The sequence below is a fragment of the Juglans microcarpa x Juglans regia genome, chromosome 7S (genome assembly GCF_004785595.1).
Source record: "Juglans microcarpa x Juglans regia isolate MS1-56 chromosome 7S, Jm3101_v1.0, whole genome shotgun sequence".
NCBI lineage: Eukaryota > Viridiplantae > Streptophyta > Magnoliopsida > Fagales > Juglandaceae > Juglans > Juglans microcarpa x Juglans regia.
This window is the reverse complement of record NC_054607.1, coordinates 15,455,022-15,527,110: the sequence shown is the minus strand read 5'-3', so window position 1 is coordinate 15,527,110 and position 72,089 is coordinate 15,455,022. Positions and strand designations below refer to the sequence as shown.

The following is a 72,089-nucleotide window of genomic DNA, read 5'->3' as shown; positions in this document are numbered from 1 at the left end:
TACTAAAATTAAGGAAGTTAACTCAAGAGGGACTCTTGATGGATGGATGACTTTAGGATGGCTGAATTTGGTAAGTGGATGGTAGGGCTAGGGTCTTATGATGGGCGAGTTGGGTATGGTTGAATATGGTAAGTGGGCATTATGGAAGTTGGCAGGAAATATGGGATTGGCTAGGTCAATGGATATGAGGGATGAAGGCCAATTATGGGAATGTGAACTATTTATGGAAAGTAGGGCAACACTAGGGTTGGTTGAGTATGGTAAGTGGAGAATATGGCTAGGGTTTGATAGAGGTGATGGAGGCAATGTAATTTATGGAAAGTAGACTAGGGCAAAACAATGAAGTGGTCGACTATGCGGTATGGAATGGATCAAATAAGCAATGGAATGGATGAACACTAAGAACAAATGAAGAACACGATGAACAAGTGATAAATAATCAAGAACAAAGTGAACAAAAGATAACCAATTCAATTATGATTCACGAATTGCACATAGATGAAATAAACCTCTTAATTGATGAACTTGAAAATAACAAAGAGAACATCAACTTGGATTCACGAATTGCACCAAGTTGTAAGAACAAGATAGATTGAACCACACCTATTCACGAATTACAAGGTGTGATCCTCTCTTAAGGGATTCATGTATTGCACCCCAAAGAGCCCAAGTGCCTTAACACCGAATGGTGATCTCAAGAACAAAATAGTCTACCCACTAGGGAATTTGTCAAAAGATGTAAATGCAAAGACTAAAGGTCCTATTTATAAGGATTACAACTTGGAAACCCCCAACAGGTCCCTTGGAAAATAAATAAATAAATAATAAAAAATAACATAGTTGGCATGAGCCAAGTTGACCCATGGCATGCATGAGCCCATGGGTGGGCTAGGCTAGCCCATGGCATGGGTCATGGGCATGGCTAGCATGGTTGTTGGCATGTGGCTGACATGGCTAGTGGCTTGGCCATGGGCCACAACACATGGGTTCCTACCACCACTGCCCCACACGTTGCCGCAGCCACAAACAACACTGCTGAAAGCAGACAATGCCGGAGGACAAGCCTCCACAACCTGCCGCTACCCTACCACCTTATTGCCGCCGCGTTGCTGCCCTCTCAGTGAGTATCCCATGTGGTCTCTCTCACTCTCACTCTCATGGCTTACTCTCTTTCTCTCTCACTCATTCTCTCTCTTGTACTGCATCACTGCCCTGAGAAGCCCAGCACAATGCTGGCCAGTCATAACCACCGTGAACCTCAGCCAGCCACCACGACCACTCGTCGCAGCTGATCCTTCTCTCGGTGAGCATCGCACGATCCTCTTCTCCCATAAGCTAGGCTTCTCTTCTTTTATTTCTTTTATCTTCAACTTTTCCAAAATGTCCATGCCCATTATGTTGTTTTTCCAAAATGCCCATGCCCATTATGTTGTTTTCCCAAAATTGCCCATGCCTATTTAGGATTAATAGTTGAGAACAATTTAGTGTTTGAAAGATTTTAGCTTTAGAAAATATAGGATATTTTAGTACTTTAGATTTTAAATAAAATCACATGTTTAATTAGAAGTATATGCAAATTACTTGTTTATTTTTATAGGTGACCGATTACGCACCGAAAATAGTGGATTAGCACTACAAGGTAAGTAGCATGATCATACCCTTACACGTATGTAAGGTAAACGTCATGTCTTTTATAAAAATATTTTGCATGTATGCCCTTCATTGGAAGCCCCTTTTTACGTACCCTAGTCATGATATATTTTTTAAAATCCATGATTTTATGTGAAGATTTATGCATTAAATTCATGATTTTATGAAAGAAGTTATGAATTAAAAGATTTATGAAAGGTTATGATTTTATGTGAGAGTTATGCATAAAAATAATTTATAAAAAGCCATGCATTATTTTATGTGAAGATTTATGCATCAAAATATTTACGAAAAATCATGATTTCATGTGAGGAAATATATATCACGATATTTATGAAAGAATGCAATTTTATTTGAAATCTATGATATGATATGATAAGTATGTATGTGATTTCTTTTGAAATCCATGATATGATAAATATGTAAGTATGATTATGATGAAGTATGAATTATAAGATATTTCACGGCCTATGTTATGATATGAAAACGGTACCTATTTTTTGAGTATATTGCATTGACAGGTCGTGCATGCTGGTAGTGCACCCAGTATGTCTTCTTTATGTATGGATTCCACAACTCGCGGTCACAGGCAGAATCAAAATCTACTTAGATTCGCTAATCTTAACTCACGGGTGTCAACATTGGGTAATGACCTATGATAAGTGAAAGATAAGTTCATGTTCATGTTATTTATGTATGTATTTATGAGTATGTACATTTTTCAAGAAACCTTATGTTTAGTATGTTTATTGTATGATGTGTTACTTATTGAGTATTCGACTCATCTTTGCATATTTTTATGCCTTTAAGCCACCTCAAGTGATGACATTTATGAGGATGAGACTGCATGACAGAATTTGACCCCGAGAGGCGAGACAGAAACCTAGACAAATTATGCTATGATTAATTTTATGATTTAAGGTTTAAATAAATTATTTTGATAAGTACATTAGACTTCCGTATTTTTTTAAAATAAGTGATTCCGCAGACTCTATTTTGGATTTAAAGTATTTATTAAAGTTTGTTTTATTTATGGAAACTTTCTTATTTGGCACGTTGTTAAAAAGAAAAGTTTTTAAGTTCAAGTTTAGTTATAGCACACTGGCTCTCTGAAAATTCTAAAATGTCTTTTTGGGAAGTGGAGTGTTACAAAACTCTTTGTAAAAGTCCCAACTAGATGGTTCTTATTTATTTATTTATTAATTCTGGCTTATAAATTAAAGTTTTAGTCACAAAAAGATTCTATAAAAATAAATCTACAAAGTTATAAATTGATGTGTCTTGATGTAGTACGTTAAATTGGAAAACTACTTTTAATATAAAATAGATCTAATATATCACAATAAATCACTTGGATTTATAAATTTATTTTGTAGAATCTTTTTGTCTCTATACTTCTCAAAATAAAAACAAAACAAAAGGGGAAAGCGAGGTTTGTGGCGAGGATTACACTGTCATTGGCCAGCACGAAGTGGTATGCCGACTGCGACCCAATTGACTTTAGGAGCGGCATTTAGCATTCAGTTCCTGCCTGCCTGCCAACATAAGGAACTTCTAATAGTCTAGTCTTTAGTAGAACAAGAGCAAAGCTCCAAACAAACATAAACAGACGCAAAAACAAGACCAAAGACTACATTTCTGTCCTAAAACAATAATTACATTAGTAAGTTATGGTGGAAAACATATTCTAACACTACATGATTTGATTTATACAAAAATTTAATTATATTCTTTTGAAAAATGATATTTGAAAGAAATTACTTTTTTTTAATAATAATTCTCACTTTTTTCAAAAAGAATATGAGAGAGATGTATATTTTAAAATTGTATATAATATTACTTAAATTCTGTTGTATTTGAGTAACTTTCATATCAATTTGTAAGTGCAATAATTAATTTTAAACTATTTTTTTTAAAATTAAATTCTCTTAGAGATTGCTCAGCAACAATCTTGAAAATGAGAAAATAAATTTACAACTATAAATTATGTAACAGTCGCGTAATCGCTTTGAAAAAAATGAATAAAATATTAGATCCACATGAAAAAAATTAATTTTTAATAATAGACCTCACTATTTTTTAAATCGATTACACAGTATTTATATAATTGACGATTGTATATAAAATTACTCCTCAAAAATTAATAAACTATATTGTATTAATAAACTCCTTTTGAAGCTAAAACCGTCCCGTCCCATCTCATAAGTGACTTCTTTTTAAGTCCTCTTCTTATCTTGGTTTCAAACGCCCCATTCGGAATAGAAGTCACCGCAACAAAGCAGCGTTGTTGGAAAAATGGAGTCGATGTTTGTCATCATACGCCTGGCATTGTGCTTATTGGCACTTTTTCCTCTCTCCTCTGGCTCTGGAATCAACGTGTGGCCAAAACCAAGGACCTTCTCATGGCCCAACCCTCAGGCCACGCTGCTCTCACCTGCCTTCACTATTGCTGCTCCCAACCACACCTTCCTCTCCTCCGCCGTCGAACGCTACCTCCGCCTTGTCCACACCGAGCACCATTTTCCCCTTGTCAACCCCTCCGTCAACCTCACCCCCTCCAATCTTCCTCCTCTCCGCACCCTTTCCATCGTCGTCTCCGACCTCAAAGCCCCGCTCCAACATGGAGTGGATGAGTCCTACAGCCTCTCCATTCCCACTTCGGGGCCAGCTAAACTGACGGCGAATACCGCGTGGGGTGCCATGAGGGGCCTCGAGACGTTCTCGCAGCTCGTCTGGGGCTATCCCTCTGTGGTGGCGGTGGGCGTGTACGTTTGGGATGCTCCGCTCTTTGGGCACCGTGGAATTATGCTGGATACGTCTAGGAACTATTACCCAGTGAAGGATATATTGAGGACGATCGGGGCGATGAGTGCCAACAAGCTCAACGTGTTCCATTGGCACATCACGGATTCCCATTCGTTCCCGCTGGTGGTGCCGTCGGAACCTGATCTGGCGGCCAAGGGGTCTTATGGCCCTGATATGCAGTACTCCCCCAATGATATAAAGACGATTGTGCAGTTTGGTTTGGAGCACGGCGTTAGAGTTCTCCCGGAGATCGATTCCCCCGGTCAGTTTCCAATTCCCCTTGCTGTCATATTTATCATTTTCTCCTAATCTTTTTTTTCTTGCTCTCCTCCTCATTGCCCAATACATCCATTGCTGCCGTATATCAGAAGGAATTCTGTTAATTATACGGGCGAATAATAATCAGATAAGGATACTTTCTGTTGATGCATTTTTCCGACTGTAATTTAGCTCCGGCCATGTTGGAAAAATGCATCAACATGAAGTAAAATTAATCATCTTGTTTGGTTAAACTTAATCATCCATTTCAAGTAAAAAATTAATGTCTTGTTTGATTGTATAAAATATGCGACAATTTACTGTTTAAATGGACTGTGTCTCTCAGGGCGCTCCCAAACATGCCCGTCTAGAGTGGGAGATGAGAAGGGATTTGCTTGTCAGTGGGGGGCTTTTGGAAAGACACAAAAGACAGGCTTTTGGAACCCTTATCTCCCCCGTATTTACTTGTGTCTCTTCACCTCATGCCCATGATCTATTTGGTTGTAGAAATATGCAACGGGAATGTGCCTCTCAAAGCGCTCCCAAAAACACCAAACAGAGTCTAGAGAAAGAGATGTAAAGGGCTTGGCATATCTTGTCGGTGGAGTAAAATGCTTTTGGGAGTTCATTCCCTTTCCCGAATGGAAGGGGCTCATCATCGATCTCCCCCATTTTAAATTAAATTTTGTCCGATGGCCTCCGCTTGTAACATCTCTGACCTCATGCCCATTTCCTAGCTAATATAATAATAATACCCAAAGCTTCTTTGTGCCTATTGTAAATTGTATCTGTCCAGAGAAAGAAAATTGTATGCTGTCTGTAATCCTCGTGTGGTTCGATTGAACGCTTATATTTTTACTACGCAGGCCATACGGGATCGTGGGCGGAAGCTTACCCAGAGATTGTGGCATGTGCAAACATGTTCTGGTGGCCCGCAGGAAGCAAGTGGGATGACCGGCTTGCCTCTGAACCAGGAACTGGCCATTTGAATCCCTTGAACCCCAAGACGTACCAAGTCTTGAAAAACGTCATCCACGACGTGGCCGCGTTATTCCCAGAGCCATTCTTCCACGCCGGAGCGGATGAGATCGTTCCTGGTTGTTGGAAAGCCGATCCAGCCATCCATTCCTTCCTCTCAAATGGTGGAACTCTCAGTCAGCTCCTGGAGATCTTTGTCAACTCAACTCTCCCTTATATTCTATCCCTTAACCGAACTGTGGTCTATTGGGAGGATGTTCTGCTTGATGACAATGTCAAGGTCCCAACAACAGTTCTTCCAAAAGAGCATACAATTTTACAAACTTGGAATAATGGCACTAACAATACCAAGCGGATTGTTTCTTCTGGGTACAAAACCATTGTGTCCTCTTCAGACTTCTATTATCTGGATTGTGGGCATGGTGACTTTCTGGGGAATGACAGCCAATATGATCAACAAGGAGCCGGTGCTAATTCTAAAAATGGTGGCTCATGGTGTGGACCTTTCAAGACATGGCAGACCATATATAACTATGATATAACGTATGGATTGAGCAAGGAGGAGGCCAAACTTGTGTTAGGTGGGGAGGTGGCACTGTGGTCCGAGCAAGCAGATCGTACGGTTTTAGATGCCAGGATTTGGCCTAGATCTTCAGCAATGGCAGAGACACTCTGGTCTGGTAACCGGGATGAGATGGGTATGAAGAGGTATGCAGGGGCAACAGATAGGTTGAATGAGTGGAGGTATAGAATGGTGCAAAGAGGTGTCAAAGCTGAACCGCTTCAGCCACTTTGGTGCGTTAGGAACCCTGGAATGTGCAACACAGTTCAAGGCTTCTAGCTGGCTATTTCTTTCTTGTATGTTAAAAATGTCAACGACCTTACATCTATTTCTTGGTCAAGATAGATGAAAAAAAACCCAAATCTTGTAATCGATTTATTTCTTCAGTTTCTTCAATTTACAATGGACAACAAGCTCCAATTTGTGGCATTCAAAAGGTATAGCTATTATAATTGTATTGAGAATTACTGAGGGAATAATTTTGTAACGTTGCCCATAATATTTACTATGGAGATCATTTTGAATTTCTTGCTTCCTCTTTGAGGTTAAATTGATAATGAAGAGGATTTTTATCTTTCAAAAGCCTTATGGGTTGCTTTTGATTTTTAACTTTGATTTTGTTTATTTCTTCTATATTGGATGAAATTTTGATGGCAATAATTTGAAAAAAAAAATGTTCATTATCTTTTGAAATTATCATATTCTTTTGCAGTGTTGGTGGTGTTAATTGACAATGGGATAGATTGAGGTAAGGCTTTCAAGATTATCAACTTTGTTAGACACATAAGATTTCTTGCTTTTATTTTGTTTTCATTTTTCTTAAGGTCCATTGGCTGTGGCGAGGATTTCTTGCTGTGCAATATTATCACTATTATGCTGCTCTGATGTTTGAAAAGATTTCAAACGGTGTGGATAATGAATTCCTTTGCAAACAAAATTTCTAGTTCCCCTATTAGAATAGTTGGAATAACAAATTCTGTGCTCTTCAACAAATTTTTTTATTACTTATAGGAATCTACACCGTATATTGCTTTCTAGAAGTATTTTATTTTTTAGCTCTCTTGTAAACTTATATTTTGGTTTAAAGATTATCCATTACCGCCCTGTTGCCATCCTTATCACACCCATATATACACTTGCCTGATATTTTATTTTACTTTTCCTAATTCTATGATATCAAGTGTTTATCTTTCATATGAACTTTTGCATATACAGTGGAGTATATAGCTAGATTGTCTATTGAAAGACATTGAGTTCACATTTTGGCCTTGATCATAATAATTCTGTTGCTGTTTATGTCTGTAGGTCAGACTAAGCGATGGGGCTTCTCTTTATTCATTTTGTCGATCATTGAGGAATGGTTTTCCAGAAGAAGTCAGGTTTCCATTATTTAGGATGGGGGTTTCCCTTTCTATGCATTTTGAATTCTGCCATTTCTTCTGTGCTTTATTTTTTTTCTCTACATGACATATTTGCGACAAAGCTTCAGGGGATGTATTTCAATCAATATGGACCAACTCACTGTTATATTGCAGTGGAATATTACTCCATAATGGTATTTTTCATTGTCGGATATTTAACGTATATATGATGGTAGAGAAAAGTGGAAGTTTTGTGGAGTTTTGGAAAAGATGATGGCATGTGTGCATATAGGCTAGTTGAGTTGATTTTCAGGATAAGCGAATAATGATGATAGCATATTCGGAGGCATTGTATGCGATCTTCTCTATGCCTCTTTCATTCCTCTTCTTCATTTGGAGATCTACACTGTTCTTTTGACTTTGAACTGATCTTTTGTAGACTTCATTCTAAAGTTGGAAACATGCATATATTCCACTAGTGGTTATGAATTTTCTCTTTCCTCGAGAAGCTGTGCATTAAATCAAGTCGATAGCCTTCTTTCTTCTTTATTTTGTCTCCTAGTCCGAAAAAGATGAATATATGATATGTTTTCTGAGCAAGCTTCTGTTTGATCGCAAAACTTAGATTTTAACACAAATACATTTACATCATTTATTTTTTTAATTCAGATCTATCTTGGGTCTTATCTCCTGCTGAAGACACCATTATATTATTTTCCTAGTGCTTAAAGGCACACTCTTCATTGCTTTCCTTGTGTCTTTGTAGTGCCTTTTAACATGAATTTAACATGAACCAGATCACACCTATTGTCTGCTTAAAGGGTGTTTTTGTGATCCTCTGCTCAAATAGTTGACAAATTCAGCTTACCTAAGAAGGGTTGTCTGCCCTAGAACCTCAGCGTTTTGATCTCCCATGTTAGGCAATTGAATCCAAGACTTTTGCCTGAAAATCTTTCTTCCGCCCGCTAAAGTTCTCCATAACCCTAAACTGCTTCTATCTCTTCTTTGGCTATATCATGGACTTGTCTATTAAGAGTGCCCAATCTAGACTTGGCCAGCAAAACCCTACCTTGAACACTAGAGAAGTGGACGTTATTCAGATCTTTTCACTTTCTTTCCAAATTTTCAGCTAGGAGCAAAGCTGGAACATAGGAGATTGGATATCTTCCAACCAAACTAGAAAACAAGTGGTGATGAAAGTATGTGTCCATAAAAAGCCTAAAGGTGTTTGGTGAATTATCAGGCATGAAAAAGTGTTGATGTCATATTTTCTTTCACACAAATGGTCTTTATGTATTGCGTAACAAGTGATTTGGCCTGTCCAACTTCAACATCTACCTTTATATGGTGATCATCAACTTTATGATTGAAATTTATAGGACTACCAGTTCCTTTAGCTTGATTGCGAGCCAAAAACTTTGATGGATTCCCCTTCCTCTTCTATCCTTAGTACTAGACATGAACGCATTCAAGAATTATTCTTAGTATCATCACTTGTGCCCAAATAATCAGTGTTTGTGGGCCAGAATTTTACAAAAAGAAATCAATAGATAAGTAATCATTTTTTATTTTCCTGTACATCTATTAATGTGAGGTTTAATGCCAAACCTCACATTAATGTGTATTGCAAACCCTGATTCATATAAATTTTTGTTTTTTTGGTGGTTTTCCTTAATTTGATGACACAAAATGATGTAATTTATTTTTTGAACTGAGGACAGAGCAGTAAGTCAGCCCACTTTTCTGAGTTGTCACTGGCATTCTCAGACTGATAAACATAGATCTTTCATAACCATACTGTAATCGTGCACCATTTGAAACATGTAGCTGTCTCTATAAGGTACCATACATTAACATTTTAACTCTGCAGACCATATTCAGAACTTTGATGCTCTTCGATAGTAACACACACTTGCAATGTCACCACCATATGACCTTGGTTAGTCTTGAATTAAAAACCAATTGTAGGTGAAAGCATATAGTATCAAATATTTTATTATCATATGTTATGGATGATGCTTGGATATGATAAAGTTGTTACGCCATGGCATATTTAACAATTTCACAACATATTCACAAATATGTACAAAAAACATTCTTTTCTCTAATATGGACATGTTTCAAAATTGAGAACCTTCTGGGTGGTTTTTATGCTTTTAAGAGGCTTCAGAAATGAAGGGAGGCTTTTTTTTTTTCCCTCTCTCTTTCTCTCTCTCTCTCTCTCTCTCTCTCTCTCTCTCTAGTTTCTCAGTTGAAGGTTTTGATCTATTTACTCTTAACTCCTTTAGTCTAACTTGCTTGTTTCTGTTATCAGGACTAGAAATCTGTTGAGCATTTATTGCTGCAAAATCTTTTGAAAAGACATATCAAGCATCCTATAATGTTCAAGCGCTGGTAAGTTTATCTATTTCATATTTTGTGCCATTTCTGTCAATATCACATCTTCAAATAATATTCTTTTTAGCCAGCATGAGGCCTGGTTGAGTTCATTCAAAATCATGCCAAAGTGTTTTTATTGACTAGGCATCTAAAGCAGATGCCTAGGATAACAATGTCGAAGACCTTTACTTCTCTATATTTCTTCATAGGCATGTAATGCAGAATCATGTGATCTTCATATGGTTTTTATTGATGACAAGAAAACGAATGATAGGGTGTCAAGAGGTCTAATGTAGTGCGATTTTGAAAAGGATATCAATGATAAAGCTATAGTTAGTATGAAAAAACGTTGAGTTATCATGAGTGTTATCACGAGATTTATATCAAGGATCAAGTTTTAGTCCACATCTCTTGGCATTGTTTGCGGTTGAACTTAGTAAATCGATCAGGATGAGATCCTTTGATGAATTCTCTTGCAGATGATATCAAGTTTTGTTAAGGCTGAAAACCATGGCTTGAGTACCTCCAGTACGCACACAAGGAAAGAACAACCACAACTGCCCGCTGCTCACTGCTTTGCCCAGTACTCACCAGCTGGAAGAATATTCAAGAAGGAATATACATCCCCAACAGAATAATGACGTGGCAAAATCTCATTGTAACACTTGTTTTGAATTTGTCCTATAAATACCTGTACACTGCAGTGAAGAATGCAATGAAAAAGCAATGATGTTTTACACGGAAATACAAAGCTTTTCTCTCCTTGACATTTTATCTGTGTCACTAGAACTGTTTTCAATATGTTTGTTCATTAGACTAGCTGCAAGTTTGGAGGGATACTTTAGAAATGGAATATCCAGGTCATGCCAAAACTGAGTGCAATTTACATTGTATCAGTGGAAGTAGAAATGCAGGGATAGAAAAACTTGACAGTTAGAAGGTAACAAATAATGATTACTTTCGGTATGTTGGAGCAATAATTCATTGTAATGAGGAGACTGATGATCTGATTTATGAGTAATGGATCTGTGAACCCTGAACATCATCGATGGGTGCTTCAAGATCAATTAATTGTCTATGCCCTGAACACCACTCTCTCTGCTACGGTTCTTGCACAAGTTCTCCAGTGTCGCACCTCACATGATATATGGTCGGCTCTAGAAAACATCTATGCTGCCCAATCCTCTGCTCACATCCTTCAAACCCATTTTCAACTAGCTACATTGAAGAAGGGTTCGGAATCAATTACCAACTACTACCACAAAGCCCAATCTCTCTCGGCTTCTCACAGTGCTGCTGGAGAATCTTTGTCTCGAGCTCAGTTTATTGTTTACCTTCTAGCCGGATTGGGGACTGAATTTGAGTCTGTCATCTCCTCAATCACCACTTAGCCCGAGCCTCTCAATGCCCACCAAATTTTTGGCTACCTACTAAATCATGAAGCTAGATTAGTTCATCAGAATCAGTCACTATTTTCTCTTAGTCCTATTTCTGCAAATGCTACATATCAGTCCCATTTCATGGCCTCTAGTGCTCCTCAAAGGGGCAAAAACCCTTCGTTTCCTGGGGGAAGATGGGGCAGAGGCCATGGGCCTCCTTTGGCCCAGTCCACTTGATGGGCACCAACATGGACTTAATCTTAAAGATCATTTGCAAGTTCCAGATAGGCCAATTACAAGGTCAAGAGTCAAGAAGATCAATGAGGCAATGCAAGGATTGATGCAATCCACTTGGGACGAGTTTAACAAGAGCCCAACATTCAAGATGGGCTTGAAGGATGAAGATCCAGTTTTGATTCATTTGATAAGCTATGGAAGAGGGCAACAACATGACTTAAAGGCTTTGGGCACTTGAAGGCTTCCAAGTTATTTAATTCATTTAAAGGACTTATTTTATTAGTTTAGAATAATTGAGTTTATTATGGGTAGGACTTAAGGGGGGCCTATGCAAGGGCATGTTAGGAAAGTTATTATTTCATTGAACTAGGGTTTCTAGAGGTAACTGTAGCATTACTGTAGATGGGACACTGTAACCGCGTCACTATTCATCCAGGGGCATTTTGGGTGAAAAGGCTTTATTCTAGCTAGGGTTTTAATTAGGTTTAGGTTTAAATACTCTTTGTAGCCTCATTTGAAGAAATTTATGAAATTTAATAAATTTATTCATTGTGAGTTAGGTTTTACTCCTCTTGTTCTTGATAGAACTTTTGAACTTATCAAAGGTCACTACCTTTGTGGCGTTCCTCCTTTGTAATCTGGGTTCTTGAGATGAGTTCTTCAATGGGTCTGGATTTTAATATAATCTAGGTTCTTGAAACGAGTTCTCATCGGGTCTAGATTTTCCATCCATTAACTTGATTTTGACTTTTTTGGAGAGTTTTCAAATTGATTGTGGGTTCAAAGGATTTCATTCCTGCGGGTTCATATCACCACTCAACCAAGTCTCTTTCCTCGTCCTGATTCCACTAATGTGTCAAATTTGTCATAAGATGGGCCACACGGCTGTCACCTGTTACCACCATCTCAATCAGTCCTACCAAGCTTCCCACCTCCCTTTTTAACAGCCAATTTCACTTCTCTATCGTCCCCTAGATCCTCCTCAAATTATTGGTTTCCTGATATGGCTGCTACAAATCATTTCACATCAGATTTTGCAAATCTCAACTTGGATTCTATGCCTTATCAAGGCCCTGAGCAAGTTAGCATTGGAGATGGCACAACTCTACCTATACAAAACATTGGCTCTGCTCATTTCACCACTCCTTTCGGCAAATATCTTCTAAACCAACTTCTCCATGTTCCTTTAATTACAAAAAATTTGCTCTCTATTCTCCAATTTTGTGCTGATAATCCTGTATATGTTGAGTTTTATTCTTCTTATTTTCTTGTGAATGATTTACAAACCAAGGAGGTATTGCTTCAAGGACCTATTAAGAATGGGCTCTATGTCCTTCCCATGCCCACCACCACTCAATCCTCAGAACCAAGTCCTTGTGCTCTTCTTGGTGAATGTACTTCCACTCAACATTGGCATGCCCGTCTTGGTCATCCATCTTCCCGAACCATAGCTTTGACTCTTCGGCGTTTTCAACTTCCAGTAGAAAACAAGACAACTACATCTATCTGTCTAGCTTGTTCACAGGCTAAGGCTCATGCTTTACCTCATCTGTCATCTCCCTCTAGGTCTCATAAACCTTTTCAACTCCTTCTCTTAGACGTTTGGGGACCTGCACCTATGCTATCCTCAAACGGTTGTCGTTTTTACTTTTCTATTGTAGATGATTTTTCCAAATTTATTTGGTTATTTCCTCTTCAATCAAAGTCCAATGTTTCCACTATATTTGTTGCTTTCTTACGCTATGTTTCCAACACTTTTTCCACTAATGTCATTTCTGTACAATTTGATTGGGGTGGCGAATTTCATCCCCTTAATCGGATTCTTACCTCTAATGGCATTTCTCATCGTCTTGTGTGTCCTTACTCACATGCCCAAAATGACACTGTTAAAAGGCGTCATAGACATATAGTAGAAACTAGACTTTCATTACTTGCATATGCCTCGGTTCCACATAAATACTGGTATGAGGCTTTTCAGACATCTGTGTATGTAATAAACCGAATGCTCACATAAATCTTGGCGATAAGTCACCACTTGAAATTTTATTCAATAAAATTCCAGATTACAAATTTTTACATGTATTTGGTGTGGCTTGTTAACCCAATCTTTGACCCTTCAATCGTCACAAAATGGACTTCCGTTCACGACTCTGTGTCTTCATGGGCTATAGCTCGGATCATAAGGGCTATCGTTGTCTTCATTTGCCAACGGGCTGCACTTATATCTCCTGCGATGTTATCTTTAATGAAACACATTACCCCTCTCTCTCAAGCCCATTCAGACCCTTCTCTCATTTCTGGTCAATCCACTCCTAGCCCAAATACGTCTCAGTCAAACCCGGTCCAAATCTTCTCTTTAAATTTGACCGACCCCCTTCCCATGCAACCCACGTCCCATAACTAGTATGCACCGACCCCCTTCCCACGCCAGACCGAAACACTTCAAAACTTCCAGCCCATCCTTCTCACGCCACCAAGCCCAAATGCATCCCCACCCAACCTGGCCCAATACACACCTCAGCCAAATAACATTGAAACTGGAAACACAGCCGCCAGAATCATCTTCTTCCCAACCTTCAAACCCTAGCAGTCAATTGGCGCCTCCATCCATCCTTTCCTCTCCAACGCCTTCAACCTCTATCCCTCATCACCGCATGATCACTAGAGCCAAAACACAAACCATTTGCCCTCTCATCCGCACCGATGGTACAATACCATGGCCATCCAAACCGTCCCTCTCACTCACCTCATCTTCCATTATCATTCTGAAAGAATCTTCAAACTTCACTAAAGCATCTCGGTTTCCGGAGTGGAGAGCAGCAATGACTGACAAATTTGCTGCTCTTCTCCAAAACCGAACATGGCTGCACATATATTCTCCCCTCTCTTTTCTCTTTACCTTCTTTCTTCCCTCGAACCTCTCCTTGGAATCCAAGAGATGGCATAAAACAATATTCTTACAAGTCTGAGCTCTGTCTCTCTCTCTATATCTCTCCTCAAGCCTAAGTCATCTGAGCTCTTCCTTTCTCGCCCCTCAGACTTCAGTCACTCTCTCTCTCATCTCAAGCTCATCACAGACTATCTCCCCCTCAAGAGTTTGGTCTTCCATTTCTATAGCTATAATTCCAAAACTCACTTCCAAAAATCCAATATTAACCAATCCAGGAACTAACAACCTTTACTTTCTCAACAATTTACAGACATTTTCTAGAAAGAAATCCAAATCAAAACCAATATGGAGAAAATTCAAAGCTTGGAGCTCAACCAACGGTTCCAGAATGCCAAAGTGAAAATTTTCCTTTATAACACAAAGGGATTCCTAAATAACTAGAAATCTTAGTCTGATTTTGTTATGCATAAATTTATGTTTGAATGCTAAGAAAATGTATTTCTGTTTGGATGGTGAGAAAATGTGCGATCTATTTCTGTTTGACTGTTGAGAAATGTGGGATCTTGAGTTTGATTTTTGTTCTCTTATTTCCACCAGCCCTTAGATTTGATAACTGCCACTCTAATTTATCAAGTTTTAATCTACACCTATGTGAGAGAGAGATTGTGTTCTAGAGGGAGAGAAAGAGAGCGATGCAGGGTGGGGAGGAAGGGAGAGAAAGAGGGGGAAAGAGCTGTAAAAGTAAATGTTAACCTGTTTGCCAGTGTAAGTTGTATTTTGCTACAACTTTTACGTGGCAATTTGTGATTTGCTGGTGAAAAATGAGGAGAAACACCCGATCGGCCTGGAGGCTCTCTCTTATTTAAATGATTATTGATAAAAGTCATATCACCCAGAATAAATAATAACGACCATTTCCCCTTCTTTGATAGGTGTTATCTTTTGTAAACCATCGTGTATACTTAGACTATACCTATTCTTATTGATACAATCATTTAATTATCAATAAAAAATAAATAAATAATGACCATGAAAGTGTTTAAACATGTCTTGTTGGAGTCCTGTTGGTCCCTTAGAAATTCCCCTTTAAACTCACTAAGTAATCTAGATTCACACAATACTTCAGATTCGCTTGTTCAACATCGGGGCTGATACAAAATAGGTTGCCGATTATTTCAATCCCCATGAATAGTATTCAATCCCCGAAGTCTTCGCTGATGGTCTCCCCTATTGCTTCGCCTTTGGTTTCATCGATTGTTTCTATTCGGAAAGTATGGTCTAGTGCAGAAAATGACGGAGAGTTGAATCTTCTAACCTTGGAGTGGAGTTGGATCTTTTTTCTCCTTCCCGATCTCCTAATCATTTCGATGCAAACTATAGGTCCTGAACTTGTTCCTTTATGTGGAGACGTGGACTCCTATTTTGATACTTTGGTGGGGGATGATCAGTTGTACATGGAGGATGATCATAGGTGTTCAGACATGCAGTTGGTAACAAGGGACATGGAGGGTGTGGATTCAGATTTTAAAAAGGCGAGTGACGAACCTGTTCCTTTATGCACATTGTTTTCGGGAGTTGATATGGCTAGGAGTTCATCAAAATGGGTGCTTAAGAAAGTTAGAGAGATTCAGGATTGCTTGGGGATTTCTTGGATGGTTTCAAAGACCAATTTAGAGCCTTACTAATTGCCATTGAAGTGAGTCATTCTCCTTCTTCTAAGTAGCCTCGAAACGAGAACGAGAATTGACGAGACTTACTTGTACAATAAATTATGATGCTAAGGAGGGGAGGCACGTCGAGTGAGGATTAAGGGGATGTGGGATAGATTTCTCGTTTATTCTTCTTGGGAGGCCCATTTTTTAGAGTGTTGTTAGAAGAGATTGCCTCGAGTATGTTCATATCACTATTCCCTTAAGTTGGATTGTTGGGATATTCAAAGGGGTCATAGGCACTTCAAGTTTGAAAATATGTATTTAAAAGTTCATGCCTTTGTGGACATGGTGAGATAATGGTGGTCTTCTTGTTAGTTTATTGGCACTTCGAGTTTTATATTGGCAATCATGCTTAAAGATTTGAAGAATGATTTGAAGAAATAGAATGTGGAAGTTTTTGGAAATGCCGATTGTAAAAAAAACTCTCTTCAAGGAGTTGCAAACGTTGGAGGGTAGGGTAGAGATAGGGGCTTTGTCATAAGAGGAATTGAGGAGGAAAAGTTGTGGCTTCTAAACTTGAAAAGATGATTTTGATGGAGGAGATCTCATAGGCAAGAATCTCAGGCTCTTTGGTTGAAAGAATGAGATAGATATACAAAGTGTTTTCATCATGTGGCTAATTCTCATTGTAGGAACAATGCCATTGAAATGCTCCATTTTGATGGTTGTGTTCTCAATGACCATTATGAGATCAAGGACAATATTGTTCACTACTATGAGAGTCTCCTCACAAAGCAGTTTACATGGAGGCCAAAACTTGATAGCTTGGCTTTTAAGACAATTGATTTTTCGAGTGCTTGTTGGTTGGAAACACTGTATGAGGAGGATGAGGTGTATCATGTGGTAAGAGGTATGGCCCAAGATAACGAGGATGGTTCTTTCTCCATGGCATTCTTTCAAAGTGTTGGGACATCGTGAAGGAGGATATTATGAGTGCTTTTCATGAATTCTTTTCTTTCAGGAAGTCCAAGAAAAATCTCAATACAACATTCATTGCTCTTATTCCAAAGAGGGTGAAGGCTTTGAATGTGAAGGATTTTCGTCTCATTAGCCTTGTGACACAAGATTATATCTAAGGTTCTAGCCAATCATATGAGTGCGGTTATGGAGAAGATAATATTAAAGCCTCAAAATGCCTTCGTTGAGGGAAAACAAATTTCTAGTCACGCTGCTCATAGCAAATGAATGTTTGGAGAGTAGATTGAGAGCTTGAGTGCCAGACACTCTATGCAAGCTAGATTTGGAGAAGTCTTATGACCATGTGAATTAGGATTTTCTATTTTACTTGCTTGAGAGGTGTGGTTTTGGGGAGTGGTGACATATGTGGATAAAGCATTGTGTTACCATTATTTTGTTTTCTGTTTTCGTAAATGGTACTCCCGCTGGTTTCTTTAATAGCTTGCATGGTTCGATACAAGAGGATTGGCAAGTATTTTCAGTTGTAAGGTAGCCTCTTTGCCTATATATCTGGGTCTTCCTCTTGGAGCCATTTTCAAGGCTAAGAGACTACTATTTGGGATTAGGTGGTGGAGAAGATCTAGAAAAGGTTGGCGAGATGGTAAATGATATACTTGTCAAAAGGAGAAATAACAAAACACTAATCAAGAGCATACTTTCTAATCTTCTCGCATATATATTTTTTTAATCTTTGTTTACCAATCGAATTGAGAAAATTTTTCGAGCCCTTACCCATTTTGAGTTTTTTTTCTCTCTCTTCCCTCTCTTAGCTACTGCACCTTACTCTCCTCTACATCTTTATGATCGAAGTATACTTCCTTAAAGTTTTCTTCTTCCACATCCTCCATCTCTTGTAAGAGATAAACCCTCAGATTTTTACATATGTGATTAGCATTCCATTTCTCTTCGTAGTAATAACATAACTCTCTTTTCCTTTTTTCATCTATTTGTTTAGAGGAAACTCTGCTAGTTGGAGTAAAAGACTTCTGCCTTTTATTGTTGGATCCTTCTCCATTATTGATATGCTTATTCAAACTCGAACTATCCTTTACATGTGAGTTCCATCTTTCTCCCCCTTTTTTTACTAATTTCCTTGTATTAATTAGTACTATTCTTGAATTTTTGCCAAGCCAAATGCAACATTCAAGTTGATGGGATTGAGCATCTGTATAGGCTGGCAAATCTCATCATTTAAACGACTCAAAAAGCAATTAAGCTTATGGTGGTCAGAGAGCCCTCTCAGTCTGTTTGATAAGGCCTCGAATTGAGCCTTGTAACTAGCTATTGTTGAGATCTGCTTGTGGCGGGGAAGGGCTTCCATTGGGTCATCATTTCTAGTGGGGCCAAACCTCACTTGCAACGCTCTGCAGCACGTCTCCCAGCAAATTGTTAAGTATAAGAATATGATAACGAATAACCTTGTAATTCATGTATATGACCTCAACTATCAACATTTTTTGCCTTAAATATTATAGTCAACAAAGAACATAAATACTGTTTAGTTATAAGCACATGGCAATGATAATATTTTGTGTACAGTTACAAATTTAATACAAAATATTAATTTATCTGCTAATGATTTATATTCAAATAAGTTCAAGTAAAAAGCTCCATGTTTTCTACCCTTATTAAATATAAAAATGATAAATGTTAATGCATGTTTAGCTTTAGTATATTTTCGTGCAAAAATCATTTTTCAAATGCAATCCAAAAAAAAAATTCCATTTTAAATTGGTTGGAATCAAGTCAAATAAGTCTAAAACCGATTAGAATCGATCGATTAAAGATGTTCAGTAACCGATTAAAAAAACACACTCAAATCGATTCAGTTTTTGAGTAAATTCAAATTGAATCGTTTGAATTGAACTGTTTTTCGAAGCTTATATTTTACAATTAACCCTAACAAAAAAAATTAAATGGATAGAATAAGTCAATCCATGGCAATAGGAAAATTTCCTGTCTTCACGTTGTTGTCCTTTTACCTACGCTTGGAATTCTAGCGAGGTGGTAAAGTGAAAATCTGTGTAGATAGGTTTCAACTTCCTTGCGTTGAAAATTGAACCATCTAATCTTTTGCCCCTTTTATGCACAAAATCGAACGAACATAGAAAAAGTTAGGTTTCTTCCTATAAAGAGAAAATGCTTGGCCTATGCAAGAATCTTGCACAACTAATTCACGTTATTTTGTAACTTTCTTGTATAAAATTTCTGTGTAGACTTAAACAATATATTACCAAGATAATCTAGAGGAGGCACTGAAAAAGAAAATTTAAAAAATTTAAGGCAAATCATTTTTCTAACGCCACCTCTGTTTCACCTTCTATACAATCTGAAAACCCAATGTCCTAATCCCATGTATGGGTACCAATTCATGTTGTGTCAATTTATAAGTATTAAACTATGTAACTCAACCTGAACCCTAAACTGACCTGTTTAATTAATGGGTACTACAACACAACCCACTTAACTCATTTTGTAATTAATTTTTATTGAGTTAATCTGGACACGACCTATTTAAACCGTAAGCCCGCTTCAACCTATTTAATCCATTTCAAATATATGGATTGAGCCAATCTGTATATTTATTTTTTAACTCAATTAATATAATTTTATGTATAATACAAGAATAAATATATAAATAATTCAAAATTACAACTGAATTCAGGATAAAATATTTTATTAACAATATCCAAACCAATAATACATAAGAAAACTAATATTTTCATAAAATAAAATTACATATTAACAAAAAAAAATTAATACTTTCAGATATAACGTAGTCAAATACTAATATTAATATCATTTTTTTTTTTTTTTTTTTTTTTTTTTTTTTTTTAAAGAATAGGCATAGCCCAAGAACCAAAAAACCATATAAGACTAAACATCTATAAAATTTGAAAATAAAATTTATTTGTGTTATATGGGTTAATTGTAGGTTTTGTGAGTTGATTAACAATTGACCCATTTATTAATCATATCTTATTAGGTCAACTCGTTTTGACCCAAACCTATTTGTATCAAACTCAAACCCGTTTATTTCGTGTCATTGTCATGCCATATATTACGACCTCTAATCCCATCATACAAAATAAGCATCATTTTAAATTAAATAAACCCAGAGGCCACCAATACCATGGCTTAACATGCTTGCTAACCTTCTTGAGAAGCGTATCACTAGAAAAAATAAGTCCTCCCCCTCCCTCCAACCATCAGTCATAATACAGCTTGAGGGAGACAAAAGACTGGTTAAAATACCCACTCTGTATCCTAGACCGGAATCAATGTTAATTATAGCAAGCAAATACAGATCCAACTCTCAACATATCCATGCCAAGAAACTGTACAGCAGGCATTTCATTGCAAGCTACAGGGCCTTCCAGTTGCAGGTATAGGGACAGATTGGGGAAAGGAGTGGTGGACCCGCGCTGACCTTCGCATTTTGCTCTAAAAGCCGAACCGACGGCAAGAATATTTCCATCCTCGCTATGTCCCTATTTGTCTGAATATGAAAAGTGAAGGAAATTACTAGTTAAATGTAGGAGGTACATTATGGGAAAAAAGTAGCACTAAAAACATTCCAAACATCCTTAAAGGACATAGTAAGCTGTGCAAACATAAAACTTCGAAAAAGTTAAGGGATCATAGGTCAATGTTCATGTTAGTTTTTTATAAGTAACAAAAGGTCAATGGAAACATATATAGGTGGAAGTTAGTCTAAGGGACTTTTTTCATTCTTACATTCACTAGTCCAGTGAGTTGAGATAGGGCGCACTGGGAAGTAAGAGGGAATTATTTCAACAAATCCCACCCCCAACTAGGCTTGAAGGACTGACAAATTCTGATGTTGTGGCTTTGGAAAAGGCTCATCATTTTTTAGAAGTGGTATTGTAAATTCTTTTATTAATTTAATAATCTAACTTTTTTCAAGTTTTTGATGATATGCATTTGCAGAAGATGCAGATGCAGATTTTACTTGGTTCAACTTTTCATTGTGAAAACTGAAAGTAGATCGAACAAAGTGGAATTCCATTCTTCTTTGGCATCTTTGCAATTGGTTTTAGTAGTTACATCAAGCAAATGATAAGGAACTGTTGTGTAACGAGCCCCTTGTAATTTGACTGTTTCGAGGTAGTCAACCTCCAGGAACCAAGAACTAGAGAGAGAAAGGAGAGAAGAATTCAAGAAGAGAGAGAGAATTGGAGGGAAAATTGTAACTGATTTTTAGAGTTGGCCTCTGCCCAACTCGTGGTTTCCGTTTTATAGAATTGAATTAAAACGAACCATATTGTTTCTACAACAACATCCCTAACTTCCAACGACATTGTTTCACTAATCACTCACTTATTCAAATGACACCGTGTTCCTTACACACTTCCTGACTAATACAACAATGCAAAACGACTATGCATCACTAACATTTCAACTAACAAAACTAATGAATCTTCCTTCCCCTTCCATTTCTGTTTCTGCTTCCCACTGCTTCCAGCTTCTACTTGCTCGTGACATACCCCTCCCCTTCAGAATACCTTGTCCACAAGGTGAGGAAACTTCTCCCTCAACTGCCAATAAGATTCCTAGGTTGCATCTTCTGTTGAAGCCCCTTGCCACTTAACAAGAACCTCCACCACAGGTCTGTTGTCAGTTTTTCTAGTTCTTCGTTGTAAGATGAGCTCAGGTTCTGGTAGCAATTCTCCATGTATGTCAACTGGAGGTAGTGTAGAAAGAGGTGAAATGTGTTGACCCAATTTCTTCTTCAAACAGGAAACATGAAAAACTGGATGAATTGATGTATACTGAGGAAGATCTAGCTTGTAAGCAACTGTGCCAATATTTTGTGTCACCTGAAAAGGGCAAAAAAATCATTGGGGATAATTTGAAATTTTGCCTAACAGCCAAAGACTACTGTCTATAAGGCTGTAGTCTCAAATACACCCAATCCTCAACTGAAAATGCCCTTTCAATATGTCCTCTATCATACTGAGTCTTCATTCTATCTTGAGCTTCTTCCAAGTTCTGCTTGAGAATCAACAGAATTTGATCTCTGGACTTCAATAAGTCTTCCACTGCTTGGTTAGCTGTAATGCCTGGAATATAAAGGTGTAGTTTTGTAGGAGGCCTGCCATACATTGCCTCATAAGGGGTCAACTTAGTTGAAGCATGAAAAGTAGTATTATACCACCATTCAGCAAGAGTCAACCATTTAGCTCAAAGTTTTTAAAATCGTTTTGTACTAGTCAAAACGGTCGGTATTTGCCATGTCGGAATAGTAACCGGCACGAGAGAGGGTTACGTTTTGTACCGGGTCAAATTTCGACCGTACCAGATTGTTTCAGTCAATTTCTGCCGATATTTCATGTTTTGGCCAGTACGAAAATTTCGGATTCAGTGGTTCAATATATATGGCTGGAGGACAATTCTGTAATTAAAGTAAAAGAGTAGGGATTTTTTCTTAAAATCGCTGATAAGTTCAAATCGAAACCTCTCTCTGTGCAATCTGCAGTCCTCTCAACTGTCTCATCCCTCTAGCATACTGCAAGGCAAGGCGGGTACTTTTTAAAATCCTCTGGATTCTTTTTATATCTTTAGTTTTCTTTTTCTAATTCTAACGTAATAGCTAGGTAGTTAGCCTTGCTTTCTTCTTTTTCTGTTAAAGTACGAACTTTGACCGTTAGATTTGACTTTTATTGCCCCCAACAAATTCTAATTATTTTAGAATCACTTGATTATAAATTAAAATCAACGCCAATGCCCAAAAAGGATACGATCTTTCTTTAATTTTGAGTGAATTGAAAAGGAAAAAATAAAAGATAGCAATAATTAGTTAAGACAGAGGAGGCTGTTATTGTCACCTTCTTATAGACTCTGAGTTCATTGTATTGAGTAGTATTATTGAGTTTATGATTTATTTTGTTGTTATTTTATAATATAGTTTATATATAATTTATTTATATATAGATCATTCTGAAATGGTATACAAAACGGTATCAATACCAAAATATTTCGTTCCAGTACCTTGACCAAAATAGTATTCAAAACTTTGATTCAGCCCACTGCCTAGGCTTCTCACCAGAAAAAAATTCCAAAAAGTGCTCAACACACTTATTTACAGCTTCAGTCTACCCATCACTTTGAGGATGGTAAGCAGATGAGTAAGAAAGTGTGACTCCTTGCAATCTAAAGAGTTCCTTACAAAAGGAACTAGTAAAAGTGGCACCTCTATTAGACACTATGGTCTATGGCATGCCATGAAGTTTAAAGACATTGTCAAAGAACAATGAGGCTACCTTGACAGCTCTGAAAGGGTGTTTTAGAGGCATGAAATGAGAATACTTTGACAGTCTATCAACCACTGCCATAATGCATGAATACCAGAATTAGTTAACCCTTATATGAAATCCATAGACAAATCAGACCATATTTGTGAGGAACAGGTAGGGGTTGAAGGAGACCAGAAGGATGAACATTTTCTAATATTCCTCTGATAGGTATCACATTCTCGAATGTATTGCTTGCCTTAGAGAGATGGCAAAAGTGGAAGACAATCCACTTTGTAAGGACTTGAGCTGTTGTTGGGCCACATCATCAACCATGTAAGCTTGTTTAATTTCCTCCAACCAAGTTGGAGTAGGGAAAGAAATAACAGATATTGATCCAGGTTTATCAGAAAATTCAATCCTGGATAATGCATCAACAACTCTATTATCAACTCCCTTCTTAAACTCAATGGAAAACTCATAACCAAGCAACTTTGAGATCCATTTTTGTTGGGCATTGTTCCCACCTTCTATTCTAGAAGGTATTTTAAACTGTGGTGATCTGTTCTGACAACAAAAGCAGTTCCAAGCAAATAAGGGCGCCACTTTTTTACAGCCATAACCAAAGCCAATAACTCCTTTTCATATGTGGAAAGGAGTAAATTCTTCCCCTTTAAAGCCTGACTTAGAAAAGCTATAGGCTGTTGGTTTTGCATCAAAACTGCATCTACACCCACTCCACAAGCATCACACTCGATGATAAATTTATGTGAAAAGTCAGGTAAGGCAAGTACTGGACGACTAGTCACAGCCTTCTTCAACTGCTCAAATACTTTTGTTGCTTTTGCAAACCAATGAAAGGTTTCTTTCTTCAACAATAAAGTCAAAGGAGCTGCTACCTAACCATAACTCCTGATGAACTTCCTGTAGTAACCTGTTAATCCCAAAAAACCCTCAAGGACTTCACATTTTTGGGGATAGGCCAAGTTAACATAGCTGCTAACTTCTTTATCCTGACACCTTCCTTAGAAATCAAGTGGCCCAAATATTCAATTTCAATACAAGCAAAATGACATTGGGACTGTTTTGCAAACAATTGATTCTTCTCCAAAGTCTTCAACACAGTTGTTAAATGAGACAAATGAGACTGCCAATCCTTACTATACACCAAAATATCATCAAAGAAAACAATGAAAAAATGTCTCAAGAATGGTCTGAACACATCATTCATGAGTGACTGAAATGTGGAGGGAGCATCAGTGAGTTCAAATGGCATAACAAGGAACTCATAATGTCTCTCATGTGTTCTAAAAGCTGTTTTATGAACATCTACAGCTTTCATTCTAATTTGATGGTAGCTTGATTTGAGATCTAACTTGGAGAATACAGTAGAACCAAATAGCTCATCTAAAAGCTCATCCACGACTGGAATAGGTATTTATCTTTTATGGTGGCTTCATTCAGACCCTGTAGTCTATACACATTCTCCATGACCCATCTGACTTCCTAACCAACAAAACTGGAGATGAAAATGGGGACTAACTTGGTCTAATCACTCCAGACTTCAACAACTAAGCAACTATCATTTCAATTTCTATCTTTTGAAAGTATGGATACCTGTAAGGTCGAACACTGACTAGTATTGATTCTTCTTTAAGCACAATCTGATGATCTCTAGATCTCATTGGAGGCAGCCCTTTAGGTTCCTCAAAAACCTTGTTATACTTCTGTACAAGCTCAAAAACTTCCTCCCACACAGCAGGTTGAGGTAAATTTTTTTCAGAAGATATAATTGTAACCACACTCCTTTATTGCCCACTTTTGTAATAGCTGAAAGTTCTTTGTTATCCATCAGATTAGTGGCACACATAAGTCCTTGAAGACACATCTGCTTCCCTTCATAAGAAAAACTCATCTTCAATGATACAAAGTCCCAAAGCACAAGACCTAAGGAAAGCAGCCACTGAATGCCCAACACTACATCACATCCTCCCAATTCTAAGGCAAAGAAATTAATTGTAAACATAGTGCCTTGTATTGCAACCCCAACTCCTGAAGTTGTGCCTTTACTAGTCAACATATCACCATTGGCCTCCCTCACATGGATAGGTTTTTCTGTTATTGCAGACAAATTGCATTGAGATACAATTGCTGTGGATAAATTGTGGGTACTGCCTGTATCAATGAAAATTACAACTCTTCTCTTATTAATATGCCCCAATACTCTCATGGTCTTAGGATTAGGTGCACCAACAATGGCTTGTAATGAAATGGAGGCAATATCAGCATGCACATCCACCTCCTTAATAGTATCATCAAGCATAGCTTCACCATCCACTTCTTCATTTTCGAGGCTACTAAAAACCTCCATACCTTCCATTAAGTAAAGCCTTGGTTTGGCACATTTGTGGCCTGGTTGCTACTTATCATCACAAAAATAACAAAGGTCTTTCTTTCTTCTTTCTTGCATCTAAGCATCAAATTTTTTTTGATAAGTTTTGCTGTTGTAAGGATTTAGGTGTGCCCAAAATGGATCATATAGGACCATTTCTAGAACAGACCCTTCAACAGAACTCTAGTGTGAATCAATAAAACCACCTTTCCAGGATTTTTTTGTACTCCAGATATATTGCTCTTGAATTTTTGCTAAACCAAAAGCATCCTTCAGAGAAGGAGGATTCAACATCCTCACTGACAATCTAATTTCATCCAGCAAGCCACTTAAAAAATAACTTAATTTTTTTCTTTCTGACATACCTGCCTTAATCTTGTTAAAGCCTCCATTGGATCATCATAAGCAGATGATCCAAATTGAACTTGCACTGCTCTAGCAAACTCTTCCCAAGAATGAAAAGCTCCAGCATCACTTGCATCCTAAAACCAGATCAAAGACTCCTTGTCCATGTGAAAAGGCGCGAAGAAAATCCTCTAACCAGGATGAACTTGATGATAAAGAAAATATTGATTCGCTCTGTAAATCCATGCAGAGGGATTCTTGCCCCCGAACCTTGGAAAATCCAATTTAATGCCTTTATGAAAACCTCAATCACCAAACTCCCAATGCAGTACTTCAACCACAACTTCGTTAACATCACCATTAGGACACTCTTCCTGAAAGTTTCTAGGTAACTGAACATGGCCATCAGAACTACTAGTAGAGAGTCTTGAGATTTGCTGTAGTAATTCAGAAAATCATTTTTCCTGAGTCTCCCTATCATTCCTTGCTGCTTCTTGTTGCTGAATCAATATTGCAATCGTATCTTCAAGCCTTTTCTGCTGTCGTTCTTGTTGCAGTGCCACAAATGAATAACTGCATCGACCACTTAGGCATAGGATCGTATACCTTCTGCCATGGCACACTGACAACTGATACCAATTGTAATGAGCCCCTTGTAATCTCACTATTTCGAGGTAGTCAATGTCCAGAAACCAAGAACTAGAGAGAAGAATTCAAGAAGAGAAAGAGAGAGAATTGGAGGGAAAATTGTAACTGATTTCCAAAGTTGTCCTCTACCCAACTTGTGGTTTATAGAATTGAATTAAAACGCATCCTATTGTTTCTACAACAACTAAAATCCCTAACTTCCAATGACACTGTTTCACTAATTACTCACTTATTCAAACGACGCCGTGTTCCTTATACACTTCCTGACTAACACAACAATGCAAAACGACTACGTATCACTAACATTTCAACTAACAAATCTTCCTTCCCCTTCCATTTCTGTTTCTGCTTCCCACTGCTTCCAGCTTCTACATGTTCTCCATTCGTCTGGCTTGTTAACTATATATTAGTCAAGTAAAGTTCTTCTTGAGAGAAGAAAGAAATCCTATCTAGAGTGTTTGAATAATGAATTCGAATATGACCTGTTCTATTGGGACACAATTGGCTCTCTAGGCAATGTCAGTGATTTGCGCCTTCAAACCAAGTGTTGTTTGAAGAATGGTTGTGGAGTGAGGAAGGCTAGACCATAATGAGGTAAGGACATCCTTATGCACTGATGGGACTCCACCAGCCATAGGATGGCATCTCTGCATGGTGTATCCATCTGCCTTAGGTATGATGCTAGGTCTTGTGAATTCACAACTATAAACATAAGAGTTATGCTACACATAAGTCCCACACTCTGCATACCATTTAAAAAATATGTAATTTTACTCTTTTATCCTCATATTTCATATTTCATGAAGTATGAGGATAAAAGAATAAATTCACATATTTTTAAGTGGTGTGCATGAGTGTAAGACTTATGTATAGAATTTTTCTAAACATAAAACATAAATGGTGCCATCCTCGGAGTAAAATCCAGGTATATTAGATCTATAAGAGAGCTTAGTAACTTGGATTAGACATAGTTGACTAGATGTCTAAGAGAACTAGATCTATAATGTTGTACATTGTGGACGTAATGGAGGAGTGATGAGGTTTCTTCCTTTTCACAAAAGAAGCATGTCAAGTTTCATGCCTTCTTTCTCAGGAAGAGATTTTCCCCCCAGCTACAACATTCTAGTGATGATTCTTGGGAGCATCAGTTAAACAGGTTTACCATTTGCAAATCAAGGAGCATAAAGACTAACCAAATGGTGCCTACTCACTAAACTCGGCTTGTGCTCGATTCAATTAACCGTGAACATGAAATTATAATAGACTATTAAACGATACAACCTGTACAAAACTCAACTTCACTCGTAAGCTCGCTCCTATATCTTAGAATATGCACATATAAATTAATAAAAATATGTTATATAAATGTCGTTATTATATGTATATAGTCTATTAAGTAACAATATATATTAAGAATATATATATATATATATATTAATATATATGTGCTTTTGCATATATATATATATATAATCATAAGTACAAATTGTAATATTCTATTAGTACGATTTTGATATTTGACTAGAACCAAAAAAAAAATTGCAATTCTGATTCATCTAATTTATTATCTCATTTTTTTCCTTTATTATATATATATTTATTGAAAAATAAGAAAATAAAAAACTTAAAAAACTTCTCTAATCAAGTCAAGCTAAGCCCAAGCTGGATTTTCTAGAAATCGAGCCAAGCTTGAACAGTCTCAACTTGCCAAACTCGGCTCGAATACAGCCCTAGTACTAAGAGCCCTGTACTGTAATCTATAGGTTAGGGTACCTGCCCCCAACTATACCGATTCAACCTCACAAACCCTACCCCTCCCACCTTCCAGAGAAGCATAGATATTGGATTCTACATGGCTTACAAGGCCAACCATACTTTTTCCTCAATATAATACACATGTACCGCCACTTACGTGCAAATAAAAGTTGACTAACAATGGGATAATGGCAAGTCTATTGTTTACAATATTACCTCAACTGCAAAACATGCCCATATTTTGTCACTCCGAGCTTCCATCATCCCCTTCAAGATGGCCAAACCCAATCCTCTGATTATTTCAGCTATTTCTCAAAAGAAACCCCGTTCTTCAAGAAGCATCTGTAAGAATACAAAAGGAATAAAAAAAAAAAAAAAATTGATCAGTCCTTTAGAAATTAGACAAGTCTGAGGTTGGTAAAATGGTCAGTCACTACCTCCACAAGCATCTGACGAGGTTGATTCAGATCCTCAACTGTGATGGGACAGGCCATGGACTGTGAGCCAACCTCATATGCCCAGTCGTTCCTCCCTCAAAATTGTCTTTCAAAAGCAGTCCACCTTCGTTACTAACAATCTGTGCATTTCAGGCAAGGAAATTCCATCAGAAGACTCCCAATATATTTGTCTTTGTTTAGAGCATAGAATAGTGTAAAAAATTGATGGTGAGAGAGTAATTCCAGCTCTAAGATTCACAGTTTAAATTAGTTCATGTAAAGTTCTAAACAATATTCGTGGCATCATTATGCAGCACCAACAAAAAATTCACAACACTACTTGGGGGAAACTAAGCCCTGCTCCCCGTGCCATTGCACGTGACAAAATTTTGCCATGCAAATGAAGACCAGATTTTCCCACTAACACCACACACAGGCTTCACAAAAAGATAGACAAAGGGTAAAGAAAGTTGATACTGCCCAAACCTTGGAATCGCCTGTCTGTTTTAGTTTGTCTGCATGGTTTGTGACACTTTGCAAGAAAAGCATATGCTTGATGGTGCCCTCAAGCAGGGCATCTATGCTACACTGTAGACCACATTAAAAGAATAAAGAAAAGCATTATTAGTAAATCCAACACACAAACAAACACAAAATACTACTACTACTACTACTAACAACAACAACAACAAACAATAATCATTACTTTTGCACCATTTGGCACAATTTCCCGCAACGCTTTCACACGATCCTGGATGATTTGGCGATCCTTTGGCCTGGGCCTTGGATTCTCCCCAGGTTTAAGCCTTTTGCGGTTTAATTTATTGATTTCATCCGGCTTCTTAGAATATGCCGAAAACACACTACAATTGCGCTTCACATTATTACCCTGCTCAACCCATGAACTGTAAGTCCCATAAATGGGAGTCGTTCGAGAAAGGTTTCCAGCATCATCCTTGCTATAGACGGGTCTAAAAGAATTAGTTTCTATAGTCGTCATATTTCCTAGAGGCTTAGAAAGGTCAAATAACTTCCTTTGCACATGTTCAGGCATTCTAACCCCTCCATGGGTGGGAGAACTACAAGGAACAGAGAAGCTACTGATCTTGGTCAGTGCTGTCCTACAAGACACATTATCATCTAACCTCTGCTTGGAAGCAGAGTGAGCCCCAGAGACCACAGCATCAAGAAGGTGGTCACTTCCCATACCAGAGAAGATACCACTCTCCGATAATGCTTCAATTACCGAATAAAAATCTGCACTAACTTCCTGCATAGCCTTTAACAATGAAGATTCACCCATATTTTGTGAATTTGCATCTGACTCATTAGCAATGAAATTATTCTGGACGTCCTTAAGTAGTTTATTTTTAAATTCCACGCCCAAAATATCAAATAAGTCGTCCGCTGATGGAGGTTGGGCACATGCATATTCAAGTTTAACATTTGTACATGGGGTCTGATTTCCATTATCACAGTTCTGGTAACAAGCGAAAAGATCTGGGATATGCTCAATCAAAGACATATGATTGTCTGGATGGTTGTACGGGATCTCAACAGCTTGATACAAATCAGTATCTATCTTCAGTTCCCTTGGTGCCAACTCATTTTGATTATGCTTCACAACTGCTGAAATATGTCTTTGAATTTTTCCTGATATCATGTGACCAGTAGTTAATTGATCTGGCAGACCATATAAAGAAACCCCCCTCTGTTTTAGATGAGTCAGCTGCACCATCTATAATGGGAAGAGAACATGGATCTAAGTTTGGCCTTGAATGATTATTGACTTCACCATGTAACTTACTTTCTTCTGACAAACTAGTAACAGAACCTACACAGGGATCAAGGGTTAAACCTCCACTTGTTCCCAGTTGAGACATTTTTACGGTACTCAATGCACTTGAGTTCTTATTAAGGTGATCTTGAACATCAGAATGACAACTGATATGAGATCTTGAATTGTGAAAAAAAAACCAATAGTTCAGCCATGCATCAGGATTTGAGGGGATCACCTCAGCTCCAATGACTTCATTCTCTAGTTGGCTGTTGAAAGAGAAGTTTGGTTCCATCATGGGAGTAGCTTTTGTTTGGCAATGGTAATCACAAGACTTGGATAACATTCGGGTCTGGTTAGGATGTTGAGGTTTTTTATTTTGAATCTCTCTTATTAGAGAATGAGCCGATTGACCAACAAGCCTTGAAGCCTGAGATGAATTGCTTTGCTGGTTGCAGTTGTTAATCATCAAAGGCGAGGAATTTGTCAAAACATTACTTTCAGAAGGGTCCACAGATACAGGCACTCCAAAACTAACTGGAAGCCCAAGTTTCTCAGCAGATTCTTTCATTGTATAGTTGTCAGATAAAAGAGCACCAGGGGCAAACCCTAATTGCAGGATCGAACTTCTCACGTCATTCACAAATCCAATGTTCTCCAAGATCTGAAGTGTAACGCCTCAATGGAAGGCCCAAATCACATGGCCTATACTCCAAAAGGACTAGTCAATGATACAATTGGAGCTCCACTAGAACTTTATAAAGAGCAAGAACTTCTCCTTCCCAAGCAATGTGGGATCCCATACACCACCTACCCTTATCCATATCATATGGGGTATCACATGAAGCAACAAGTATAAACATCTTAATTTGGGAACTTGAAAGCAACTGACAGATACTTCAAAATAGAAGAATGCACTAGAAATTTCAAGATGGAAACATGAAATCAAGCACAGGTATTATATTAGTTGTCATTACAATTTTTTTTCATAATGGAAGAGTGTATTAATAACTGAAGAGGATGAAAAATTCACAAGTATACACCAGATCCACCTAACTAGCAAAGGGAAAAAGTGCTAAAATTCATGGAAAGTAGAAACAAAAAAATGCTACACCATTGTGGCCCAATATCCAAGTACAGAAGATTAAGAAAGGACTAGACCCAACACCCTTTTATGGCAATCTCTAAAATTACGGCCATTTTTTTCCCTCCAAACACATCACAACAAACAAGCTGGTGTCATCTTCCCCAACCTTCTCTATCCCAAATAGACAAAAAACCATGTTCCATAAAGCACTGGCAACCTCGCAATGCAAGAGAAGGAGATCTACTGATCGATTGCTACAATACCACACAACACCTATTGATTGCTACAATACCCCACTTCCTTGAGTTATCCAATGTAAGAATCCTCCGCAATCCATTGTCCACACCAAGAAATTCACTCGAGGGGAGCCTCGTTCCTCCGGATAAGCTTCCAAGAGAAAGGTCTTATCATCAGGACGTAGAACATTGTAGAAAGACTACACAGTGATTCAGCAAAAAAATCGGGGAAACAAAAAAAAAAAACGAAGACTTCAAGGTGTACACTCCTTTCTTAGATGGCCCCATACCTAACGTCGCTGTAGCTTACGACCCGACGCAAATACAACCAATCAAAAAATGACGTGAAGAGATCCACTTCCCAAGCCTCACTAGCAAAATTAGCACACCAATGGAGAGAATAATCTGCATCCTTAAATTGTGCAATTTGGAACCACTCCCAGAATGCGTCTTTTAATGGTTAATTATCACACCACACATCATGCCAAAAGCGGATTTGGACCCATCTCCAAGCACAAATCTAGTAAGACGAAAGAACTCCCAACCCTGTCTAATGTTCTTTCGATGCCCAACCCAATAGACTCATGTATTTCAAAAGAACACCAACTGCCACCCAAGCTACTATACTTTGTGTCCACAAGCACCCTCCATAAACTTTCTCCCTCGTAAGCTTATCGAGATAGCCAATTTCCCAAAAGAGCTTGGTTAAATAAAAAAAACTAAGTTTCTCACCCCAAACCCACCTTCTACGACTAGCAAACACACTGTTCTCCATTTCGCAAAAAGTTTCTGATGCTCTATCCCTGTGCCTCCCCGCAAAAAACATGCTGTAGCTTTTGAAGACGGTTTGCAAATGTAAAGATGATTTGTAACACATTAGGAATATGAAATTTCTCAAACTTGAAGAAATTTCACCTTTTTTCTATTAATGAATATATTGTGCAGGGGCTTTGCACCAGATACTGCTTGCAACAGCAACAATGTATAGCTGATGGCCGTTCTGTCAATGGACAGCTTTACTGTCCATATTTGTTTCCATACTTGTTTCCATATTTGTTTCCTTGATTTACTCTTCATAATTAGCATAATATTTAACAGATTGTATAGGGATAGAATCAGTATATACGTAGTTCTTTCCATGTATAGAATTCTTTGTACAGTTTATAAAATAAAGAGAAATCACAAGGCCACCATTTGGCTATTCACACAATAGTTTGACTTATCTTGACATGGTATCAGAGCTGTCTGCTAGTTTTCTTGTCTTCTTCAGTTTTTTTGAGACTTTCAGAAATTGCGTTTCGGGTCTAGTGATTTTGGCAATCTCTATTGTTGGGTGGCTGTCGACGCAGACTTCTCTCGATATTTCGAAACTTTCTATGGTTGGGTGACTGTCGGAGCATCCCTTTGGTGGTGTTTCTGGCGTCTATGTGCGTTCGTGGTTGTTGTTGCAACCTTTTGGTGGTGATACCCGCTTTCTGCGATTTACCTCTGGTTCCTTTAGTACCATCGCATCTAGCTTCTGGTGGGATTTCGGCTGTTCTGTTAGGGACCCCGGTCTTGTTCCTAACACTAAGGACCACAAACTTGCCTTGGTGAGGATAATGACCGAGTGACCTTGCCAACTTGCTTGGCTTTCCACAAAAGATTGATGTTTGGGTGATGGAATGATGAAGATGATGATGAACTTAGGTAGGCTAAGTGTTTAGGGAGGACAAATCAATGTGGGCCCAAGTTGACCCATGGCATGCATGTACCCATAGGTAGGCTAGGCTAGCCCATGGCATGGGCCATGGGCATGGCTGACATTGTTGGCAAGGTTGATGGCATGTGGCTGACATGGCCCAGGAATGGCCTGGGCGCTGACCTGGCTGGCATGGCTAGTGGCTTGGCCATGGGCCACAAAGCATGGGGTCCTACCATGTTCTTTATCGTTGTGGTTATCGAAGCAACTCTCTCGGGCTTTATTTGGTTTGTTTTTCTATTCTTGCAGCAGAACTGTGGTATGAGTGTTTTTTTCCTGTTTATGGATTTCTGTTTCTCGTGGGATTTTTGGCTTCGTCTGATTATTTTGTGGCTCTCGACTTCTTGGTTTAATCATGGTTCGTGACTTCAAAACCTCTCATTTTATTTTTGGTATGTTGATTTCCGTTGCTGTTTGTTTTGTGTTTTTTTTGGGATTCATTTAGTTGTGATGGACTCTACACCCGTGTGTCAAGTTTACGGGCACAAATTACTCTACTTGGGCATTTCAGTTTGACCTTTTCCTTAAAGGAAAAGATCTTTGGGGTCATATTGATGGCATGGATGTCGCCCAAACATCCAATCCTGACAAATCCAAGGATTTTGGGACTTCTCCTTCATGGGCTGTACTTGATGCTCGGATCATGTCCTGGCTTCTTGGTTCGGTGGAGCACATATTGTCACCAACTTGCGGGCTCATCGCTCTGCTCAATCCATGTGGAATTACTTGAAGAAGGGTTATCATCAAGCTAATGATGTTCGCCGCTTTCAGTTGGAACATGCGATTGCCATGTTTCAACATGGTAGTCTTTCAATCCAAGACTACTACTCGGCATTTTTTACTCTTTGGCATGAATATACTGATTTGGTTACAACAGATGTTCCTGTTGCCCTTTTTCGACTATTCAGAATTTTCACGAGACTAGCCGACATGATCAGTTTCTTATGAAACTACTCCTGGAATATGAATATGTTCGCTCCTCAGTACTGAAAGATCTCCTGTTCCCTCTCTTTATATTTGTTTTGGTGAGTTACTTTGTGAAGAACAACGTCTTAGTACTCAAGTTATTCTGGAGCAATCTCATGGTAGTTCAGGGACGCCAACTGTGGCTTATGCTGCCCAAGGATGAGGACCACCTATGAATTCTAAAAACTTGCAGTATTTTTGCTGCAAGGAATATGGACATATTACTAGCAATTGTTCTAAGAAATACTACTCTTGTTGCAAGAAGAAGGGCCACATTATCAAAGAATGTCGTATCCGCCCCTCATAATTGTTAGGCCCAAGCATTTCAGACTTCTATTATTGCCCCTCCAGCAGCAACTTCTACAGCACATGGCTCTTCTTCAGGTGCTTCCTCTGTTCCTACACCTCCTGCAACAAATTACTGCACACTATAAATGGTGCAACAAATGCTCATTTTGGCATTATCGGCAATGGGGTTCCAAGATAAAAATTCTACTAAACTTGGTATGTGGACTCGGGGGCCTTTAATCACATGACGAATAATCCCACTGCTCTGTGTCATGTTCGGCCCTATGTTGGTCACTCTGCCATTCAGACTACTAATGGCAATTCTCTGTCAATGACTGATGTCAGAGATGCCTCTTCTAAGTTCAATGATGTGTTACTTGCTCCTCAGCTTTCCACGATTTTATTTCTGTTGGTCAATTAGTTGATAACAATTGTACTGTTAATTTTTTGGTGATGGTTGTGTTGTGTGGGACCAGGTAAAGGGGAAGCCGATCGCGAAAGGACCTAAAGTGGGGCGCCTGTTTCCACTACTTTTGCCTGTTCTAGCACTTTCGCTAGTTTCTTCTATTCAGTCTTTTGCTTGTAATAATGTTCCCGATCTGAGTATGGTGTGGCATTGTCGTTTAGGCCATCCCAATACTGATATCTTATCTCATGTATTGCACTCTGGTTTTCTTGGTAATAAAGAACGTGCTTCTTTATTTCGAGTGTGATTCTTGCAAACTTAGTAAAAGCAAAACTCTTTCATTTCCTTTGCATGTTAGTAGAGCTTCTCACTGCTTTTATCTTATCCATAGTGATGTTTGGGGACCTTCCCAAGTTAGTTCACATGAAAAATTTAAATATTATGTGACTTTCATTGATGATCATAGCAAATTTACTTTGGTTTATTTTCTTTGCTCTAAATCTAGCGTTTTTCATACTTTCATTGAGTTTTTAGCATATGTTGACAATCAATTTTTCGCGAGTATTAAGACATTACGCACAGATTCTGGTGGTGAATATTTGTCTACTGAGTTTCAGGCATTCTTGGCTTCTAAAGGTATTATTCATCAACGTTCATGTCCTACTACTCCCCAACATAATGGAGTAGCCAAATGCAAAAATCGTCATCTTCTTGATGTGGTACGTACTCTCTTGTTAGAATCCTTTGTTCCATCCATGTTCTTCGTCCAGGCTCTGAAAGCCGCTACTCACTTGATTAATCATTTACCTTCCCAAGTCTTACACATGGAGTCTCCCTATTTCCGCTTGTTTGCTAAGCAACCTAGTTACGATAATCTCCATATATTTGGTTGTGTATGTTTTGTTCATTTACCTCCTCATGAGCGAGATAAATTATTTGCTCATTCTGTTAGATGTGCATTCTTGAGATATAATGTGTGTCAAAAGGGATTTATTTGCTATGATCGTACATTACATCGTACACGTATTTCTAGGAATGTTATTTTCTTTAAAAATCAACATTTCTTTTCTGTGTCCTCTATGCCCTCTTCTTCTATTGTGGTTCTCCCCTCCTTTAAACAGTAGTTCTCAGATCTTCATCAAGCCAATTCTCGCTTTAAACTAGGTATGGTGTATACTAGATGCTCCTGTCCACATTCTCTTACGGTGGCTCACCTGATGTCTGATCTGGTAATTCTATTTCAAACCTTACTGCTGCATTGTCCAATTTTGATATTATCACATGCTACTCACATGCTGTCAAGCATGACTGTTGGCGACAAGCTACGTAGGAAGAAATTGCCGCTCTAGAGGCCAATCACATTTGGGACTTGAGCCTTGTCTTTCCACTATAGTTCCCCTGGGTTGCAAATGGGTTTACTCAGTCAAGGTTCGCTCTGATGGAAGTTTGAATCGTTATAAAGCTCGGCTTGTTGCCTTTCAGAATAATCAGGAATATGGTGTCAATTATGAGGAGACATTTGCTCATGTGGCTAAGATGACCATTGTTCATACGATCATAGCTCTTGCTGCTTCCAATGATTGGCCACTACATCAGATTGATGTCAAGAATGTTTTTCTTAACGGGGATCTTAAAGAGTGTATTTATATGAAGCCACCACCGGGATTGTTTTCCTCTCCGACCTCAAATGTGTGTAAGCTTCATCGCTCTCTTTATGATCTCAAACAAGCTACGAGGGCCTGGTTTGATAAATTTTGAACCACTTTATTACAATTTTCCTTGAAGCAGAGCAAGTATGACACTTCATTTTTTCTTCGAAAATCAAACATGGGTATTGTTGTCCTTTTGGTTTATATTGATGATATTGTGATCATTGGTTCCAATTTTGCTTTACTTGTCCAACTCAAAACCCATATCTCAGAGTCCTTTCATATGAAAGATCTTGGGTCTCTCACGTGTTTTCTTGGTCTCGAGGTGCATCGTAGTCCCTCTGGTATTTCACTCAATCAACATAAGTATGCTAGTGATTTGGTGGCTATAGCTGGACTACAGGAGGCTACCTCTGTCGATACTCCCATAGAATTAAATGTCAAGCTTCGCAAAAAGGAGGGTGACTTACTTGCTAATCCCAATTTATATCGGAAGTTGGTGGGTAGCCTTATCTAGCTCACCATCACTAGATCGGATATTTCTTTGATTGTACAGTAAGTCAGCCAGATTCTTCAGACTCCTCGTCATCTTCATTTGGCTGTTGTCTGTAGGATCATAAGCTATGTTCAGGGCACTTCTGCCCGTGGCTTATTCTTTCCTGCAGGCAATTCTCCTCATCTTGCTGCTTATAACGATGCTAACTGGGCTGGTTGTGCTAATACACGTTGCTCCATCACTGGTTGGTGCATGTTCTTAGGTGATGTGTTGATCTCCTGGAAGAGTAAGAAGCAAGACAGAGTTTCTAAGTTATCTACAGAATCTGAGTACTGGGCAATATCTCTTGCTTGTTCTAAAATTATTTGGCTTTGAGGTTTGCTTGCCGAGTTAGACTTCTCTATGACTGATCCTACACCTTTACACGCCGATAATACAAGTGCTATTCAGATCACGACCAATCCTGTCTATCATGAGCGCACAAAGCATATTGAAGTCTACTGTCACTCTATCCGTGAAGTCTTTGAGGCTTATGTTATCACTCTTCCACACATTTCCACTAAACTACAAATTGTTGATATCTTCACCAAGGCTCTCACTCATCATCGACATTGCTTCCTAAGTAGCAAATTGATGCTTGTTGATTAACCCACATCAATTTGAGGGGGGCTGTCAATGGACAGCTCTGCTGTCCATATTAGTTTCCATATTTGTTTCCGTGATTTACTCCTTAGTATAATTAGAAAATTGTTATTACCTCTTTCAACTACAAAATGGAAATGCTTCACCAATAAGATTTATTTGATTGACCACAGGCCTAACTACATTTGACGTAGTAGAAGATGACTATTTTTCAATCAAAAAACATCTACAGCACTTCCCCAATAATTGGTTTTCTTTTAACCTATCAAAAAATAAATAAATTGCTTATGTTCAGAATGCCAGTTGAATTGACTAGCCAACCAAACCAACAGAATGCTCATTTGGGGACACCTTTGAACCCTCAATAGAAAAGCCAATTCTATGGCAGTATGGGAAATGAGAAATTCTATTTGTAATTGGCCAGGGGAACCACAGGGAAACCGCGTCCCTCATGGCCAAATAGAAACGATGATGTATCTTCTATTCTTCATCTTCCCCTTCTTCCCCTTTTTTCTCATTTCAGAATCACGGCTACCAACCTCATAGTTCTCACTTCTCCGTTTGGATAAACCCCAAAATCATTGAAAATTTTCACAAAGAACTGTGTGATTTTGACAAGAATATCATTACTTTACCACTGCCAACTGATCCATCAAAAGTAAACAACAAGCTTCTTCCAAAATTGCAGCTTTTCTCTTAGACCCAAACCAGATGTGATACTTATTCTAAAAGCGGAGGATAGGAGTTCTGAAATCTGACTTTCTTAATCGCAGACCCAACATTTCAGACCTATCCTCCGCTTTTATACGTTTATTTTCTACTCTTTTGTTGTAGTGCTTAACGGTTTTCGTTTCCATTTCTGGACTTTTCGAGCTCTGGTTCCTTACACTTTTTATTTTTTGGGATTCTTAAATTTCCTTTTCCATGCTTTTCGACCCCATATGGTAAGTTTAATGCTATCGGATCTATCTGGTGCCTTTCTCGTTTGTACAAACTGACTAGTTGCCAAGAAAACTCAAATAAAGAAAAAGTAATAATACTTGAGATTTCTCGTTCTGTTGCAATGAAGTTTGATAGTGGAACCATGCTTTTAATTAGTAAAGGTGTTTGTTAACTTCAGTGTGGAACAAAAATAATTTTGAGATTCGATTTCTGTTGTTTTCTTTCTTCCTTCTATTTCCTCCCTTTTTCTTGACAATCACTCGGGATAATATTAGATAGTTGGGAGTGATATTTTCTCTAAATAGTTGATTGCTACCATGACAACATCAGGAAAAATGAAGAAGCTAAGTTGGGAGTGAAGTATAAATCAAAGGGGATGAATATGAGTTGGAGTGTGAAGTATAAATCAAGTTTTATGGGCAACAATCTAAGTTTCTTCAAGATCAGACGCGATGCTTATTCTGAAAGTAGAGGATAGGAGTTCTGAAATCTGACCCAACATCACAGACCCAACATTTCATAATCATGACTTTCTTGTTCTAAAATCTGACTTTCTTAAAGCCACGTCAGCTGATTCCTCCACGGTTTCGCACACCGGTTGTCCCTAGCAGTGTTGCTCAAGGGTAGACTCAAAACATGTTACAGGCCAAGTGTATTCTGTCATCATAGTTCCTAAAAAGCAATATTTTTATATTTGAAATGTCAAGACAAGTTCATTGTGGTATTTTACAACATAGATGTAACCAAAGGGCTTACATGTGTCAAACTCAAATAATAAATAAATAGGAAAATACACAACTCCTCAAGTGGCAGTTTGAGGAGTTTGTGTACATTGCCTAAATAAATAAATAGGACGTACAGATAAAGAAGAACCAAGTTGAACAACACCATGCTGAAGAATGGGAATAACCACCAGTGTCTGCAACCAAATGCAAATACAGCAATGAAAACAGAAGACAAATACTATAAAGAGATGAACAGAATATAGATATAGGCGGTTATCAGACCTGCATCCCAGCTGAAAATTGGTGATTAACCTCGTTTAAAACCTAGAAGCACACATAAACTAAGAGTTACATTAAGTACAAACACTAAAACAAATACTTATAATCTCTTAGCCTTACAGAGAAAACTATACTCATGAGGATTTTCACCCACCAGACTCAAAATTTTGTTTTGGCGCACTAAATGGATCTGTCCATGCAAAGATACAGATAATAAACAAAATGTTCCACCACAACGGGCACTAGAATGAAAACTATTGACAGAATCAAATCCCATCAAATTAGCAATCTATTGATCTTCGGCAATTTGTTTTTAATTGTAATTATTTAGGAAATTTGTCATTCAAGTGTAATTATTTCCTTTTTAATAGTTACCATAGAAAGACTAGGACTGTATCTATATATTTTTAATGTCCTTACACTGTAATTTAGACATTGGAGAAATAAAGTGTTCAATTCTTAACATTGTATCAGAGCTTCAAAGCTTCGCCGCCCACTCCAGTGGCTCCCAACGACCACCGTTCAAATGATCGGAATGTGGCCGGAACGGCCATACGCGTGATAGGTGTTGGCGCCGCATCAGGTACGCTCCGGGTCGTGAACCCCGCACGAAGTCTCCTCCATCTCTTCTCGGCAAACCACCGCCGAATCCACTGCCCATGGCTCACCAGGTCTCTTCCTCCACCACGAGATCGCAGGTACCTGGTCTCATTGCCGATCTCTACCAAAAACTCTTGGATTTGCTCAACCCATCAAATCCTTCCGCAAATTTTGTGGGTAATGTTTCTTCCAATCTCTCTTCTCCTCAAGGCCGAACATGGATCATCGATAGTGGAGCTAGCCACCACATGTGCCATGATCGGACCCTTTTCTCTGCACTTTCATCTCCTCCCCATGCGCCGGACGTATGCTTACCCACGGGTCTTTTACTTTCCATTGAAGGGATCGGCACAATTCATTTGGCCGAATCCCTAACTTTATCTAATGTCTATTTTGTCCCTTCATTCCATTTTAATTTACTCTCTGTACCCCAACTCACCTCTAATAATACTTGTCTTGTCTTTTTTTCCTCTACTCAATGTTTTTTTCAGGACCCTCAGTTAACGAAGGTGATTGGAGTGGGTGAGCTTTGCAATGGACTTTACATGTAACGGCCTCAACCCGTCACAGCTCTTTCTACTCAGACTCTTGCTAATAAGATCCTATGGCACCAACACCTAGGTTCTCATTTACATCTTCCTAATTTTTTCAATAATAATGCTTGTATTATTTCTGATTGCGATATTTGTACTTGTTCGAAGCATACTCTACTTCCTTTTCCTTCAAATGCTAATAAAAGTACTTTTGCTTTCAATCGTATTTTTTGTGATATATGGGGCGGTTACCATACTTCTTCAATTTGTGGTGCACATTATTTTCTTATTATTGTTGATGATTTCTCTTGCTCCACTTGGATCTATCTCATGCGACATAAATCTGAAGCATATACTCATCTCATACATTTTTTTGCACTTATCCAGAATCAGTTCAACACCATGATTACAATTATAAGAACTGATAATGGACAAGAATTTCTTTCCCACAAATTTCAAAATTATCTTCATGACCACGGGATCATTCATGAACGTACCTGCATTGAGACTCCGCAACAAAATGGTGTTGCGGAGCGCAAACACCGGCACCTTTTGAATTTCGCTCGTAGTCTCCGATTTCAAGCACATTTACCATTAAAATTTTGGGTGAATGTGTTCTCACGGCCGCTTATCTTATTAACCGCACCCCGAGTCGTCTTCTTCAAAATAAATCTCCTTTTGAACTTCTCTTCAATATCCCACCAAATTACGCTCATTTATGTGTCTTTGGATGTCTTTGTTACGCTCAAACTCTTCATGTTTTCCGCGACAAATTCTCACCTCGTGCCTCAAAATGCGTCTTTCTTGAGTATCCTGGTCAACATAAAGCTTACAAACTTTACAACCTAGAAACCCAAGCTATTTTTTATTCTCGTGATGTTACTTTTCATGAACAAATATTCCCATTCCAAACTGCTTATTCTTCTTCAGATCCATCACTACCCATTATTCCTCTCCCCGTTCCTGAACCTATAACTTCTCCCTTCCCCTCCACTTCTATTCCCGACCCACCCCACCTTTACCATCTACACTCTCCATTCGTCCTAGACGCACCACCACTCGACCCACATATCTTCAAGATTACGTCTGCCCGACCATACATACGGAGTCCACTGCATCCTCATCAGCTGCATCAGCTTCAGGTATTGCTCATCCTTTATCTGCTTTCCTTTCCTATTCTCGCTTTTCTTCTTCTCATCTTACTTTTTTAACTGCTCTCACAACATCTGTTGATCCTTCCTGTTATCCCACTGCCATTCGCCATCCTCATTAGCATGAGGCCGTGAGTTCTGAGATCCGAGCCTTAGAGGATAATGCCACTTGGACTCTTGAGCCCTTTCCCCTGGTAAGAAACCCATTGGATGTAAATGGGTTTTCAAAACTAAACTCAAAGCTGATGGCTCTGTTGAGAGGTACAAAGCTCGATTAGTTGCTAAAGCTTACACCCAGATTGAAGGTCTTGACTACCATGAAACATTTGCTCCAGTTGCCAAAATGACCACTGTCCCCTACTTACTGGCAGTTGCTGCCATAAAAAATTGGGTCATTCAACAACTTGATGTCAACAATGCTTTTCTACATGGTGATCTTGATGAAGAGGTCTATATGACTCCACCACCTGGATATTGCCCTAAGGGGGAGACTCGTGTGTGTCGGCTCTAGAAATCTCTATACGGTCTCAAACAAGCCTCCCGCAATTGGTTTTTTAAACTAACCACTGTGCTTCTTAATGCAGGTTTTAATCAGTCTCAGGCAGACCACTCTTTATTCACTCTTATCTCTCACACCAGCATCACTATTGTCCTCGTTTATGTAGATGACATCCTAGTTTCTGGAAATGATATTTCTCAGATCGATGTTTTCAAGAGCATTCTCTCTACACACTTCAAAACAAAGGATCTCGGCTCCCTCAAATATTTCCTTGGTCTCGAAGTTGCTCGATCTCAGAAAGGCCTCTTCCTCAACCAACGTAAGTACACACTTGATATCCTGACTGATAGTGGTCAACTTGGTGCTCAGACCGCTCACTTTCCCATGGAACAAAATTTGAAGCTCACAGACCGTGATGGCTCTCTCCTCATCGACCCTGGTGCCTATCGACGACTGGTTGGACGTCTTATCTACCTGACTATAACACGTCCTGATTTTGTTTTTACAGTAAATATTCTCAGCCAGTTCATGCATGCTCCCCGTGATCCACACATGCAAGTTGCCATCTGCGTTCTTCGCTATCTCAAAGGCAGTCCAGGTCAAGGTATTTTTTTCTCATCATCTAGCACTTTGCATGTCACCACTTACACAGACTCCGATTGGGCCAGCAGTCCCACTACTCGAAGATCCACCATAGGATTTTTCATTCAGCTTGGCACGAGCCCTATTTCTTGGCGCACAAAAAAATAGACGACAGTGGCACATTCCTCCGCTGAAGCCGAATATCACGCCATGGCAGTTACCACTTGCGAGAACTCACCTGGCTGAAACAACTCCTCACAGATCTTGGCATCTCTCATTTTGAACCTATCAGTCTTTATTATGACAATCAATCTGCTCTACATATCGCTCACAACCCTGTTTTTTACGAGCGCACAAAACACATTGAAATTGATTGTCACCTTGTTCGTGATAAAATTTGGGTCGGTCTCCTTACAGCTGTTCACACCTCTTCTCATGAGCAAGTCGCTGACATCTTCACCAAAGCCTTGGGACAGGAACTTTTCCAACACTTTCTACCCAAGTTGGGCATTACAGATCTCCATGCACCAACTTGAGGTGGAGTATTGACAGAATCAAATCCTCAAATTAGCAATTTCTTGATCTTAGGCAATTTGTTTTTAATTGTAATTATTTAGGAAATTTGTCATTCAAGTGTAATTATTTCCTATTTAATAGTTACCATAGAAAGAGTAGGACTGTATCTATATATTTTAAATGTCCTTACACTGTAATTTAGACTTTGGAGAAATAAAGTGTTCAATTCTTAACATTGTATCAGAGCTTCAAAGCTTCGCCGCTCACTCAAGTGGCTCCCAACAACCACCATTCAAATGCTCAGAGTGTGGCTGAACAGCCATACGCGTGACAGGTGTTGGTGCCGCATCGGGTACGCTCCTGGTCGTGAACCCCGCACGAAGTCTCCTCCATCTCTTCTCGGCAAACCACCACCGAATCCGCTGCCCATGGCTCACCAGGTCTTCCTCCACCGCAAGCTCGCCGATACCTGGTCTCACTCCCGATCTCTACCCAAAACTCTTGGATTTGCTAAGCCCATCAAATCCTTCCGCAAATTTCGTGGGAAATGTTTCTTCCAATCTCTCTTCTCCTCAAGGCCGAACATGGATCATCGATAGTGGAGCTAGTCATCACATGTGCCATGATCGGACCCTTTTCTCTGCACTTTCATCTCCTCCCCATGTGCCGAACGTATGCTTACCCACGGGTCTTTTACCTCCCACTGAAGGGATCGGCACAATTCATTTGGCCGAATCCCTAACTTTATCTAATGTCTATTTTGTCCCTTCATTCCATTTTAATTTACTCTCTGTACCCCAACTCACCTCTAATAATACTTGTCTTGTCTTTTTTTCCTCTACTTAATGTTTTTTTTAGGACCCTCAGTCGACGAAGCTGATTGGAGTGGGTGAGCTTTGCAATGGACTTTACATGTATCAACCTCAACCCGTCACAACTCTTTCTACTCAGACTCTTGCTAATAAGATCCTATGGCACCAATGCCTAGGTCATCCTTCTCGTTTACATCTTCCCAATTCTTTCAATAATAATGCTTGTATTATTTCTGATTGCGATATTTGTGCTCGTTCGAAGCATACTCGACTTCCTTTTCCTTCAAATGCTAATAAAAGTACTTTTACTTTCAATCGTATTTTGGGTATGAGGTATTCTCATAATACATCACTACTATTCATTATTTTATTAATAGTTTTCACCTACCTTTCACTACTATTCAATATTCTATCATCATTTTTTCATTACTTTTACACTACTATTCACAGAATACCTGAGAATACCTCACTACCCAAATGCTACCTAACTCTTTCTTTCTCTTCTGTTTATTACCCCCAAAGTGATGGGTGGACTGACGCTATTAATAAATGCCTTGAGCATTCTTTGAGAAGCTTCATAGGAGATAAGCCAAGGTAGTGGTTCAAATAGTTGACATTGACTGAGTGGTAGTATATTCAGGACTCTACAAGGCTACTGAATTATATACCAAACTTGACATCTAATCAAGTAGGGGAGGAATTATTGATGACCGGGGATCAGATTTTGGCCACCTTAAAACATAATCTGCAAGCAGCTCAGGAGAGAAGGAGGTTTCAATCTGATAAGATGAGGACTAAGAGGGAATTTTCAGTTGGAGATTGGGTGTATCTTAGGCTTATAGACTCACAGACAACATTCATTGGTTGTTAGGTGTAAATTCAAGCGTTCTCTAAGGTTTTGTGGACCATTTCAGATCACACATAGGATTCAGATTGCTTAAAGACTTGATCTTCCTTAGCATGATTCACTTCATCCTGTATTTCATGTTTCTTACTTAGAAAAGAAAGTGGGCCAGCATGTTTCACCTTTCTCCACACTACCATCAGTTGATCTGCGTTGACACTAGAGCATTAATGTATTTTACAGCATAGGAGCAAGAACATTCACAATGGGAAGTTTTAGTGCGGTGGAAGGGAGCTGGAGTGGATGATGCCACTTGGAAATCCTATTGGCAACTTCGTGATAAATTTTCTCACCTTGTGGGCAAGGTGCTTTGAAGGGGAGGGGTAGGTAACGGGCTGAGATGGGAGCTAGAATGGATGTGAATGGCAGATGAGTGGAAAGCTAATGTGGAAAGGAATTGTAGAGGATGGCAGTTTAGTTAGTTGGGGATTTGATGATACGGTTTTCATTAAATAGTGTTGTCATTTTGTGTCGTTTTGCATGTAAGTCAGAGGTAATAAGTGGAACGGTGCTGCTTGATAGGAAATAAATACAGGATTGTAATTAGGAAGTGACGTTGTTTTTGGTGTGATGTGTTGAATTGTTGTAATTGTATACAGAACATTGTCGTTTTAATACACCTCGAGCTAGGAAGGAAGCCAACTCTAGAATTCATACAACTCAATTCCTTCTCTTCTTCTCTCTTTCTATATATATCTTGCTCTTCTTGGAAGGTGACTAACTTGAAACAGTCATTACCAAAAGGATCCATTACAAATAGTAGTGAAATAATTTGTGAGGGCTGCTAGAGCCACACAAGAATTCCACAAAGAATCCCATAAGTTGAGATGGCACAATGCCATGTCATCTAAGTTATTATTTTTTATTTTCATTTTTTCTATTTTTGTTTTTACCTCTGCATTCCACCCCGCCTCAACTCCCCCTCCCCCTCCCTGTCCCAACCCCTCAAACCCAAGCCCACCTAGCTTCACCGCTAGTTCCTGTCGACAGAGTCGACACCAATGTCGCTACCAACCCACTTTCGCAGTGCCTGTTATTTTATTGATACATACCTATTATTCTCCATCTCTTCGTTGCCTCTCTCTCTCTCTCTCTCTCTCTCTTGCTCCCCCAATTCCACCACTCCTAATTCTCAGACCCATCTGATATATTTGCCTCTGAGCTCATCACCAGGCCGTCCTAAAATGTTTGTCTTTTTCTTTCCCAGATTTTTATTTTTTGATTTGTTTTGTTTTTTATTAAAAAGAAAATAATTCTTGGAGGGTGGGTGAATTTGCTTTAGATCCCAAGATTTGTGGATTGCGAGAAATTTCTAACTTCAAACTAGCTTCGAGAATGGTGGCTCCACAATCAGTAATACCTTCGATATTATTGATTGGGGACCCATGAAAGGGAAAAAAAAAAAAAAAAAGACCGCTTGGCAAAACTTATTTAAATGTCTTCTAGCTTATTTGTCTTAGTTACCCACACTTTTCTGGATAACCAAATAGCGGATCAAAGAATCTAGAAAACATCAACCTTTAGACCTTTCTAAATTACTGAGAAATACAAATTAATATGGAACCTAGCAGCGGCGGTGGTGCGAGATGGTATAGCTTCGATGGGGTTGGGGGTTTGGGAATGCAGGGAGATGCGGGGGCACTCTGGGCTCTGTTGGGAGTAGAGGAGAGACGTGGGGCTGGGGGAGAAATTGAAAAAACAAATACGTGGCACTACCACGTCTGTTTGTGAAATCCTTTGTAGAATTTATTTGTGTCTTTAGTAATTTTCATAATTTGTAAATTGTAGTCAACTAGACTGAAAATATCTTAGAACAGTTTAGTTCCCAAACAGGACCTACTTAATTTTCAAAACTCAAGTGAGCAAAACTAAAATGAGCTCAACTAGCTAGCTAAGTTGACTTTGCCCACTGGCCAAAACAAGAACAAAAGAAAAAAGTGGAAAATCTCGAAGTTCTTATTTTTCTTCTCTCGTTTACTTACTTAGGATTTTGGCATCCGATCTTCCAGAACATAGCATAGGCCCACTGATCCAGACCACAGAGCATCTTGAGCGCCTCTTGGAGCAAGAACCCCATAGCTTCGGAGCTCGGAATCACATGGGTCAATAAGCTATTTGGATTGAACAATCACCCACACAGGCACGACATAGAGTTGAGAGCGATACAGAGAGACAGATAAGCATAGGTGGAAAAAGTCACCGCCGGTGGTGTAATATCCGAGTCCTACTACGTAAGTCCTTACGTCATTTTACTAATTCTTAAAGTTAAATATTTTATGATAAATATTTTTTATTACTTCCAATTATTTTATTTTAAAATGAGTATGTTTTATTTTAAAATATAATTTATTAAAATAAATCAAGAGTATTATTTTTAAGACTTTAAAATATTTCTCTTAAATCTTTTAATTTTATTTATTATGAAAATGGCCCAAACTCTTTTTGAACTCCCCACATTTGATCTCCACCATTCGTTCCCTTACTTATGAGACAAGTTTAATTTAAATTCATTGACTTTTCTTCCCCTCGAAACCAAAGCTTCCTCAAGAAGCCAAGTAAATCTCCTTTACCCGTAGCTTCCTCCATAAGCCAAGTGAATTCCTTTCCTTCTCCTACACGACAGCGTCCAAGGCAAGGCAAGTAATTTCCTCTCCTCATTTCCCTACACCGTCGGTTCTAAGGCACACAAAAGAGCAAAATTTCCTCAAGTCTCCTTCCTTCACATGAGAGACTCTCGGTTTCCTCTAGCCGTGCAATACCTCTCTTCTCTTCAAGCCGATCTCTTCCACTTCCCAAGCTTAGGATCCCCACCGAAATCTTCAAGGAAAATCGACCTTGTAAGTGAGTTTTATGGCTCTAATCTCTAGTTTGAAATCTTAGATTTATGGGTTTAGCCTAGGGTTTGTTTTTAAAAAAATTTCTATTGTATTCCAACCTTGGATCATTCGGATTCCCTTCCTGTAACACCCCGTTCCCGAAAAGACATTTTAGAATTTTCGAGGAGCCAGTGTGCTACTACTAAACTTGAACTTAAAACTTTTTTTCTTTTTAACAATGCACCAGATGCGAAAAATTTCCATAAAATAATAAACTTCAATAAATACTGAAAATCCAAAATAAGGTCTGCGGAAGCACTTATGAAAAATAAGGAAGTCTCATGTGCTTATCAAAATAATTTATTTGAAACTTAGAACCATAAAAATAATCATAACATAATCTGTCTAGGCCTCTGTCTCGCCTCCCTGGGTCAAGTTCTGTCCTGCAGTCTCGTCTTCATAAATGTCATCACCTGGGGTGGTTTAAAAACATAAAAACAAACTAAAATGAGTCGAATACTCAATAAGCAACACATCATACAGTAAACATAATAAACATAAGGTTTCTTAAAAAGCGTGCATATTCATAAATACATTCATAAATAACATGACATAAACATTAACTTATCTTTCACTTGTCATAGGCCGTTACCCACTGTTGACCCTTGTGAGTTAGGGTTAGCGAATCTAAATAGATTCCGATTCCGCCCGTGGCCGCGGGTTGTGGAATCCATACATAAGGAAGACAATACTGGGTGCACTACCAGCATGCACGACCTGGCAATGCAATATGCCCATAACATAGGTACCGTTTCATATCATAACATAGGCCGTTACATATTTTATCAAATCATACTTGCATACTTGACATTTCATAGATTTCAAAAGAAATCACATACATATCATATCATAGATTTCAAACGAAATCGCATTCTTTCTCAAATGTCATGATACATGTGTCATCGCATAAAATCATGATTTTTCATAAATATTTTACGAAATAACTCTCTCATAAAATCATGCATTTCCTAAATAATTTTATGAATAATCTTTCACATAAAAATCATGACTTCTTCATAATTTTATCATATTTTGGGTACGTAAAAAGGGGCTTCCAATAAAGGCATACATGCATAATATCTTTTATAAAAAGACAAACAGCTCACTGTACATACGCATAAGGATATGATCATGCTACTTACCTCATAGTGCTAATCCAATAATTTCCGGGCGCGACTGATTTCCTATAAGATAGACACGTAGCTTACGTAAATTTCTACTTAAAGACATACCTCTTAATTAAACTAGAAATTCCAACTTAATCTATATTTTTCATTAACTTTGGTCTTTCAAACTCTAAAATCACATTGACTCTATAATATTGACATCAATTCTGTATATCTAGAGTTTATATGTCCCACTTAAAATACAACTCTATCACCATGATACAAATCTAATTAACCTCAAGCCCAGCCCACAGCTTAGTCAAATCCAATTTAAAAAAATACAAGTCCATTTAAACATTATTATAATCTGAAATAGTTGCATATTCTAGCCCATAAAGATATTACCACATGAGCCCAAACAAAAGAATTATAAGCCCATCCCACCCTTATACGGGCCTAAGGCCCACGGCCCAACAGGAACTAAGGTTCTTTCTAGAACCCGAAATCTTGGCACATCCGAAAACAAGAAAAAAAACAACAGCGTTTGAGAGAGAGAGAGAGAGATGGGTCTGCGATGGAGGAGCTCACCGAGGGAGGAGCTGCACGGCACGGCGGCTGGAACCAAAGCGGCGCAACTGGGTTCCTTTGGGCTGGTTAGTGCGATGCCGAGAGAGAGGATGAGTGAGAGAGAACGGAGAGAGATTTTTCACACCACACAACGTGCATGGGGGCTTCGGGTGGTGGCGTTGGGCGTCACTGGGCAGTGGAGGCTAGACCTCCGGCGATATCTGTTGCTGCTGACGGTGGCGCCGCGACCCACCAGTGGCAGAACATGGCTCTCGGTTTGGGGAAGGATGCTCTGTTTCGATGGGCTAAAACAGAGGAGCTTCAGCTTCCGCTTTCCACGGAAGATGATGATGGTGGCTACTGAGTTTGGGCTGCTTTCGAGGGTGGAGAGGAAGAGCTATGGTTGCTGCGTGATTGTAGTTGTGCGGTGGTCTCGTGTTTGCTCTACGGTGAGTGTTGGTTGTGTTTGGAGGATGAACGCTAAGTGGTGAACCGGGGGGTCGCCGTGCTGCGGGACTGAACGTGGGGTTGGTTTCGGTTCTGAAAACCCTAGGATATATCAAAGGCAGTGTGTGTAAGGCTGTGTGTGAGTGTATAAATAAACACAGTGTCGTGCAAGCGGAGGAAACAGATGGAGCCGTGCATGCATTTTATTGATACGTGATTGAAGACTCACGGTGGAGGGCATTGCGGCTTGTATTCTTTGGTGAGTGAAACGTGTATATGTATATATGTTTGAGAACCTAAAGAAAACCCTAGATAAAAATAAAGGAAGAGACGTGCATGTGCATGTGCATGTGCATGTGGGTGGATTAGGTTTGGTGCGTGTTTCAAATTCAAAGAAGAAAAAATCCGGTAGAGAGGAGTTGTATTATGAAGAGAATTCATGGGTTTGAGGGAAAATAATAATAATAATGGAGATTTAACTCTAGGTTTATAAAAAAATCATCTGATAATTTGCTTTAACTCATAAAAAATTTTATCTGTAATTTTATTTCTAAATAAAAGATCGGGCCGTTACACTTCCTTTTCCTCGTCTACTGCGTATTTCCGTGGCTTGAAAGTGGACTAAACCAGGTAATAATCCTCCCGTGAAATTTTCTTGTGATTTGGGGGTTTTCAAATTTCTGTGTTAGCCGAGTAACTGTGATAGTTTCTAGACCAGTTTCTCGTTGCTTTCTTTAGTAGTTGTTCTAGAGGGGTGGTAACCGAAATTCCTGTTTTATGGGCAGATCGAGTGTTTTGAGATGGTTTTACCGCGTGTCTTTTATCATTGAGATGGCATATTTTCTGGTTTAAGTTTGTTAGTCACAAGTGATGACTATTTTTATCTATTGTGTATATGTGTACATGAAGAAACCATATGTGTGTGTGCCCTGTTTTGGAGTGTTCCAGCCGTGTGTTGCAAGGGAAATTTGTAATCCTTTTCTTGTGTTTTCTTGAGTTAAGCCATGTTTTTAACTATGCTTTTATGTGTTAAATTAATGAAGTTAGGGTTTATAAATTTAAACATACATTCCTCAAGTTTATGGCCTAAGCAAGCCACTAAGAATTTCTAGATTGAATTAGTAAGCTTACTTTAGGAATTTTTAATTTGTCAAGAGTTGTATCTTTTTATCTATGCCATGTTTTCAGAAAATATGAGGTTTTTCTTATATTTCCTACCACTCTTGTATTACTTAATTGTATGGTTGAGATTTGGCTAAGTGAGAGGTGTTTAAGACCATGAATATACTAGAACTTGCTAGCTGCCCATGCATTGCAAAATTCTGAAATATATTCTGTTTTGGGAGCCTAAGTCAGCCCATTCCATCTCTTGCTCAACTTCACCCTTTTTTTTAATCAATGATGAATTTTAGTATGGAAAGCCCTTGAAGAATAAGTGTAAAAAACCAACCCTCTTGTGGGCGTTGGCCTTTTATTAGATTTACTTCCATATGAGGTTACAAAGCTGTCAAAGTGTCCTTTGCTGACATTTTTAGATTTTGTAGCACTTCCTTGTTCCTTACCATGCTTAAATAAAATCCTACCATACTATACATTTTAACTTATGATTTCTACCTGCCCCTTGTATAGAAAATAGTAGCTTTTAAAGAGGGGCAGCAAGTGAGTTACGTATTTTCATGAGTTTCCTTAAATATTGAAATGAGGATATTAAGGTTGACTTAGTGCCATGTATGTAGCTAAGGGGTTAAGGAAAACGCTTTAAATCCAATGTGAAATTTAAGTGAGCGCATAAAAGTGTCGGATAGTAAGGCTTAATGTGAAATGAATTTTAATACGTTCATTTCATTTCATTGAATATGAGTTTATTTTCAAGATTCAAGGAACCTACTTTTAAAGCATCGAGGTAAGTAGCTATGACCATACTTCTTACACCAAGTTCTCTTTATGAAAGAATGTCTCTCTCTTTGATTGCAAATATTCTTATAAAGAAAAGAGTAAATGAATATAGTATGTACAAGCCCTTTCTTGATAGCCCCTGTTAAGCATCCTATCGATTATAATTGTGTATATGTGTATAAGGTAATGCATGCACGTAGGTTCTAAGTCATGAGGTTTCCATACATGCTCTCTCAATAAAGTTATTGATTATTCCTATATGTAGTATAGCATGAAAATGTATCTTTTTCATAAAAATGCATGTCCATCGAAGTAAGAAATATGATGAAAATGTTTTGATTGCAAATGAAAGGTAATTAATGTCTCATGCCTTATACTTCAAGTGATGCTTTAAACGAGTTTTAAAATGTCCCTATGAACTGATGCAATAAATGACGCGAAGGACCATTTTAAGATGTCCCTATGAACTAACGTTTTATGGATGCTATAAAAAAATGATGTTTAAGCTCATGCTTTAAAAATGATGTTTCTTCATGAATGCACTGTTAAATGAAAAGATGATGTTAAGTTCATGCTTTTAATTGACGTTTTCCATGAATGAATTGTAAATGTAATGGACTGAAAGGAGTGACATGAATGAATGAATGCTTAATGTATGAAAATACGTAACGACCATATAAATAAATGAAAAGGGTACCAAAGGAATGGGCAGATTGCAATGACGGGTAAGTAGTACTAATAGTGCACCCAGTGCTGCCCCTGACTGAAAAGGGATTCTCAACCTGTGGCTACGGGCGGAATCCAGGTCCAAAAGAAGACTGTTAATCCCAACACACGGGGCGTAATAGTGTGTACCGACCAAAGAAAGTGAAACGTAAAGTAAAGTTATTTCTAAGAAATGTTTATGCATGAAAGCAATTAAATGTTTATGCATGAAAGCAATGAAATGTTTATGCATGAAAGTATGGCTTATTCCTTAAACTGTGGTGGAAAGCATTGTCAAGAGTTAGCAAAAATGTTTGTGTATGCATATTTTCAAAAGAAAAGAATAGATGCCTAGTACAATCACTTCATGGTGTACTACTTACTGAGTATTCGACTCATTTTGTTTTAAATGTTTTAAACGTCCAGGTAATGACGAAAAGGCTGGGGAGCAAGGCATTACTGCAGAGGGAGAGGCAGACGATTAGGATCTTCCCTAACTAGAACACTTATGTTACAAAGGATGGGTTATGCTTATGTATAGACATTTTACATTGGGATGGACTCTGAGAGTCTCTTATGGATGAATGTTCGAATAGAATGTCCATCAAGTGTTCCCTTTATTAAACGAAAAATTTAGAGTACACGTGTCATGTCCATGCCGATCGCATGTTATTAGAAAAAAAAAAGAAAGAAAAGAAAATGAAAGGAAAGAAAAGGACAGGCATGTAAGTCGCGATCCCGCCCTTCATAGGGCGGGGTTGTGACAGGTGGAGACCAATTATTTGTTGGCGCCTTACGCCTAACTCCCGTAGTAAGATCCCCTCCCTGCTTGCTTCGTCTGAAAACCTCTACTCTTCTTCCTCTTCGGATCCAAGTTACCAAAGACCATTCTTCGGTACGCCATTCAGAGTCAGAAAGTTTTTGAGAGAAAGCGCGAGAGCTCTAGAGAGAGAGAGAGAGAGAGAGTGAGAGAGAGAGCTTCTACACTATGCCACAAGCTTCGAGCTTGCAGATGCCCATCATTTGTAGCATTTGAGCTTGAAATGAAGTAATTTTAAAAAAGAAAGAAAATAATCATAAGGTACAAATATATAAATGAAAACAGTGCACAGACGTGAGAGAGAGAGAGAGAGTTGGATATTTGAGTATGGCGGTCGGTGTCACAATTGATGGTAGAGGTGGGGAGGGTTGGTGAGGGTAACTTTTTAGGTTCAGGATGCAGTTGATTACTGCCCCTCTCTCTTTCTCTCTCTCAATCTTTATATTTTTGGCCTTAAATTATCGCATAATTTATTTTTTTGGACTTAAATTATCGCATAATTGAAAGTGTAAATTAAAATTTATAAATATAACTATAATTTAGTTTTTAAATTTGTTAGAGAATAGTGAGCCCCACATTGCTTAAGTAAGGCTGTGTTTGGATGTTAAGCTGAATTGAATTGAGTTGAGTTCTCTATGAATAATAGTGAGTTGAGATGGTTGAGTGAGTTTTGTGGGGCTCACTTAAGTTGAGTTTAGGTGTGTTTGGATGTTAAGATGGGTTTAGATATATTTATGTGAAGTTGTAAAATAATTGGGTCCCACCAAATAATACTGTTCACATGTCAGATATGTCTCCCATGCAGTCAACGATAAATGGAAAAATGCATAGTTGCATTTAGGGCTATGCAAAAAAGTACGTAACCCGGTCCGTCCATGAGACTCGATCTGACCCGATCCGAAAAAAGCCTTTTGAAATAGTTTGTGGGTCGAACCTGCTGAAACCGACTACACGTTTTCACAATTGATCTCAAACCCTAGCTGTCATCCCTCCCAATTTTTCTCTGTCGTCATAAACACTTGTAGTTGATTTAAAGCACAAGTTGGAGCATGTTATACAGATTGTTGATCCATTGTTCAACCACAAGGAAAATCCTCAGTTTTATGCTGATTTGGAAAAACAAAAAGAACAAAACAAAGCCTTTCACCACTGGAAAAAACCAAACCTTACAAACTATATGAATGAATGAACAATTAAATTGAAGAAGAAAAGCAGAGCTTGCTTGCATCAACTGTGAAGAGCTCGGTCCAAGCACAATCCAGGAATCCCCATAAAACCCATATCGGATGCTCTGCAAAAAATGTCCATTTCATCAAGGGTCCGATGAAAACCAACATGAAAGTGACGAACGCAGCACTTGAATGGAGAACCCAAATTGATATTAAGGGGCTCTTGTGGCCACCACTGTCATCGTCACCCACGAGTGCCACGGCTAGAGCCAGCAGGATCCACGCAGAAATTTCGTTGAACACAACTGCAGCCATGGCAAGCTCTCCCACTCTGTTATAGTTTCGTTTCGACTTCCTCTATTAGTTCTTCTCACTCTCGCTTTCTCTCTATGTTCGTGTCTCTATACCTCTTTCACTTAGTGGTTAAAACTAATCAATGCCCACATCAATATCGATCTCTTGAGAATAAAGGTGTTATTACTCATCAAACTCGGGTCAGGTCGGGTCATGCCGGCCTGTTTTGTCTTTGGCATCGATTTGGGTCGGGTCGATCCTAAACACTAATCGGATTAGTCGGGTTGCAGGCCTAGTTGCACTTGGGTTTTCCTTGCGCTATTCATGCAACCATAATGTAAAACCTCGCGCCAAGTGATCCTATTTTTATGGACTTCATTCTTGACAAGTGACAACCCAACAGGATTATCATTTCAATGCATTTTTTTTCTAATGCTGGCGCTATTCAGGTATAGTTGTTAGGGATGGGTTACATCGGTGTTACAGTTATTTTACTCAGCTCAGCTTAGTGCTTTTACCGATGAAATTCTCTTTTTGGATGTTAGAAGTGGTTCAATGTGAACCAAACTCAGCTCAGTTGAGTGCATCCCAACAACCAAACGAGGCCTAAGACTATTGTATTGTCTTGGCCTCCTATATGAAGGTTGGCCTAAGATTTGTCTGAACAAAAATTTGAAAATTCGATACCAAATCCAACTCCGCTCTGACTGTTATGCTGAAAATATTTTTAAGTATACAAAATCATACCAAGTAGTAAAGTGTTTTAAAGAAAACGGATGTCGAACCCACAGAGATTAATTTTGTTATTGAGTACTGAAATTTACTAAATTAATGACTATTTGGAAAATCAAAAAAATGGAAAGATTCTACTATCTAAATTAAAATGAATTAATTAACAAAAATAAATTTAAGAATAAAAGAGCATAAAATCTAAGATTGTAAATATAATAGGAATAGATCTAAAACGTTTGATTTCACCTAGAAAAATACACACAATATATTCTTCTTTGTTATAAAATTCCAATTACCTCAAGTTGATGATAAAAATCTCTTAACTATTCAATATCTTCCCTCGAATAATATTAAAACTATCTTCGACTAATAACCCATCATATCTCTATGTGAATTTAACTAATTGAAAACTCATAGATTTTTCTTGAAAATCACATTAATCGCGATAAAGTATCTCTACGTTTGCTTAACCAATGGTGCTTAATCCTAAAGGTCTTAATCACAAATCACCTCTCGATTTTATTGAGAGATTCAATAGATCGAACAATAATTAGTTAGAAAATTGCAAGCATTAAAAATAAGGAATAAACACTCAATCATGGAAATATTGAAAATAAAATAACTTAAAATATAAATTATGTGTTCAAGGCTAGACTACATCAAAGCTCTAGAATGTAAAATTAGTTCATAATGAAACTAAAAATAAAAACAATAAAACTAGTGTTTTTCGTTGGAGTCGATTGATGAAGCATGCAGCTTTTGCCTCTGCTTTCTAGATCTGCCTCCTTGAAAGAAACTTAAAGAATAAAAACTAAACTAAGAAACTGGACTTTGGACTATTGGACTCTAAAACTCAGACTCTCCTTCTTCTATACATCCCACAAGCCAGGATTAAATAAATGTCAAAATTCAAATCTGGAAACAAGATAAATGCAGCTACAATCTAGCCTAAAGATCTGGAAAATAGTTTATAAAGATAAATGTTAACATAAAACAAAAGTATCCCAAGAATAAATGAATTATTTAAAATGGAAAATTCAGTAATAAACGACTTGATTTGCAGAGTTCGGGATGATTTGGTGGTTAGCATATTAATTACGGAACTTGGAAGGGTCTCATCAGATAGATGCCGTGTGCGCTGAATATAATTGGTCTCCTCGCTCAATGGCCAAGATGTAAGCTTCTTGATGGAAATGAAAGATTCCTCTTGCCAACCTACCGAGCGGTAAAGCTGCTCACCTTTGCTAGTTGTTGCCCATGATGTCGTTTAGGTTGATCTTTTAACTTAGTCTTTTAGACTGGTCGACCAATCTAACCGCTCGGAGCCTTGTCGCCAAGTATTCTTGCCTAAATCACATCGGCTCTCTTCAGATCTCATCCCCTCTCGTCGGTTTGGATCCGTAGTCTCTTCTTTTGTACCAAAATGCTCTCCTTTTACACTAAATCTTCTAATTTCTTCAAATTGAAGAAAATAGAGAAAAATATATAGAAATAAAATAAAATCAATAGGATTGAAGGAAAACTGATATTTTTCATAAATAAAAAAGTAATAAGAATCACACTTATCATCGACTCCGACAAAACAGAGTCAGAGTCGGATTTCTTTTTTAAGTTTCACACAAAGTTGGAGTAAGAGGTGTCCCTGGACTGACTCCAACTTTGCCCTTTGACTCCGACTTTGATATCGTAAATATGTTATAAAAATATATATTTATCTATATATTTATCATATATACTAGTATAGTTATATAACTAGAACTTATATAGCTAAATTCAATAATATACTAGTATGTGCTAGTTATTATAAAATAATATAATTACACTATAATATACTTTTGTCCATCTATGAATTGGCCTCAGGTCAAAGGGTTAACATAGATAAAACCTCAATCTGCTTTAGTAAAAATACAAGAGCAGATGTGAAAGATATTTTGATCAGAATTGCGTGGGTTAGAGCTATTGGATCTTATGAAAAGTACCTAGGCCTTCTTGCAATGATAGGAAGATCTCGAGTTGCCTCCTTCAATGGTATTATGAATAAAGTAAGAGCAAGGCTTTCAAACTGGAAAATGAAATATCTCTTTTAAGCGGGAAAATAAATTCTAATCAAATCTGTCATTCAAGCAATACCTACATATATAGTATAGGGTTTTCAAAATCCCTATAAGCATCTTGTATGAAATACATAGGGTTATGCTTGCTTATTGGTGGGGACAGAAATCAAATGTGAGGAGGATTCAGTGGGTTCCAAAGCATCAACTGGGGAGAAGTAAGGCTGTGGGGGGTTTGGGATTTAATCTGGCCATGTTGGTCAAGCAAGCATTGAAGCTAGTGCAAAATCCTTCCTCTTTGGCAGCTCAAGTCTTGGCTTCAAAGCATTATAACTCAAGCAATTTCTTGAATGCAAAATTGGGTAGAAATCCTTCTTATTTATGGAGGTCCCTTGCTAGCAAGACCTGTTCTTATGAAAGGTCTCTATTGGAGGGTAGGAAATGGAAGGATATCAAAATCTGGTCTAATAGGTGGCTACCTCAAACTCCTAATTTTCAGGTCCAAAGCAAGTATTCTATCATACCTGTAGATGCTCCAGTTTCAGATCTTATTGATGAATCAACATGTCAATGGAACTACTAGCTTGTGAGACAAATTTTCTACCAAGAAGAAGTTGAGATGATCTTGAGGATACCAGTTAGCTAATGTGGAAGTGGAGATAAACAAATCTGGTTTTATACTAGGAATGGGATTTTTCTGTCAAATCTGCTTATCATAGGTAAGTTGAGTTTGAGGAAAGTAAGAAATGTCAGTGTTCTGTTCATAACTCTAATCGAGATAAATGGAGAATTTGTGGTCCCTTAAGCTGCCAATGCTGAGAAAGTTTTTTTGTGCAAGGCATGTTATGAAGGTTTACCAACCAAGCTCAATCTTTATAGGAAAAAGGTCGTTGACAATCCAATGTGCCCAATCTGTGATCTATTTGAGGTAACAACTGAGCATGCTTTATGTCCCTGTGTTGCTGTTAGAGAGGGCTATTTTTATAGCTTAAAAAGGTTACAAAAAGCAAAAATTGCAAACCAGACTTTTAAGGAATTGCTGTTTAATCTGTTTGATATATTTGAAGAAGATGAGTTCTTACATATTGTTGTGGTGATGTGGAAGCTGTGGAAAAGAAGGAATGCAGTGATTTTTGATAACCTATTCTCTTCTCCTTTAGTACTTTTTAATCAAGCTAGCCAAAGATTTTCCGAAATACACACCATTTATCAATTTCAATAGATTAGGATTTCTATTCCTACTATATATTCATCTTGTTGGATGCCTCCACCTCAAGGTATTGTCAAGATTAATTGGGATGCATCGGTTGATAAACATATTTTTTTTGGCTAGTTGTGGCAAGGGATAGTGAGGCTCATGTTTTCTCATGTTTTGGCTACTATGAGGATGAAACAAAATTTGTTACCTAATCCTCATCTAGCAGAATCTTATGCTGTTTTTTATGCCTCAAAGTTTGCTTTCGAGCTTGGTTTCCAACAGATTATATTAGAAAGTGATGCTCTAAATGTTGTGGAGGGTATTAAAAATGGTGCTCAAGGATGAGACAGTTCCAGTATGCTCATATATGATGCTAGATCTCTCTTGGCTCAACTTCAACAATGGATAGTTGCTCATATTCAAAGAGGTTTTAATTCAGTTGCTCATGCTTAGGCAAGAAGTGCATTAAGCATTACTGATTCAATGTTTGATATAAAGGAAGTTCCTAAATGTATTGCTCATTTATTGTAAGCATGTTTGGAAATTAATAAAATTAAAATGTTCTTAAAAAAAAAAAGTTAGACACTAGTATTTAAATAAGTCTAGTATAATAAATTAATAACACATATACTAATTTACTAAAGTATAATAACATGGAATTAGATACTAGAAAGTCTTGTATATAATTAAGTTAGAAATAAGTTAGGCATTAGTATAATAACATGTAATACTAATATATAATAACACTATACTATAAGTCTTGTATAGAAATAAACTAGACATTAGTATAGAAATAACTAATAAGTCTAGTATAATAAATTACTTACACAATACAAATTTACTAAAGTATAATAACATGTAATTAAACACCAAAATAAGTATAATGTAGAAATAAGTTATAAATAAGTTAGTCACTAGTATAATATAATAACATGTAATGCTATAGTATAAGTCTAGTATAAAAATAAGTTAAATATTATTGTAGAATTAAATTAGCAATGAATGATTTAATTTAGTTTTTAATTTTTTCAAAAAATTAAAATTTGAAAGTTCACAAAAAATTCTTTTCTAAAACGGCTAAATATGAAGCTAAAAAAAGAAGAAACCCAAAGCTGAAAGTCCGAATTCGACTCCGCTCCAACAAGTTGGATCGGAGCATACACAAGTTGGAGTCAGAATTGGAGTTCAGATTTGAACTCTAACAAAGTCAGAGTCGGATTCTCCTAAGTCGGATTTAGGAGAATCCGACTCTGACTAAGTCGGTGCTCACCCCTAGTCTAGGAGGCTAAAGCAATGCAATGAAGTGAATACAACTTTAACAAATTGTAGATAAATATATACAATTTCTTTATATAAATATTTGTATTTATATTTATGACACATGTCACTGCCATGTAATTTCCTTTTATTTTAAAAAAGAAAAAAAAAAAACATGGACAAAAGCATAGAAACATTAGCTGTATCTTCGCCTTCAACATTTCGATACACCATTTCTTCCATTTCCTACACTCATTTCTCCTCACCTTCAACATTTTGGTACACCAACAACTGGAGCAAACATTTATGTACACCAACCATTCGGTGGTGAATCATTAATAGCAAACATTTTGTTAAACAAGGCATTCGGTACTCAACTATTTTCAGCTCTCTATATCTTTCCTATACTTGTAGGAGCCATGCTCAGAAATATGTGTTTGTTTGTTGAGGACTTGACCATCGATGAGTCTTGTTTTGTTGCGAAGAACTGAGAAGGATCATGACGTTTTTAAAGCTTCTAGATCTATACTGTTTAAGACTGGGAACCACATGAACGTTCAATCAAATCGCGGTGATGCCCATGCCTTCAAGCTTGATACACTCACTTCTCAAGCCTAATGTCAAGGGTGTAGATGGAAAAGCCACTGCATTGCTATTGAGTGTGCGCTGTAAGATCTTGAATGTGATAAATGTTGTAGAACACTAATCACACACTTTTGAGGGAAGAGCGATATACGAGTAATGATATGTACGAGCCCTAAATGCATAAATTTTGTGCAAGACTTTCGTAAAATGTGGGTCCCACTAAAAAGAAGGAATTTTTTTATACTTTTTCATGGTGGAGTGCACTTTTTTACAAAGGGCATACATAGGGTTTGTATATTGGGGCTTGGACAAATAATTTCTCCTCCTATCGAAACAGGACACAGACGCAACGGAACTGATGCAAATCTTAAAGTGTGCCTATGGAACTGACGTGGTCCCCTATCAAAAGGGGATCTAACTGGATGGGAAGGATGAGTAGATTGTCAAGAACTCGGGGTGGGGGGGGGGGGTTAAACAGGGAGAAGAACATTCATGCTAAAAGGCTTATAGAATTCATAACAAACTAAATTTTAAGATTTATTATAAGATAAATTGCATAGAAATTAAATTTTCACATTAAAAATATTTATTATTTATTATCTTTTCATACTAAAATTGACAATCGAAAGGAAAAAAATTACTTGAGAAGTATAATATTAAAACTATTATTTATTATCTTTTTAAGCATTACCCAACGAGGAACGACAACCACCCCCAGATCCACTCATTTAGGCCAATGCAACAAGAGCCTATTGGCAATGCCGTTGTAAGAATGCCAAAGGCATAAAACTCCAAATCAAATCGCTAATCCTAAACACAGTATCACTGTTAGAATACGACTCCAAAGTTCAGCTAGAGTTTCAAGTGATAAGCCAGGATCAATCTGTGTAGCTGAAAAACGACTAGGACCTTGAGAGCTGTTGGTACCTAGAATCCGCTCACTCGAAACATCAGGATCATCTTACTCATCTGCTCACATCTACCATTTCTAAGAAGAAGGAATACTTGAGTATGAGGAAGATTATATACTGGAGTTAAGGGAATTAGAGGAGGAGCGAATAAATATGTATTATGACCCACTTGTAGAAGAACAATTGTACCTTTCTCAAGATGAAGTGTCTGAAGATGACAAGATTGAGTCACCCCTAGCCGACTCCTCAACTAATGCAGATCCTTAGCCTCTCTGGTAAGTTTTAACCTTTTATGCATATATATATATATAAGTATGTATTAATGCCATACTCTTCGATTTCTAGAACGAAATCTTCTTTCAAGAGGGAGGAGGTAACACCCCACCAAATCATGCAAAGGCACCAAGAAGACATTGGGATTTTTGGCAATAGTGACTAACGAATTGGGATAAGTGGTTATGATGGACTTTTGGAGATCTTTTTGAGTATTTAGAGATAAGATTTAGCCAAATGACCTCCATTACTTAAGATATGATCTCTGGGAAATTCTTGGATTAATGGGCAGTGAGATGAACCTATAGGATACAATGGATCTTAGAAGGATATGGGGAGGACTCAAACTTAGTTAAATGAGACATGTGATGCCAGCACATGTCATGCCCATATGAGACATGTGAAAACCGTGCAACCTACACAAAAAATATACTTAGCACCATCGGATACCCTTCAATGCATACCATTGGTCAAATTTCTACAACAAACACAACCCCCCTCAAGAATCAAATCTAGAAAGTCAAACGTAGTGTAGGGACAAGAGCTGCACCTTCTTACATATACACAAGAGGAATAGTGCACCTAAAAACCAGTTGAACACTATCATGAGCTTAACTAAGGTCTTGCAATGATAATTAAGAGTTGATATTTGAAGAAAAACCACATGCCATGCTAAGTTTAAGTTGATATCTTGGATTGATCATCAAATATGTTTCGGTTTCTATTAAGTTGAAGTTCATCACGTAAGATTGTGGTTAAGATTCTCAAAGCATGTTTAGTATCATCTAGATGCATGTTCTTAGCATGATTAGCAAAAGGAATATATGATTCTTTAAGATTCTTAGTGTTCATATGCAAAGTATAAGCCATAAACCTTATAACTAGTCTCGGTTTCTAAAGATAATGGTTATGTTATATGATGATGATATGATGATAAAGGATACAAATCTAAGGTAATCATGCTAAGAACACTATCATCTATTTTGATGATTGATTGAGTGATAGATTTTGGCTGTAGGCTTAAATCACATATAGTGATATGCATGCCACGGGTTGAGTAGATTTCTCACAGTTGGAGTATGATTCATGAAATTCTAAAGCTTCAAACTGATCTAGAATATGGAATATAAGAAGTTTGTGAATTGTGATGAAGTTTTGGGGATCAAAATGCAAATAATGAAAGTTTGGGGTTATATATGCAATTTTGGGTAATGTGTGGACAAATGTGCAAATATGGGTTTTGTACAGCAAACTTTGTAATTTCTAATTTCAAGTATATATCTTGTTTCATCCACATGACCCTTGGAATCCGAAAAGTTTGTATGTTGGCCTCCAACTTACTCTTGGATAATGTTTATATGGCAAAGTGTAAACGCCACATTCATGTTATACATGTTATTTTTATTTTGAAATGCCTTATGATACATGATGAGCATTTGGTCACTTACATGGCATGTGTTGATTTTGCATGAACATGTACTATTGAGCATGATACATGGAAATATGTCATTTTTTCATGAAACATATTACATGTTACAAGATGCACACGTCATGAAATATGTTTTGTCATAAGCATAGCATGAAAAAAAAATTTTAACGACCTAAGGCTAGGATGGGGGAATATCCTAGTGAAACTCATCTGTCCACTCTAGAGTGACTAAAAATGGAGTGATAACCCCTGGGTTGACGAAGAACAATTAACCAGTTTTGACTGGTTCCTCTTTAAAAAATTCCAGGGCGAAGTCAAGTTATGGTATTTAATGTCGGTTGGTGCATATGCTATAAAAAGTTATGATCATTGCATTGAAAGTTATATCTATGCAGCTCTAATGACGTGGTCTTGACTCTCAACCAAAATGGGGTTGCGGTCATCGACAGGCACTCAGGTGCAAATGAGGAGTTGTGATGATACCATATGTTAAGGATGATTCTAAGTAAAGAAAGGAGTTGATTTGAGAGGATAAAAAACGTTCTCTGTAAGAAAACGTGCATCAAAGTTCTCTAAAAGATGTTGAAGAATATGGATGAGAGACAAATATGGTTTTTCTGCATGTTATGCATTCATCTCATGTTTATTATTTGTCATGTTTATATTATTTATGTGTATATTGGTTGTTAACTTACTAAAACTTCAAGGAATCTCACTATGATGTCCCAACTTGGAATGATAGAAGCTGTGATAGGACTAGAAAATGGTAATAAGTTCCAACCCTTGGTTGAGGATAATTGAGGAGGAACTAGACCTTGACCATAAATTGGAGTTAATCGTGATGTTCCTGGAAATGGTCTTGGAAATGATCCGCGAGATGCTTTGAAATGTTTTATTTTTTAAACTTCTTGATCAACTAAGTATGTAATAAGGAGATATAGAAAGTTTTTGTAATAAGGAGATATAGAAAGTTTTTTCCTGCTACTTTTGACGCAAGTACTCTATGGCTGCTGCTGCTAACAACGGAGGTCGACGTCTCTTCGTGGATCTCGTATCGGTGGTTCCTCAGCCTCTTCCAGAATGTCTGTGGCGCACCATCTGCCGAAAACCAAGGATGGCAAAATTTTTTTCCAGTTTTCTAAGGAGGAAATCCAATGATCTGCCGAGCCTTTTCGGAACTCGATTGTTTTGAAGTTTCTGAGGAACCGACCATCCTTGGATGCCATTAGGGCCTTCATTCAAAAGCAATGGAATCTTGATGGCATTCCAGTCGTTTCTAACATGAGGCATCCTCGGAATGTATTTATCAGAATGGTTTCAGAAGAAGACTGCATGAAGGCTCTGGCTCGTGAAGTTAATGATGTAGACGGGATTCCTTACCGTCCATTTCACTGGACTCCAAACTTTAAAGAAGAAGAAGAACCCTCGATTGTACCGGTGTGGATTGTTCTTCCAAGTTTGCCTCCTAACTATTATCATGAGTCCTTTCTTAAAATTCTTACAGCCCCTATTGGTAGATTTATTAGAAGTGATAACTCTACTCGTTGTGTTACTCGAACCGATGGTGCTCGTATTTGTGTGGAAATGGATGCTACAAAGAAACCTTTACCTTATTTTTGGATTGGGATGCCTGGTCTGGGAACTAGCCGAAAGCAAGAAATTATATATGAAACTCTGCTTGCATTCTGTTCTAAGTGTAAAATACAGGGGCACAATTTAAAGACTTGCCGTGCTGGGAAAAAGAGTGTAGGAAGTAATGTGTGGGTTCGACAACAAGAACTGATTGTGGAAGAGCCGACGGAAAAGATTACTACCCCAGTTGTTGAGGATACATAAGTTGAAACAAACAAAGGTACTGAAGAGAATCGGGTGTTAGGTGATCCCATTCTTTTGGTTGAGGAGTTGGAACTGGAAAAGGATCAAGAGGAAAATCTTGAGATTGCGGATCTTACGGAAGAAATGAAGTAAGTTTTGAAGGAAAAATGGATTGCTCGAACCACTTAATGGAAACAGAGTTGGAAACGGACATGAGGGAGGGGGAAGTAGTTCCTAGTTCTGCAGAAAGGGAGGTTAATAATGTTCATGAGGAAGAGGTACGCTTGGAAGATGGTTCGATGTCTGATCCGGAACCTGAGAAAAATGCGGAAGTATTTTTGCAGAAGAAGGAATATCATTCAGATGCAGAAGATGAAGTTGTAAAGAGAAAATATCAAAAGCGGCAGTTTGAGAAAATCAGGAGCTCCAGGCGGGTGATCACTAGAACACAAAAGTTTACTCAATGACTGGTTCAATATTAGTCTGGAATATAAGAGGTTTAGGTACTTCTAAGAGACGTTTACAAAAACTGCTGTCTAAACATAAGCCAAAGATGGTAGTGTTGCTGGAACCTTTTCAGAGTGTGGATAAAATCCAGAGTTTCATGCGGATATTGCAGTTTGATAAGGTGATAACAAATGAGAATGATGGTGGAAAAATCTGGGTGTTTTGGAAAAATGAAGTGGATGTGCAGGTGGTCCGCAGGAGTTCGCAGTACGTGTCTTTACGTATTAGCGAAGGAGATTTTCATTTCTTGGGAAATTTTATTTATGCTAAGTGTAATAGGTATGAGAGACAGATGATTTGGGAGGAGCTGAGTTCGGATAGAATGGATGTTGAGCCTTGCTTGTTTGCTGGGGACTTCAACATAATTCGGTCGGATGTGGAAAGGTGTGGTGGGCATCCACGGAATAGAGTTGCAATGGATGAGTTTAATAGATGGATTCATCAGGGCGGGTTGATGGATATGAATTCACAAGGAGGTAAGTTTACATGGTGCAATGGTCAGCAGGGATTATCTAGAGCTTGGGCAAAGTTGGATCGAGTGTTACTTGATGCAAATTTCCTGACTTTATTCCCGAATGCTCATTGTTCGTATCTTCCAAGGACAACGTCGGATCATTGTCCTATGTTTATAGAATTTTTAATTGATCCTTTCTCTTATGGCCCCCCTCCATTTCGATTTCAGCAAATGTGGGTTGAACACCTGGATTTTATGAATTTTGTTCAAAATGTGTGGTTTGAATCTGTCACAGGTTCGGGGCTTTTTAAATTAGCTAGCAAACTTAAAAAGCTTCAGGTGGCGTTACGTGAATGGAACAAGAGGGTGTTTGGGAGAACTAATAATCATATTGCTATTCTTGAAGATAAGGTTGAGAGTCTTGAACATTTGTTGCAGAGAGATTGGGATAATGATATTGAATGGGAGCTAGTGAGGTGTTCTAATGAGTTGTATTCTTGGAGGCGAAGGGAGGATATAAGACTGGCGCAGATGGCTAAAATCAAATGGAGAATGGATGGTGATAGGAACACAAAAATTTTTCATGTGTGGTTATCTAATAAAAGGCATAGGAAAATTCATAAGTTGAGAACTTCGAATGGATGGAGTTTAATTCTCCGGAAGAAATTCATCTTGGTGCTGTTGATTATTTTTCTGAGTTTCTTCAGAGATCTAATCCGGCAAGGGAGGTGCCTGATTTAACTAGATTGATATCGTCGGTTATTAATGAAGAGGATTGTGTCCGGCTTTGTGGGATCCCTTCGTTGGTTGAAGTGAAAGAGGCCCTATCATCTATTCCTATTAATAGTTCCCCCGGCCCAGATGGTTTTGGCGCGGGTTTTTTTATGAGTTGCTGGGAGGTGGTTAAAGTTGAGGTCTTAGAAGCTATTTCAGAATTTTTTCTATCCAAACGCCTTCGGGGTTTGATAAATTTTGGCCAATAAGCCTTTGTTCAGTCTTCTATAAAATTTGTTCGAAAATTATTGTGAATCGTATGACAGGTCTTCTTCCCAAAATGATTTCTCTAGAGCAAGGAGCGTTTATACCTGGGCGGAGTATTTTTGAGAATATCAGTCTTACCCAGGAAATGGTTCACTCATTGAAGAGGACGACACACGGTGGTAATCTAATGATTAAAGTTGATATGGCTAAAGCATATGATCGAATGGAGTGGAACTTTTTGATTGAGGTATTGAGGTGTTTTGGCTTTCCTTCTTCTTTTTGTGAACTTATTCGTGCTTGTATTTCGAATGTGTGGTATTCTGTGATGCTTAATGGAACGACGAAAGGTTTCTTTCAAGGGAGGCGGGGTTTGCGCCAAGGGGATCCCCTTTCGCCTTATCTCTTTATTATCCTTCAAGAAGTGCTTTCTAGACTTTTGAAACAAAGCTTTGTTGGAAAAAAGATTGGAAAATTTTCCCAATCAAGAGGGACTCCTCATATTTCTCACCTTATGTACGCTGATGATATTGTTATTTTCTGAATGGAGGAAAGAAATCGGTGAAGGAACTGTTGTTGGTTTTTGAAAAGTATGAAAATTGGTCAGGTCAGCAACTTAGTAAAGAAAAGACGGCCATATTTTATTCTCCAAAAATTTTGTTAGTAAGAAAGAGAGCTCTTAAAAGGCTAAAGGGTTCTCTAAAGGCTTGTTTCCTTTTAAATATCTTGGGGTTCCGATTGTATTGGGGCGTCTTAAGCATGAGCATCTAGATGAGATGATTAACAAAGTCTGGAACAAAATCAGTGGTTGAAAAATGAAATTATTATCAGCGGGTGGCCGTTTAATTTTACTTCACCATGTGCTGTCTAGTATGGCTTTACATATATTTGCAGTATTGCAGGTTCCCCAATCTATTATTAAAGAACTAAACCGAATGTTGAGCACATTTTTTTGGGGAGAGATTAATGGTAAAAGGAAAAAAAAAGTGGGTGGCATGGGAGAGTATTTGTAAGCCAATAGACGAGGGTGGTCTTGGTTTGCAGAATTTGGGAGATATACAAAAAGCTTTGCACATGAGGTTTGCATGGAATCTTTTGGAAGGAGAATCCCTGTGGGCTAGTTTCTTTAAAGGAAAATATGTAGGATCTTCGATTTGGTGTCTTATTGATATGAGAAAAGGAACGAGGTTTTGGAAAATGATTGTCAAAAGTATTCCGAGTGTTCTTAATAATGCTAAGTGGAGAGTTAGAGATGGTAATATTTTATTTTGGTATGACAAATGGAGAGATGGGGGTCCTCTAATTGATGAGTTCCAGATAGTGGGTAATCTGATGTTGAAAGTTAAAGAGTGTAAGTTGTCCAATAGTTGGGATGTGGAGTTTTTGAGTACGTTGGTTGGTTAGGATAATGTGGAGGATATTGTTGAGGCTTCGGCTGGGTGTAAGGGAGGCTCTGATGTCTTGATCTGGATGAAGAATGACAGTTGGAATTTTTCTACTAAATCCGCTTGGGATTACATTAGAGTACAAGGATCTAGTATGGAGTGGCATCCTTGGGTGTGGCATAAGTTACTTCCACTTAAAATTTCGGTTTTAATGTGGAAAGTGTGGAACATGGCCTTAAGTGTAGATGATCGTCTTCGGCGCATTGGGATCCAGATAGTTTCTCGTTGAGATTGTTGTGATGAAGGTAATTATGAAGATCAAAACCATGTGTTACTTACAGGTGAGTTCGCATCGGCAATATGGCATTTTTATGGATCTATTTTTGGTATTTCTATTGGTCTTACTTGGAGGGAGACGGTGCAAATTTGGTTTTGACGAGCATCTTCTAATTCTCAGCTGGGAATAATAGTGGGGCTTCTACCTTCTATTATTATTTGACATCTTTGGTGTAGACGATGTACTGCACGTATGGAGGGAAGGTTTCAGTCTATTTTTTCGGTTCGGCTTTCTATTAGTAGATGGATGGGATTAGTAGTTCGAGATATGAAAAAGGTTAGCAAATGTTCTACACATGAATCTCAGGTGTTACAGTCATTGAATATTCCAGTATTGGTTCCTGATAGGAAGTATTTAAAGATAGTGGCTTGGCAAAAGCCAGCTCAAGGGTGGTTTAAATTGAATACAGATGGGAGTAGTCTTGGTAATCCAGGTTCTTCAGGGGTGGGCGGTATCATTAGGAACGATTGAGGTCTTATGGTTTATGCTTTTAATTCTTATATTGGAGTCGGAACCAGCAATAGAGCGGAGTTGTTAGTTGTTCTTCAGGGACTCAAAGCCCGTAAGGAACTGAGGATTAATTTTGTGGAAATTGAATTAGATTCTCAAGTGGTGATTTCGTGGTGGAATAGGAGAAGGTGTGGTGTGTGGTACTTGGAAGATTTTTGGGAAGATACGTTGGCTCTTATGGATTCTATGGTGTGCGTAGTTTGTCATGTTTATAGAGAAGGAAATAAAGCTGCGGATTGGTTGGCCCGGAGTGGTGCGTCGGGTCTTAATTCTGAGTGGAGATTTTTTAGGGAGGTGCCTAGGGTGCTTCGTGGTTTCATCCATTTGGATACCCTGGGTTTGCCTTCATTGCGTTGCTGTTAGCGTCATGTTCATGCAGTATTTTAGGTTGGTTTGGTAAGTGTTTATGTCGTTATATTTTTTGGGTTAACATTGTTGGTTTTTGGTGGTTTTTTTTTACAGGATTGGTTTTTGCTTGGTTGTCCTTTTTAGTAAGTCTTTAATTTTATGTTTTTTTGGTAATTTTGACACCTGGGAGCGGAATTTTTTGTAATACTAGGTGTCGGTCTATAACCACGGTATTCCTCCGCCAAAAGTGAGGGCTATTAATAATAAAAAGAAAGGAGATATATTTTCTATGAGGGCTGCTAGAGATATAAAGAGATCCCACACACTGATATGACACACTGCTAGCATGCCACGTCTCCATTCTTCTTTCTTTTTTTCTTCCCTCTCTCTCTCTCTCTTTCTCCCCCTATCCATGTGCCTCTCTCCTCCTCCCCCTTTTCCTCTCTCTTTCTCCCTCCCGGGGTGGTTCCTAACCACCACAGACGGTCAAAGGACGGCGACTGTCGACCACGCAAGCCATTGACTCAGATCTTGACCATCCTAGCCACCTAGCGGCGGCCACACACATAGTGTGCGAAATGTGCACCAATGTACATGGCGAGCTGTTGTGAGCTCCACGCCGGTGATGCCACTTGGACTGTCGGTATCTTCTACCCACCCTGAGGTGGTCCCCGACCACCATGGCCGGTACAGAGAGGGCACAGGGAGAGGGCAGGGGTGGCAGGCACGGGGAGAGGGAGAGAGAAAGAGAAAAAAACAATAGGGGGGAGATGTGCAGTGTGCTACATCAGTGTGTGGAATCCCATTTGTGGGATTCCTATGTGTCTATAGTTTTTTCCATTCTTTATAACAATGTTTGAGCTTTTGCCTTACATATGGGACGTCTACTATGTAAGGCATTAAGTATGTTTTATTTAAGGTTTGGAATGTTTAGTTTCATTCTGGTGCAATGCTCCAAGTCTCCGTTCCATCCTAAGCGAAGGTTGGGGGCATCATAAGGTGGTATTACAACAATTATGTCTTTGGGAAAAATTAGATGTCCTAGGGATACTGTACCAAAATGTAGGTTTGAATCCTTAGTTCGTTTAGTCTTGAATTGTTTATGTTGAAAGCTCGATTTTATGTACGCCCATCTAAGGAGTTGGAAGCTTAAAGAGAAATGGCATGTGACAGATGAGAACGAAATGACAGTGGATCCAATAACCGAAGAGAGCAAGATCACTCGGTAGATGGAGGACACGTATTGGTAGACGCAATCTTCAAATGAAAAAAATGTTAAGACAACAATAGGAGTTGTTTCTTAGACAAAATCAACAACAACAGTAGTATCAAGCTGAAAGGTAAGAGAGAGCCGAAAATAGAGGCTGTTCCTTTGAACAATTTTTGATATACATACATCCAAGTTTCATTGGATAGAGGAATCCATGAAAGCAAATAAATGGTTACTAGATCTCGATAGGAAATTTGATATCGATAGATGCACAGAAGAACAAAAGGTACAATATGCCGCGTATTTGTTGTAAGGAGAAACAGGTATATGTTGGGATGCAAAAAGGTAATTGTTAATAAGGGAATTAGGAAATGTAATTGCCTTGACTTGAGACAAATT

At 38.2% G+C, this 72,089-nt stretch overlaps 1 protein-coding gene, 1 long non-coding RNA gene and 1 pseudogene across 8 annotated transcripts; 2 read left to right on the top strand and 1 right to left on the bottom strand.

Annotated features, from left to right (window-relative positions):
• The first annotated feature begins 3,883 nt into the window (after window positions 1–3,883).
• LOC121241059 (beta-hexosaminidase 2) lies at window positions 3,884–10,003 on the top strand. 7 transcript variants are annotated; one of them, XR_005935647.1, is made up of 5 exons: window positions 3,884–4,717; window positions 5,580–6,549; window positions 6,966–7,001; window positions 7,559–7,632; window positions 9,929–10,003. XR_005935647.1 is itself a non-coding variant. In XM_041138661.1 (2 exons), exons 1-2 carry the CDS (start codon window positions 3,946–3,948, stop codon window positions 6,530–6,532), a joined length of 1,725 nt encoding a protein of 574 aa, XP_040994595.1. In that variant the 5' UTR covers window positions 3,885–3,945; the 3' UTR covers window positions 6,533–6,777. The 7 variants fall into 7 exon arrangements, 1 of the variants encoding a protein (XP_040994595.1); XR_005935648.1 differs by lacking the exon at window positions 9,929–10,003 and having other exon boundaries at window positions 7,564–7,872; XR_005935646.1 differs by lacking the exon at window positions 9,929–10,003 and having other exon boundaries at window positions 7,559–7,872.
• Window positions 10,004–20,522: 10,519 nt separating this feature from the next.
• LOC121240854 lies at window positions 20,523–40,894 on the bottom strand (annotated as a pseudogene).
• Window positions 40,895–55,750: 14,856 nt separating this feature from the next.
• On the top strand, window positions 55,751–67,297 carry LOC121241058. Its single transcript, XR_005935642.1, has 3 exons — window positions 55,751–55,938; window positions 59,247–59,252; window positions 67,288–67,297. It is a non-coding gene; the product is annotated as an uncharacterized LOC121241058 (long non-coding RNA).
• Window positions 67,298–72,089: the final 4,792 nt, after the last annotated feature.

What these genes read in the sequence shown, in the direction of transcription:
- LOC121241059 (XM_041138661.1), top strand. Translation starts at nt 3,946, where the DNA reads ATGGAGTCGATGTTTGTCATCATACGCCTGGCATTGTGCTTATTGGCA. An exon ending in CCCGGAGATCGATTCCCCCG is followed by an intron (nt 4,718 to 5,579) that starts GTCAGTTTCCAA and finishes TTTACTACGCAG; the next exon opens with GCCATACGGGATCGTGGGCG.